General features: G+C 39.2%; 5 protein-coding genes across 5 annotated transcripts in view; 3 read left to right on the forward strand and 2 right to left on the reverse strand.

The window, feature by feature from the left end:
• The window catches only part of LOC104213413 (probable trehalose-phosphate phosphatase G), a 1,990-nt gene extending 1,314 nt beyond the window's left edge, over positions 1 to 676 (forward strand). Inside the window, exons 2-3 of the mRNA XM_009762908.2 lie at positions 1 to 89; positions 385 to 676. The exon at positions 1 to 89 is cut by the window's left edge and continues 13 nt beyond it. Of these exons, the coding sequence (XP_009761210.1) occupies positions 1 to 89; positions 385 to 537 (242 nt within the window). The 3' untranslated portion in view covers positions 538 to 676. The remainder of the gene's footprint in view (positions 90 to 384) is intronic.
• Positions 677 to 1,388: 712 nt separating this feature from the next.
• Positions 1,389 to 2,537, reverse strand: LOC104213415 (uncharacterized). Its single transcript, XM_070159527.1, has 3 exons — positions 2,362 to 2,537; positions 1,915 to 2,252; positions 1,389 to 1,777 (listed from the first exon to the last, which is right to left on the reverse strand). Exons 1-3 carry the CDS (start codon positions 2,535 to 2,537, stop codon positions 1,389 to 1,391), a joined length of 903 nt encoding a protein of 300 aa, XP_070015628.1.
• A 27,128-nt stretch (positions 2,538 to 29,665) lies between these two features.
• Positions 29,666 to 31,645, reverse strand: LOC138879885 (uncharacterized). Its single transcript, XM_070159528.1, has 4 exons — positions 31,332 to 31,645; positions 30,698 to 30,923; positions 30,155 to 30,211; positions 29,666 to 30,055 (listed from the first exon to the last, which is right to left on the reverse strand). The coding sequence occupies exons 1-4, from the start codon at positions 31,643 to 31,645 to the stop codon at positions 29,666 to 29,668; spliced, it is 987 nt and encodes a 328-aa protein (XP_070015629.1).
• Positions 31,646 to 50,629: 18,984 nt separating this feature from the next.
• On the forward strand, positions 50,630 to 52,578 carry LOC104227684 (uncharacterized). The gene is made up of 5 exons (XM_070159529.1): positions 50,630 to 50,771; positions 50,944 to 51,148; positions 51,297 to 51,847; positions 52,022 to 52,153; positions 52,286 to 52,578. Exons 1-5 carry the CDS (start codon positions 50,630 to 50,632, stop codon positions 52,576 to 52,578), a joined length of 1,323 nt encoding a protein of 440 aa, XP_070015630.1.
• Positions 52,579 to 69,452: 16,874 nt separating this feature from the next.
• Positions 69,453 to 72,089, forward strand: part of LOC138879886 (uncharacterized) — a 3,186-nt gene continuing 549 nt past the window's right edge. Inside the window, exons 1-2 of the mRNA XM_070159530.1 lie at positions 69,453 to 69,466; positions 69,962 to 70,091. Coding sequence (XP_070015631.1) covers positions 69,453 to 69,466; positions 69,962 to 70,091 — 144 coding nt within the window. The remainder of the gene's footprint in view (positions 69,467 to 69,961; positions 70,092 to 72,089) is intronic.

Raw genomic sequence — 72,089 nt, forward strand, 5'->3', positions numbered from 1 at the left:
TTGTTGAGATCACAAAAGGCATCACGGCAGCAAAGGTTGAGAACAACAAATTCTGTGTTTCTGTACACTATCGTAACGTAAATGAGAAGGTATGCATTGTTAATTTGGTTTAAAATCCAAGTGAAAGATTATGTTACTCTTCTTTACCTGTCAGAAGGTTCTTATCCCTTCTTGTTTTGTGCTTGCGTAAATTATAACAAAGTTGGTCAATTATTAGAGAATCTGTTGATGAACTGTTAAAACACTACCCACGTCTGCGATTGACACATGGCCGAAAGGTACCCATCTGAGCCTGCTTCTGCACTGCACTTTGCATGGCAGCAGGAAAGTTACTGTCTTGTTATATTTAACTCCTCTAATTGTCTGCTCCATAACCTTCTTCAGGTTTTAGAAGTCAGGCATGTGCTTAACTGGGACAAGGGGAAAGTTGTTGAGTTCTTACTTGAATCATTGGGTGAGTGGTCTTTGACTGTTTTATGGAACTGTCCTGAAGGTTTTAAGATGTGTTATCAGTTGAATCCTATTCATAGCAAGTGAAAAAAATAAAACTAACATAATATACATTTTCTTTTGTTTTGAGGTAAATTATTCACTTGATAGAGTACGGGAGGAAGAAGGATTTTTGATTATATATATATATATATATATATATGGATAAGAATAAATTTTATATGTATATGTATATTCTTAACGGGTTAACAAATTATCCGTTAAGAAAATTGAATAATCCGTCCCCAAACCGATAAGCCGTTAGTAAAAAAAATTCAATTTGTTCCCCGTCATTAACCCGATACCAATAAGCCATTAAGTTTCGGTTCGGTTTTTGGTTTCGGTTCAGTTTTGAACACCCCTAATCAATACAACATCTGTGATTTGTTTCCCTTTAATGAAAGCCATCTGATGTAAGTCAACTAGTTTGTGCATCACTTTCTTAAGTCTTTCGGTGAGAATTTTAGAAATCAACTTGTATATTCTTCCTAGTAAGCTAATAGGCCTGAAATCTCTTAGCTCCTTTGCTCCATTCTTTTTAGGAATCAGAGTCACATAGGTTGCATTAAAGATTTTCTCAAACATCTCCTGAGAATGGAAGTTCTGAATAGTTGCCATGATGTTTGTCTTCACCACCTCCCAGCATTTGACGAAGAATCCCATAGTGTACCCATCTATTCCAGGGGCTTTGTCTATTGCACACAATTTCAAACAGTGCAATACCTCTTTTTCTTCAAAATGATTATGCAAAGCTTGTTGTTCTTCTTATGAGATTGTAGGGCAATTGGTCATGCTACAGGTAGGTCTCCAACCCTCAGTCTCTGAATACAACTTAAGTTAAAAGTCAGTAATCTCTTTCTTAATAGTTTCAGGCTCGTCAATGATCTGCCCTTCCACTATCAGGTTGTCAATAGTATTGTTCCTCTTATGCACATTAGCAATTTTTTTTGGAAAGACTTAGTGTTCTTGTCTCCCTGTTTGAGCCATAATACTCTAGATCTTTGCCTCCATTCTATTTCTTCCTTTATGGCATACTCTTCAAATTCTATGAAGAGTCTAGCTTTCCTGGCTCTTTCCTCCTGATTTAGGTCCCTTTGTTGCTTAATAGCATCCAGTTCAGTTATTTGATTCAGTATAACAGCTTTCTCCCTCTCCAGATTGCCATAGCTACTAAGACTCCGCTCTTTCAGCTTTCCTTTAAGAGCTTTGAGTCTGCAAGCAAGGATATAGTCGGGTCTTCCTTCTATCTCAAGAGAAGTCCACCAATCTTGAACTCTGGCAGTGAAACCTGCAGCCTCCAACCACCAATTTTCAAACTTGAAATAGGATTTAGTTTGCTTCCAATTCCCACATTGCAAGAGTAAAGGGGTGTGAACTGAGCAAACTCTGGAAAAATCTCTTGCCTAATATTCCTGAAACACCCACTCCATTCCACTGATATGAGAAATCTATCAATTCTAGAGGATGTCTCTTGTCTGCCTCCGATGGCCCATGTGTAATTTCCTCCTTCCATCTGAAGGTCAATTAGCTCCATATCCTCAATAAAATCTGAAAATTCTGTCATTGCTCTAGTGAATCTAGTGCAATTTCTTTTTTCAGAAGGAAATCTGATTATGTTGAAATCTCCGGCAACCACCCAGGGTCCAAGAAAGAGACCCCTTACAGCCCCAATCTCCCACCACACTTCCTGCCTTTCTCTATCACAATTTGGAGCATATACCCCTGTCATATGCCAACTAAAATCTTGGGTTTGTGACTCAAACCTGCAGGTTAGAGAATAAGAGCCTGTAGCTATCACCTCCCCCTTCGATACTCTACTATCCCATAACATTAAGATACCCCCGAGTACAACTAGCCTCCAATTGCATAAACCTAATTCCCCTGTTACCCCATAGTTGATAAACCATCTCTTCTATATCTCCTTCTAATTTTGTCTCATGAAAGCAGAAAGTATCGGCTTCCCATTTGGTAATCAGGCTACCAGCCACCCTCCTCTTCTTTCTACGGCTCAATCCCCTCACATTCCAAGAAATAATCTTGATATTCATTGATCCACAATTGATGTTTCTTTTCCCCTGTTCCTTGCCCCAGTGCTTTTGAATTTCATGCCAGAGATCAAGCCTTTGAGATCATTGTTGCATTTTCTCTTGGGAATCTCCATGTTACTGACTTCTGCTTGTTGTCTCTTATTTTGCCTGCATCTGTCAATTTTCATGAATAGGGCCAAAGCTTCCTTTTAGCATCCTTGAAATTCAACTCCAAATTGCTTGCTAAGTTTCAAAATGTTTTGATGGACCCATAAAGATGCATCTATCTCCCCCTCTATCTCCTCTTCTTGCACATGTATCTTTAAAGGTTCTGCCTCCTCAACAGATCAAAGATTAGTCTCTGTTGTATCAAACATTTGCATGTTGCTTCTATCTTCCCCTGCCTCAAATTGAGTGGCCCTACCTTCAATGTTGGTCATGGCATCTTCAAAATCATTAGCCTCTTCGTGAATGGCCATCTGATTAAGTGACTGAAGTTGAGATGGAGCAGTTTCTCTCTCTTCATTTTTTGATTCTGCAGAGATTGGAGAAATATTAGGAACAGAAGTGTTTGCCTCTATTTCCACCAATATTGGGTCTAATGTATTAGAGGAAGGCATAATGTTCTGGGCTATTAGTAAAATTTTGGCCTCATTAAATAAAAATGAGCCCAAATTTTCTCCTTGCTTCTTGACTTTTTTTAAGTGTTGTTGGGCTGGTCCATGACCCATATTCTTCCTGGCCTTATTCTCAGGCTCCCATATACCCTTTCCTAGATCACTTATACAATTTAAAATGGGCACAGTAATAGAGGTTCCCATGTGCCCTTCCCTGTCTAAAGTACAGCTGTGGCTATCACCTCTGTTAGAATAGGGCTCTTTTGCCCACTGGTTTGAACCAAACCCCCTCCCTTCATCTTCTTAGACTGAAACCCTCGTCAGCGATTTGCACCAAATGGGGAAAGTAAAATCTAAACCCTTATCTGATATCGTCACCTCCTTTGGAACATCACCCCCATCTCCTTTGATTTTAATTCTCGCCCATTTCAAATGATTTTTAAGAGAAGTTTCCTCCTCTGTTTCCAGCCAACCTCCACAGTGATCTCCGATGGCTCTGAAAATTTTTTCAGTCCAGAAGTGCAACGGCAGATCTATGGCTCTAATCCATGTCCATTCTCTTTTTTTCTGGAAGGAGCAGAAGCCGGCAGTCGGCGACCACCATTCTAGAAGGATTTTTGCTTGCTTCCATCTCCATTCTCCTTGAAGAACGTGTTCCGCCATATGTTTGTTTGGAAACTAGAAGAGAAATCTGGATTCACCCATCTCGTACACATTGATTCCAAAACCATTTTTCCAGGAACTTACCGACCACCTTCGAATATCAGTGAGAGTAGGTTTCTCAGCCAGTCCTACGTCAAAGCTACCAACAACACTTCTGCCCAATAGACCTTCATGATCATTTACAACACCACTAGAAATCGATATTTTGTTGTTAGGACCTTTTGTAATATGAACTTCATTGGACGCCTTCGTCTGCCATTTGCTGGCTTTGACAAACTCTGTATATGAAAATTTGGGATCTATCTTCCTGGCCCCATTTGTCATAAAGCCTCCTATATCTGCATTAATGAATCTTCTGATCTTTAATGCAATATTATGCCATCCCGAATTTAATGCAACTTCAGGAATAATAGTTACGGATCTTTTCGTAGTCTTTCCTTCAATTCAATACGGGAGTTTGGACCGTAACACGATGTTTTCTTACTCTTTAATTATATTTGTCTTGACTTCCTCCATGATTATGGAGTAGTTTCCCTCAAGATTTGACAAATATGGTATTTTGACCGATATTTGTAGATTTTAACTCCAGTTCTTTACTTGAATTCGTTTGCTCTGAATTGTTTGTAACTTTATTCACCAGTTTATTTAATTGAAAGAGAAATATTGTGGTAATTATCTTGCATTAATTTGTTTGATTTGATCCGGTGATTCCCTTAAGTAATTAAAAGAGCTTGTTGAATTATTGATTAAATCAAGTTAGGAGAATATTCGAGAGACGTTTTCCTCAACACCAATCAATTAACGCATGGTTGCATATTTTCATAGTGCTTATATTAGTTCTCCTCCTAGAGTTAAGATTTAATTGAGAGAAGAGTCTTGACTACACGTTTGAACTAATCATCGAGTGAATATGTGAGAATCATTAGAACATTAGAGTGAATTGAACAATAGTTGGATCCCAAATAGCTATCTTTTACCTATATTTCATGTCACGACCCTTATTTCTCCCATTAATATTTTAATGTTGCTCAATTCTTGTCTTCCAGTGATCAATTATAATTGTTTTAGTTTCATAATTAATTTTAGTTATTAATCATCCCAACCAACGTGTTAATCATCCTAAATAGCGTTAAGCTAGAAATTACTTGAACATTGATTAAATCCAATCTCTATGGAGATGATAATCATAACTATACTATATTTGGCTAACGAGCATTAATTTCGTGTAGTGTTTTGCGCTCGTCAATAATATGAGTTAAATACTACTTTATATGGTTATATATTATATTTTGAACACCATTAACACAGCTTAGTGAGGCAGTCCAGCGGTTCAGGGTGTTCAAAGTGACGTGTTGTTCACGGGTTCAAAGATCTGCTTATTTTATTTGCCAAAATTAAACGGAGACCACCATGTATGGTCTATTTAATTGTTTTTCAATCTAAAAAAATTTCTAATAAAATAACTATAAAACTTAAGATTTGTGTAGAAAAAAAAAAGTAATCTTAAAAGTAATTTTTTAACTAAAAATTATTTTTTAAAATAAATTTTATAATTTAAAAGTCCAACAAAAGATTTCTTCAACAAAAGCTCTCTGCAAATTAGAAATCCTCTCGACCCTCTCTTTCCTTTGGTTTTATGCTTACTTTTATTAATAAAATTTCTATTATTTTCTTTTTGTTATTTTAATTTTGGCTTATAAAATTATCGTTCTATTAAAGTTTTTTTAATTGTTTAACTAAATATTGTGTAGTTTAATTTAAAAAATTAGTACACTATTTATGAACAAAAAAATTTATTGAAATGTTTAATGTTTGAATATCGTTGACTAAATTTTTCCCTACCCCTCAAGTTAGCACAGATCAGTGGTTTTTCGTGTTATGTAACTTAGGGCGGTCGTTTTTGGTCCTCCATCACATCACGCAAAAAATCTCCATTGCTAATCATTTCGTGCAATACACATATAATATCTTATTTTGTAGTATATCAATTAATAATTCTAAAGTCAAAAACAGATACAATTATACACAAATTTTTATAAGAACTTAACTATCACCATAACTTCAAATAATTTTGTCGTTGTGGTCCTCCGTCACATCAGGCAATAATAATATCTATTCTTAATCTTTCGCGTGCGAAGCACAGAAGATATCTTAATTTTTTTTTTAAACATAAAAGGTACTTATATTAATAATAACTTAGGGTACGTGACCCGTCGCACTATCGTTATTACACATGCTACGATGGGCTAAAGTTATGCCTTCTAAGGCATTGTCATTACCTAATGCAGCCATATTACAAGACATTTCAGTTGAACATTTTCTTACATAGACAAAACCATCCTATTTTTGTGATAGGCATCTATTACAAATTCAGGTGGTAAAACAAAGGAACATAACTTATTATAGCTAGTTTGCATAAGAGCTGCTTTTGCCAAAAGATATGCTACCATGTTCCCCTCGCGGAAACTATGCTTCATTGTGATCTCCCCTTGTAGCGTTGCCTTCTCCATTAACCACCTGCATTCATAGATTAAATTGTTGCAAGTTGGATAATCATCGTAAAGAAAACGTATGACCTTAGTGGCATCTGTTTCTACTTCAACTGGGAAGATTTTTTCCTGATAATTAGTTGAAGTTCATGTCGTAATGCTTGTAGTTCCGCTTGGATTGTTTGTCACGCCCCGAACCTGAGAGCGAGACCGGCACCTGGTGCCTCACCTATCCTTACTTACCAACTTGCGACTAAGGAACTCTGGACATATGATGTCATATTTTGGCCATGGGCCACATTGCAAGACAACTGCAAATGCTGACTAAATATCAATATAAAGCTGGGCCAACAAGGCCGTCTTAATTATTGCAGCTGACAAACCAACCAAATGTATATATAAGGCCTACAAGCCCAACATACTGCACTAACTAACAGAATATGTCTACAAGCCTCTACTGATGGATACACTGTGATCGGAACAGCTCTCCCAACTACTTATAACATATGTACATATATACACAAGATGTGCATAAAGCTCTAGACCCAGCAACTCCAAAAGGCATGGAGCTTACCGATCAAGCTGAACTCGGGCAACACTTAATGAGGAGGTCTACCCGTCTATCTGTCTGAACCTGCACGCATGAAATGCAACACCCCTAGAAAAAGGACGTCAGTATGAAATAATGTACTGAGTATGTAAGACAGTATACTAAAAGCTGAAACTGAACTGATAATATAATAACTGAAAGAAACTGGGAGTCAAAGAAAATCTGAAGATATGCTCATCTGTTGATACTGACTCAACTCTCTCAATATAGTGAGTAAAATAGTTGTCCAGCCTTATAAGGCTCGGTATGTATATATATATCTCTACTCTGTCGTAGTAGGCTTGCTCATAAGCGCTCGGCCATACTAAGCTCTGTATCTCGACCAACCGGGCTCGCTCATAGGCGCTCGACCATAGTAGGCTCGGTATATATCTTACCATCTTATCAGAGGTTGACCAATAGGGGCCTGCCCATTGATTATAGCTCGATTGTAATGAAAATACTGTAATACTGTATATATAAACTCTCTGCTCTCTTGACTGGAAGAGGGAATACTCAAATGAATATGAAATCCCGATAAAGAGGATATTGTAACTTACAAAACTAGAAAAATATACGTAAAGTTTGTGATACGAATTTTTCTTTATGCCTCGTTATCAAACTCATGTATTTACAAGATCATGCCAAAATGAAGGAAAAGCTTAGCCTTAACATAGCTGGAGTAGGGAAAAGCTCGTGTGATATTTTTGAGAAGGTTTACACCGTAATCCCTTAAAGTTGTAAAATCTCTGCGCGATCTATTAACGATCTGTACCCTTCTATGTTAGCTTCAATTTGCTTTAATGATGGCTTCTGGTGATGTTCTTGATGGCTTCAAAGAGTCTCATGGAGAGCTTTTTTCATTTCATCAAATGTAAGATATATGAATTCATTATTTTGCTAAAGGTTATGAAGCCTTTCATGGTTTTCAAGACTTATATCTCAACTAGTTGCCATCTATTTAAAAATGACTCTTAATCATGAATTATGACTAAGAGTCATACGGTTGGTGTAGTGGCTTGTTGCCCGTAGGGTTTTGATATTATCCAACAATCAATTAATTTAATTAGGTAATATACCGCTGCCCGGTAATTAACAAATTATCAGCATAATTAAGAATTGTCTCAAATTACATAAAATTTTACTTATTTTTAATACACTTTATACATCCTGCTATCATGGTCATATGGTACCTTGTATGATACTAGTCCGAAAATCTCGGATATTATCGCTCGGCCCGTATTTTATCCCAATATGCAAAACTTGGACGAAATGTTTTTTCTTTAACTTGCTTCCCCTCTCACCTTCACGAATTTACTTATCACTTATTTAAAATAGTATAATCCTTATAATCTCCAAATGATCTTTTTCTTGGACTAATGGGAATGTCCTTACGACAAATTCAACGTGCAATACTACATGGCGCAATATCGTCGTAATTTAATACTGCAAGGCGTAATATCGTCGTAATATTGTGGGGCGTAACATCGACGCTGTTGCATGTATTCTTTTTTGAAATAGTCCATTCTGCATTGGACTTTGTTGTTACGTATGGCTCTGCTGATTCCCCCTTGAAGATAGTTGCTCCTAAAGGCACCATCAATGTTGATCTTATACCAACCCATTGGAGGAGCCTGCCACTTAACATTAATGTTTAATTTTATGCTATTAATCGTAGCCCTAGACGTAAGTAGGTTGTATTCAACAGCTTGGTCAACAACCTTTTTTGTATTGATATGGTTGGTGATATTGTTTTGGTTGCTGTGATTTCTGTTGTTCCAAATTGCCCATAGGGCGAACGGGAATATATCATCCTATGTTATGAATTTATTAATCTTAGTTAGATTTACATTCCTAAGAAGGTCAACCCAGTGAGTTGTATGCATTTTGGGGTTAATAGTCACTCTCATTGATTGCCAAAATGATTGAGTGATGGTACATTCCTAGAAGATATGGTTTATAGACTAATTGGTGTCTTTACATATTGGCCAGTTAGGGTCTATATTAACATCAATTTTTCCTAGGTAAGCTTTAGTAGAAAGACATTTGTGGTAGCATTTCCATATAAAAAATTTAATCTTATTAGGTCCAAGATCCAATTGAAATTGAGGCTTGGAGATGTTTGCTCATCAATTAGCTTGTAGCGTGAATTTGTGGAGAGCACACCATTAGGGTTTATACTCCATATGAGATTATTGGGAGGTCTAATGTGCCTATTGGGGTTTAAATCATTGATGTTAGTAATAATACTGTCACGACCCAAAATCCACTAAGGGTGGTGATGGCGTCGGACATCGCTGTCAGGCAAGCCAACCAAAATACTTAATTAAATTCTCGTTTTAATAATTTTGAAAACTATGATTTTCCTTCAATTTTACCAGTAAAAGATAATCGTTTCAAATCGAATATAAATGTTAAGCAGTTAATACAAGATACCCCATAATCATCACAGAACTCGGAGTCACAAGTGCATGAGCATTTACTAGGGAATGACGTAAAATACAGTAATTGTCCGGAATACAAGTGGACAGAAATGAAAATACAGTACAATACTCTAAAGGAGACTCTGCTGGCTGCGGGCCGTCTCGATAATTGCAGCTCACGTAAGTCTTCATATCAACTATGCCGCTATGCCACTAAGCCACTAGCCACATATGAATATGTGCAACAAATATGCATAGCAAGTGTAGTATGAACACGAAAATTGGTCACGCCCAACAATGCCTTATAAAAAGGACAATGCGGTCGTTGCAAATATAATCCGGTTTACAAGTCCGGAGTCGAATCCCATAGAGAGTTAACCTATCAATCACAATCTTTAGACTCACTAAACTCTTCAGAACCAGCTTCCCAAATGTTTGAATCACAAGTTGATGGTTTCTTTAGTAACTAAGATTGCAAGTAAATTAAACAGGCTGTAAACTAAAACGCTAAGGTTGTAAACAATGATGAGATAAAGCTAAGGTAAAGATTTCCCCTATTGATGGAATCCCTTCTGTTTATACTTCATACAAATGTACCAACACTTCTCTATCAATCATGAACGCTCGTCTTACCATAAATCTCTCCCGAGTAATCACAGTAATATACTATTGCACACTCCCGAGATACACTAGCTAGCTTTAATTAACACAGTTCACTTAAGATTGCACCCAAGGCTTCGTTATCCCTAATCCCGCCTTTAAACCCGCAGTTATAGATTCCTCTTATACTTTAGGAGTGGTGTTATTCAACAATAACCTAAATATGCACTCTCTCCCGAGTTATGCACACTAAATAGGCACAGCTAATTGAGGATCCTGTCAATTAACTACAACAAGAACATAGTTGAATAAATAAAGATTGAAACTAGCAATTTGTATTCACATAAACAAGAAGTTCATCCCCCAATAGGTTCCATCAAAACCTTAGACAAAGATTTAGCTACTCATAACTATGGGTAAACAAACTAAGATAAGATTCATCATAAACTAGCAATAGAAATCAAAGAAAAGAAGAAAGATGTTTTTGGGTGATCTCTCACAATGGTTTTTCTTCCTAAGAAACTCTAAAAATCAATACATGCCTCTCTTGGGCGAAGTCTAGTGTTTAAAATAGGGTTTTGGGCTAAAAATCCCGTGTTTTGCACTTTAGTCCCTGAAATTTCCGCCACCTGCCGCGGTTCTGCCGCGGTCGCGGTGGAACTGCGGCCAAACAGCTCCTCTGAATCTCCTTCTGTCCACGAGCATCCGTCACCGCGGTTCTGCCGCGGTAGCGGTGGAACCGCGACAGATTCATTTTTCTGATTCTTCAGCCTGTTTTTGCGTGGTTCACTTGGGACATTTCACGGTTGGCCTCTCTTTCTTCATTTTTTTGACTCCAAAAGTGCTCCCTAGCCTTCCCTAGTCATATATAACCTGCAAATCATGAAAAGCACTAATAAGAGCATTTTGTTATCACTTTTATTATTAAAACTATGCAAGAAGGCGGTTATTTAGGGCCTGAATATAGTTAAATTCACCTATTATCAACACCCCACACTTAAACCCTTGCTCGTCCTCGATCAAGCTAAACCACACTTAAAAGCCTAACCATTTGATGCTTTACCCCAAATATGTCACACCCACCATTTTGACGGAACAACCTAAGCAATGTGCCGGTCATACCCCAGATGCAGACTCTACTGCCATGACACACTTGCGCTCACTCTAGTTACTCTAACAGAGGTGAAGACTTACTTTTCCTTCCCGAGTCACATTCCCTCACATTAAAAAGTCTGAGAGAAGTTCCACACGCATAAAATTCAAACACAAGGAACTGAAGATAGAAAGAATTCACTCACTCTCAGCAAAGAACATTCACATGCCGCACAGACACACCATAAGCTTGCCCCTAGTGTAGTACTCTACTAATCGAGCTGTTTTAGTCAAAGATCAAGAGGTCTTTATTTGGTTGTAATGTAGGCTAAAGGACGGGTAGGATACATTTGGATGTAGTGACTAACCTCCCTAAGCACTTTTAATACACACTTCCTGTTATCTCAATTTCCCTGCTCAGCCCAATCATTCCTCCACATTTTTTTGTTTCACAGGTGACCCCTACTTTCCTTTAGGTGCAACTGGCTTTTTTTTTGTTTTTTTTAAAATACCAGTGCACCATTCAAATAATTCATTCCTGATTCCCCATTTTTTTCGCTAACTCCCTACCACCCCACACTTTGACTTTTGTATGTTCTTTAGTGATTCAAGTGTTTTTCGGAGGTATAGGTTCAAACAATCAGCTATTCAAACACATGGATATAGGTCATTATAGGGTTATCAGAGAACAGGCTTCAGGCTCAAAGGGGTTAACTATGGCAATATAGACAGGTGGATTCACCATTATATGTAGGCTTACACAAAGAAATGTCTCAATCATCTCTAAAACCCAACAGCTTCTATTTCGCTTTGCAAACACACAGGGTAAGTTCTAGGTATCGCACGCACGCACAAAATGCAAGTAAAATCTCACACACACTTAGCATGTAACTCGTTCGGGATCAGTCTATCAACACACTCATACGAGCGTTCAAGCAAAGCAAGATGTGCAAAATTAAGGCATAGATTTACAAGTCCACAACTGAGCCTAGACGTCATACTCTCAGGTTCATTTTGGTTGATTGCAGGTGTGTACATCAGAGGTAGCATTCTAGCCTTTACCCATCTTAGTCTTAACTACAAAAGAAAAATCCACCTAACCCGGTTCAAGAAAAACCCTTGGAAAAGAACCGTGGCCAAAAGAAAAACCAACGGGGACTTATTATACTACCTGAAAATAAAAATAAATAAAATAAAAAAATCTTCATGGACTACTTCCCTCAAGAGTACTGTCCCAGTGGTCCATCCTCAGGAAGAGTCCTCTACCTATAAATTTGTTTTTTTTTAAATATATATCCGACTTGGACCCTCAAGAGACCCGTCGACAAGTGTTCGTCGTTGGGCCAAGTCAGACTCCTAATATAATTACAGGCAATTATATACAGCAACATCAATTTCATGCTACAACACACACAATGTCTATGTACAGTACAAATATAACTAGAGCAAGTCTCCCACCCCACACTTAAAATCATGGCATGTCCCCATGTCATATCAAGAAAGTAAAGAGCAGAAGGGTAAGAAGACTTCCCTGAGACTCAATCAGAGTCGGAGACTGTGCTGGGGTCTACATGGCAAGCTCTCCCCAAAGCACGGAACCAGGCCATGAACCTATTCTTAGACCGGGCCTGCCTCTGAGACATGACATCCATCCGTGTGTGTAGGCTATCCACTGAGGTGCGGAGATCCGCGACCTCTTCCTCCATGGAACACAGCATAGGCCTGGTAGACTGAGATCTGGCAAAGCCTGCCCCAGTATGGGGGTGCCGAGAGGGTCCGACACTGTCAAGAGATCTCCTGGACGGTGCAAAAGGAACCGGGTCATCAGCCTCATCATCTAGCACAATTGTTGTACGTGTGCCCCTGCCCACTCTGATGCGTAAAGCTCGGAATGGTGCTTCAGGTGCCAATGCTCCATCATCAGGATCAGTGGGGACCCTCCTCCGCAAGCACAGTGCAGTCACCAAGGAAGGGAAGTAAAATTCCTTTGACAGCAGCGGTCCCCGCAGGACCATTTCGTCACCAATTACTTGTGCTGCATCAAAATCCTTCTTCGTCACGAAACACTAAGTTAATAGGGCTCTGTTGAAGTTCACGTCTGTGGTGTTTCTGGAGGGCATGGACCGGCTGTAATGACAGGACCGCGGACCGGAACCTCAACGGAACGGAACCTCGATCGGCTCTTCACCTCGGTACACTCTACCATCTCTCTCATTCCCGAACTACACGTGGCCTGATTCCTGTATAACCAAGGATATGTAGGCAGCTCAGATACCAGGGCTCGGTCACATTCCCTCCCTTTCCTTAAGTGTAGTCCGTCCAAGTAATGGTCGGGTCAAAAACACGTCTAGTCGTTCTTTGTCGGAAAACTCTTCGTGTTTCCAGTCAAAGAGGGGCAGCTGTAAGCACGTGATTTTTGACCCTCCCCGAGAATTTTCACATTTTTAGCGTGAATATGTGAAATTGGGTCTAGTATAGCTATTTTAACTATTTTTACTTTATTTCGTTGCAAAAAGAAAAATTTCAAAAAATATATATATAAATTTTAGTTTATGTATCTCTCATAAACTTGAAAAATACAAAAATTGCACTTTATTTTTGTACTTTATATAATTTCGAAAATTACAAAAAATATAGTTCTATTAAGGTTTTATAGTCATTTTTAACTTTGAAAAATACAAAAATATTACCTCATATTTTATCTTAATATTTAAAAACGAAAATTACAAAAAATAGTTTTATTAATATTTTGTAGCTATTTTAAATCTTGAAAAAATATTTAAAAAAAAGATATAGTTTTGTTTAAATACTAGTCTTATTTTTGGTAGTTATTTTACTTACATAGGACTAGTTAAGCAACGTGTTCCTATTTCTCGGGTCCGGGCAAAAGAATAATATTCGGGTTCAAACTACCCGGTTTTAGGCCTAATTTTCGGACCTAGCCCATAATAAACCGTGTCCAGGACACGTGGGGAACCCCACCACGCGTGGGGGACATATGCCTTGAACCCCACCACGCGTGGGGCTCATTTTTATGGGCATTGTGTTACAAAACACGGACAGAAAGCCAAAGAAAAGGGGGACTTTGGAATTTTTTTGAAAAATAACTGTGGAATCGTCTCCTTCCTCCTTTTGAAAACCAGGGACTCCCCCACGACCAAAACACTACTTCCCCGCGTCCAAAAACCATAAACAAACCACCATTGTTGTCCACCCCCGGCTCCTCCCAACTCCGTCGACCACGACCCTCCTCCTCCCAAATACCACCCCGTCACCTTCCCCAGCTCCCTCTCCGCCATAACCACCAGCCCCACCATCATCAAAAAAACCACCCAACACCACCCGTCCCCTCCAACTCCGTCAACTGCTCAAACGACCATAACCATCGCCAAGAACCTTCACTCTCTCACGTCCGAAACAGAAAAAAAAAGATCACCATCGTCTTCCTCCCTTCCTCAAGACCGAAAAACCCTAGCGGAACCCTACTGACCCAAACCAGCGAAACCACCTCCTTCCTCACCCAAACCAATCGAAAACCCTACTCCAACACCAAACAGGCCCGTCACCGTCCCCTAGACCTTGCTGTCGCCACCAGCTTCGTCGCACCCCCCGTCCAGCAAAACCACCAAACCAGTCGCCCTCACGTCCAAAAACCAGCTCAACACCACCACCAAACGTCACTGCCCCAAACAGCCCGTCGCACTCCCCTCGTCGACCACCGTCTGAACCAAACAACCCCACTCACCCAACGCCGGAACCACCATCGAACAACCCTTCCATCAGCTCGTTCACTAGTCCGGCAGCTTGCTCGACACAGCTGCTTCCGCCTCCTGCTTTGCCCCCTTCCAGCCTCATCGACCACTACCTGAACGACCTTCCATAGCTCCTCCTTCTTCGCATCCAAACGACCCCTTTCTGTTGCATTTCTCGAGCCAACCTGCTGCGTCGAAAAATCCAGCAGCAGCTAACCTCTCGAAAGATCCAGCAGCAGCAACAGTTTTTGGCCAAGCTTTCTATTTCATCGAGGTCGTCTTTGGTTCGTCGAGGTCCGGTACGTCGAGGTTGTTTGTCCGAGGTTGGTTGTTGAGTTTGCTGCAGAGTTTTGGTCCATGGCTCTATGCATTTCTGTTTATTCAGGTTAGTAAGCCTCGATGTATTGGGTAAAGAAATTTTACGTTCAATGTTCGAAGTTGCAATATATCGATTGATATGATAATTTTCTGCTTATGTTTCACCGTATGCATTTTAGTTCATTTTTGTGTTATGTTATTATCGTTTACTTGATGTCATTTGATTTAGTTGTATTAGTAGTCCTAAGACACAGTTTGACGTTGATTCGCTCGTCCCTTCATTGTCTTAGTTTATTTGGACAAAATTAATATTAGCACCTGTTGTTACTACGCCCGAAACACTCATTCGCCTAACTTCTTTTATTAAATCTTGACAAGTTATGAGATTTTAGTTGTACAGAGGCCGTAAGTTTTAGTATTGTTAAAGACGTAAAAATGGCATCCTTTTAAAAATATAAAAAAAATAATAATAAAGAATAAAATGAGACGAGCCTCGCCGAATAAAAGGGACAAATTGCGCGGCCCTCACAAAATATATGTATTAAATACTTAGATTCCGGGATGGGCCGTTTAACAAATTTTACGGCCCTCCCCAAAAATAATAATGCGTTGGTTGCTTTAGACGCGTCTTAATAATGTATCTCCCTAAACTCGGGTGCACATTTATGTGACCCAAATCCAAATCTCAATGGAATCGAAATGGGTCTCTAATCACGGGTACATTGACTGTGACGTGGTATGAGATGCATTTCCATGACGTTGCAAATTCTTTTTTAATGAATGAGACGAGCCTCGCCAAATAAAAATGCAAATTGCGGGGCCCTCAATAATTAGTCATAATAAATACTTAGAATTTGGGATGGGCCGTTTAGTGAAGTTCACTACCTTCCCTAAAGATAATAACGCGTTAGCCTCTTTAGACGCGATTTAATTAAATTACTTTCTTAAACTCGGGTGCGCATTTCATGCGACCCAAATCCAAATCCTAAAACATCAAATAAAATATGTTTCGGATTGTGGGTGCATTTCATGTGACACAGTCCAAAGATATGTTTTAAGTGATGTTCACATTCCTAAAAAATAATGATAATAAAGCGGTAAAAGATAAAATTTGCACATGGTTCATAATTGTATTAAAAATCAGATAATCAAGCCAAATATAACAGTTGAGCGACCGTGCTAGAACCACGGAACTCGGGAATGCCTAACACCTTCTCCCGGGTTAACAGAATTCCTTATCCAGATTTCTGGTACGCAGACTATAATATGGAGTCATTATTTTCCTCGATTCGGGATTAAAATTGGTGACTTGGGACACCCTAAATCTCCCAAGTGGCGACTCTGAAATAAATAAACAAATCCCGTTTCGATTGTCCTTTAATTGGAAAAAACTCCCCTGCGCCCCCGCGGGTGCGGAAAAAGGAGGTGTGACAGCTCTGGCGACTCTGCTGGGGATAGAGGACCCAGAACCATTGGTTCAGGGTTAAGAATTCGAGCTTGAAATAATTGTTATTATTTGGCTTTATTTATTATCTGATTTTTACGTGTTTGAGCCTAATGTGCTAAATGCTGCTTTTACTGCTTTGATATTATTTGAACTGTACATATAAACTGTGCCGAAACCCCTCTCTTCTCTCTCTTGAGGAGTGCACGCTGGTCGTGGCTTCTTTCTGTTAGTGTCATATACCAAAATAGAACGAGGATTCGGAGGAGTTGCAAAATCGGATGGCCTTTTGGTTACCGGTACACAGCTCCCATCCTTGGCTCGAGTTGTCCGCTCGGGTAAGCCAGGTCTAGAACAAATACCCAGGTTATCAACTTAGAATAACTCAGCTTCATGCCGGATCCCTAGTAGGAACGTTTATTTGCATCATGTGCATTTGACTTAGGGGACTCAACACAGGGGTTGGGTCCGTCTAGGACAAGCAACCTGAAAAATAATAGACCATCTTTGGCATCCTATGTGCTACATGTTGTATTTATTCAAGGGTGAATGGGTCATTTGGCAGACCAATGATATTTGCGGACAAATGACACTCCTTATCATGCTGATCACGTTAAATAAGAAAGTTGCACTATTTTGGATAAGCATGCTATTATGTTAAATAAGCACATGGGGAACATTGTGGAATTCAAGAAGCCTTGGTATTCCACATGTCCCCCATGCTTCATTACGGGGAAAAGCACATGGGGAACATTTGTGGAATCCAAGAAGTCTTGGAATTCCCTATGTCCCCCACGCTTCATATTTTGGGAAGAGCAAATGGGGAACATTTGTGAAATCCAAGATGTCTTGGAATGCCCTATGTCCCCCATGCCACATTTTGAAAATATAATAGATATAAAAAATAAAATATATATGTATATATATAAAATAAAATAAAAACATTGAAAATTCAAAAAAAAGATTGTGTATGTTTTCATCATCATCCACAAATTAGAAAATTGTGGAAAAGAAGAGAAAATAACAGCGTGGAGAAAAAAAAAACCAAGTAAAGTCGAAGCTCTGTCGAAATTTTGAGAAAATGAAAAATGTCTTATTAGTTTGTTTATTAGCAGTCTTGTTTTGAAAAAATGTCAAAAAGTCCAAAAGTTTATTTAGGTTATAAAAAAAAAAAGACGGGCGTTGAAAGGGGTTTAATTATTGCAAATATATGTTATATATAACAAATCCAAAAAGTTTTCCTTTATTTCCAAAAATGTATATATATCTTCATGTGTTGCAAGTACATTTGTCTTGCCAAAGGTTTAGAGAAGTTGTTAGAACCCCAATTTTCAAAAACAAAAAAAAAATCAGAATATATTTTCCATTATTGACTTCTTTAGAAAGTCTCGCTAATTGTGTAAATAATAATAATAATAATAAAAAAAAACGAATCCGAAAATATTTTGATTCTTTTTCAAAGTTGAAAAGAAAATTCAAAATCCAAAAAAAAAAACATTTTGAGAAGCATTTCTTTTATTAAAAGCAAAATTCCGAAAAATATTTTCTTCTGCTTCTTTAGAATAAAGAAAAAAAAGAGCAAATGAAAATTCAAAAATATATCTTAGAAGTGTTTCTTGTAAAAAGAAAATCAATCAAAAAATGCTTCCTTTCTTCTTTTAAAGTAGTTCTGTTTGCCCGAACTACGCGGGTTTGATTCTCACCGGATGTGAGATACGTAGGCAACCCTCATCGGGTCCAACCCCACCTTTTGCTAAAAAAGCCAAAAAAAAAAACAAATAATAATAATAATAACAAAAATACATGTCAAATTTTAGTTTTTGTCATAAAGAAGTCGGGTGACGCTGTTTTATCAAGACATAGCCGAATGTTCCCGAAAGGGATGCCGGAAGGCTGACTTTGCATAAACAGCCACCTTTTGGGTCATGTCTAGGAGTTTGGTCCAATTGACCCACACAGCCTTAAAAGGCTTCGTCCCCGAGACGTCGAAAGGCCGTGTTTGCAACACAAGGTTTTTATCGTAATTTGAAAAAAAAACAAAGAGTAAACGGTCAGGTGAATGCCGTTTGGATGTTTAGTCAAAAAAAATGAAAAATAAAATAAGCCGAGCCAGCTTCGGCCGCGTCTTAAACCGTTCTTGCCGAAATAGCCTTAGAGTATCTTTCAGTTGTCGAAAGGCTATTTTCGTAAAAGAATGGACAAGTTGGTAAAGTGTCATAAAATAATCCTCCCCGGCCTCAAAATTCATGTGAAATTCGGAAGGGGCCACATTTGCAAAAATAACCATTTGGTTGCATTTGTCGAACAGAGAAAGGGAGTTAGCCTTTTGTTTTTGAGTTTATAAATCTCTTGATTAAAGTATATGGGTTATTTGATTTTCGAGTTTGTAGGTCATCTTCAAACCTTTGAAACCCAGTTTGTTTTAGTATGAAAATTGAAAAATTGTTTGTTATTGTTTATCTTTTATTGGGCACGAACTACGCAAGGTCTGATTCATGCGGGGTCATGATACGTAGGCAATCTCCATAAGATTCGACAAAAAAAAAACAAAAAAAAAAGAATGAAAAAAAGAGAATGAAAAAAAAAGAATGAAAAAAAACGAAACAAAAAAAAAAGAATGAAAAAAAGAGAATGAAAAAAAAGAATGAAAAAAAACGAAATGAAAAGAAAAAAAAGAATGAAAAAGAAAGAAAGAAAAAAAAAGATGTTGTCAATAATGAGGACCGACTGAGTCCATTCTAACCTGTTTGTTTTGCAAATAAGTTAAGGTGGTTGGTTTGTGGTAAGCCGGATAATGACACCCAGAATCCTTTACTTGCACCTCCTGATGCACATTCTGCGGGGATCAGGCCTGATGACGGAAGCATTCGAGTCCTATTGGGAACTTGTTGACTAAGGGTAATGATATGGAAGTTGGCAATGGTCATTGCAATACTAATGCAAAGCTCAGTGGCTACGATGCCAAGTTTGATAAAATGGGAGGACGCTCCGTTCCTTGGTCAGCAAGAGAGAAGCTTGTGGTGGCTTATTTTGTGGTCATTTCTGTTGTTCGGATTATTAAGGTTGTAATTGGGATTTTGTCATGTGTCAAACCTTCTTATCTTTCCATTTTGTCATAGCAGTTTGTTTAAATTTTGTCCAGTTTGTGTTAGGATTTTATTCTGGTTGTTTTGTTTGTTTTATTATTCAAACCATTTCGCCGGTAGTCTAATACAAAGTCGGTCTTTTGTTAGTTCCAGTCGTCTTTTGTTTAGTCCTTTTATCATTTCATTCAATGCCGATTCTAGGGACATGACATGCGCACTCACTTTGGGCCTAATCTTAAAAGTTAATCATAAAACCCCGAAAAGGTGATCAGACCATTTAAAGGAAATAAGGACGGTTGAGATTATTCAGAGCTCGAGTCATATGGAACTGGGGCAAGTAAAATATGAAGAAAACCGTTAAAAGCAAGATTCGCCAAATTGGCATGAGGGGCGTTCATGATAATGAGAGTATCGCCCAACGGTACTTTAAAAAGGACCAATGAAAAAGCAAATGTTGAGTATAATTGTCAAGTCCAGCACCATCAGAAGAGACTACAAATTTAAATTGTGTTGTTTGCACTTGGCATGTTTAGAAGACTGGAATGATGAAGGCATTTTGTTCTGCTACCCAAATACTTTATCCTTCGTTAGCCCTTTGAGCCTTATTTATTTTCTTTCATACCCCTCGTTCGGAATTAGTAGCAGCGAATAAAATACGCAAGCATGACAGGTAAGAGAAAGGAAAGAAAAGAAAACAACAAAATGGAAAAAAAAGAATAAAAGAAAAAGAAAAAAAAAACGACAAAAAGAAAGGAGAAGTAAGAAAGGAAAAGAGAAAAGAAAAGAAAAGTGATAACAAAAAAAAAAAAAGAAAGTCAAATGGAAAAGAGGAATTGGGAACTACGTTTGACCTGATTCCTCAAAGAGGATACGTAGGCGCTTCACGGCTCGGTCATAGTTTTGAAAAATGAAAAAAAAAACAATTAAGATATCCCCAAGCAAGAAACTGGGGCAGAGGTTGCGGTCGTTGTAAATAAATCTAATTCCGAAGGTTGTAATTAATAACCCAAAATTAATGCATTTTTGAGCCTTTAATACCCTTTTTTTCTAGCCCTATCCAAAAACCCACATTACGGTCCAAAGAAAGACCTTCTGATCAGTTTTCAAAAATGCCAAGTCAGACAAATGAAGAGTCTTACCGGCGAACATAACATTCTGTTCCACAGCAGAAAGGACTCTAATCTCCAACAGAAAGAGTCATACCAGCAACACTCCAAATCCCCAGCTGGAGAGAGATATAAAACGAGAGAGTCTTATTGGTGAAAACCTTCACAGGCACCATAAGGCGATGAAAGCTGAGAGAAGAACCCAAAAATGAGAGAGACTTGATAGTGAAAACCCTTCGGGCACTACAAGTCGAATAAGATTGAGAATCAGAGGGGGAATCGCCAATTGAAGATCTTAAAAGATGATTGACGGCAGAGGATAGGCCACATACGCATGTCATGGCCATTAGAGTCGGTATCTGCGTTTGATAGATTTTTATTTATAGTTTCTTTTGTAAAAGAGTCATTCGTTTCCTTTGTCTTTTATTTTGTTTCTTTTATCTTTCTCCTTTCATAGAAAAATTCCCCAATAGAGTCTGTCGGGCCAGAACAAGTATGAAATGACTTCAAATATGCCATCAGCTTTTCAAGATGAGATCTGACTAGTACATCCAAATGGTATAGTCAGCAAGGAACAAGCGCGAGGTCAGTGTCAAAAAAGATATCCCCAGCAAAGGGAATTGACAAAAGGATTGACGAGCATCAAGAGGGATATCCTTGCCAAAACCAAGGTTATAAACCTCAAAGACAAGGCCCGTGAACAGAGCAAGGAGAGCAGTGAGCATGATTTGGCGAAATTCATGCTAGACTAAAAGGCCTCGGAAATGCCAGTTTCCAAGCTATGCCACAAAAGAAGAGGGATATCCCCAGCAGAAAGGGATTATCCCCAGCACATAATATCATCCCCAACAAGTCGGGGAGCACAGCGCAATGAAGGAAAAAGGAAAAGCCATCCCGTTGGGAGTATCACAACCAACCACCATGTTTTAAACTAACAATTTTGTTTGATTTGAAACAGGTAAAGGAAATGGCATTGATGCCAGAACTGCATGCCACAAGGGATATTATCAAACTGGGGCAGAAAATTTTCCTTCCATTTAGAAAATTTTCTGGAAGTCAGGTACCCCCAGCTGATAACATTTTACCCAACAGTGTTATCCCTAGCAGGTAAGTAAATAATTCCTCAAAAGTGTTATCCCTAGCAGTTGCGAGGGGTCCAACACAAGGTTGGAAAGTCGGTATCCTCAGCGGTTCCTTTCAGGGAAAGGCAAAACGACTCTCAAGGGAGGTAGTCTTCGAAGGAAGAAGCTATGCGAAAAAAAAGAATAAAATCAAAAAAGAAGAATAAAAAGATAATAATGAAAAAAAAAGAAAAGGGTAAAAAGTCATCCCCATCTAAATAATCCCCAACAGTTTCGAGGGAGGACAACACATGTAAGTAAATAATTCAAAAAAAAAAAAAGAAAAAGAGAAAGCGAAGGTTTCATTAATAGGAGACGCACTTCCTAGTTTGAAATCGTTAGAGTTCACCCATAGGAGATGCATTTCCTCCTAAGTTCATTTTAGTTTCACCCATAGGAGATGCATTTCCTCCTAAGTTTGAGTTTTACCCATAGGAGATGCATTTCCTCCTAAGTTTGTTTTAGTTTCACCCATAGGAGACGCATTTCCTCCTAGGTTTGTTACAGTTTCACCCATAGGAGATGCATTTCCTCCTAAGTTTAAGTTTTACCCATAGGAGATGCATTTCCTCCTAAGTGGTTGTTAAAGATATAAAATAAAAAAAAAAACAACAACAAACAAAGACCTAGTCTGATGAACCTTCTCCTAGGATCAAAATCTTAGTCTGATGAATTTTCTCCTAAGATAGAGACCTAGTCTGATGAACCTTCTCCTAGGATCAAAATCTTAGTCTGATGAATCTTTCTCCTAAGATACCAAAAACAAAAAAAAGACCTAGTCTGATGAACCTTCTCCTAGGATCAAAATCTTAGTCTGATGAATCTTTCTCCTAAGATAACAAAAAGAAAAGACCTAGTCTGATGAACCTTCTCCTAGGATCAAAATCTTAGTCTGACGAATTTTTCTCCTAAGATAGAGACCTAGTCTGACGAACCTTCTCCTAGGATCAAAATCTTAGTCTGATGAATCTTTCTCCTAAGATAACCAAAAACAAAAAATGACCTAGTCTGATGAACCTTCTCCTAGGATCAAAATCTTAGTCTGACGAATTTTTCTCCTAAGATAGAGACCTAGTCTGACGAACCTTCTCCTAGGATCAAAATCTTAGTCTGATGAATCTTTCTCCTAAGATAACCAAAAACAAAAAAATGACCTAGTCTGATGAACCTTCTCCTAGGATCAAATCTTAGTCTGACGAATTTTTCTCCTAAGATGCCAAAAAACAAAAATGACCTAGTCTGATGAACCTTCTCCTAGGATCAAATCTTAGTCTGACGAATTTTTCTCCTAAGATGCCAAAAAAAAACAAAAATGACCTAGTCTGATGAACCTTCTCCTAGGATCAAAATCTTAGTCTGACGAATATTTCTCCTAAGATAGAGACCTAGTCTGACGAACCTTCTCCTAGGATCAAAATCTTAGTCTGATGAATCTTTCTCCTAAGATACCAAAAAGAAAAGACCTAGTCTGATGAACCTTCTCCTAGGATCAAAATCTTAGTCCGATGAATTTTTCTCCTAAGATAGAGACCTAGTCTGACGAACCTTCTCCTAGGATCAAAATCTTAGTCTGATGAATCTTTCTCCTAAGATACCAAAAAAACAAAAATGACCTAGTCTGATGAACTTTCTCCTAGGATCAAAATCTTAGTCTGACGAATTTTTTCTCCTAAGATAGAGACCTAGTCTGACGAACCTTCTCCTAGGATCAAAATCTTAGTCTGATGAATCTTTCTCCTAAGATACCAAAAAAAAAACAAAAAAAAAAAGAGAAAAAAAAGAAAGAAAAGAAAAACGTTTGAAAAAAGAGTTATTTTCCTAAATCCAGGCGCCCACCTGTATAACGAGAGGAATACATTTTTTGTTTTTACTTTCAAGTGTTGAAATTGGGAGCCCGCCCATAATAACAGAGGAATACATTTCAGTCCTTACATTTCAAGCATTGAAGTTAGGCGCCCACCTGTATAACAAGGGAATACATCCTAATCTAGTGTTTAGTTCACTCTCAGCACTGCATCAGTAGTATCAGTGGGCTACGATTTTGCTAACGACTCACAAACCTCCCCAGTGCAAACTGGGTTAGGAAATTTTGTTTGTTTGTTTGTTTTGATTGTCAGGGGCCTGCCTGTAGAGCAGAAGATTGTTATATGTCAAAGATTGAAGAAGTTAGGGGTCCGCCTGTAGAACAGCGGGATCGTTCAAGATCAAGCAGTGACCCACTGGAAAGCAGAAGGATTACAACAACAATCCCCAGCACTCAATCCAAGATAGAAGCAACAAGAAGCTCGCCCCAAGAATGCGAGTCAACAGTCTGAGAGGGTCAACAAAAGCTAGTCACAAAAAGAAAAAAAAAGAAAAAAGAAAAAAATGAATGAATCCGAAGCACGGAAGTGGAGAACGGATGTGATCTGCTCAAGAACTAGCGCCTACAACTAGCAAGTATCAAGGTTCAAATCCAAAGTCTGTATGAAGCACCATTCAAGACTCAAGATCAAGTTTCAGAAGACTTAGAGATAGGAATCCTTGTAACTAGTAGCTGATAGGCTTAGTTAGTCTTTTTCAGTTTTCATTTTTGTTGTAATGACAGGACCGCGGACCGGAACCTCAACGGAACGGCACCTCGATCGGCTCTTCACCTCGGTACACTTCACTATCTCTCTCATCCCGAACTACACGTGGCCTGATTCCTGTATAACCAAGGATATGTAGGCAGCTCAGATACCAGGGCTCGGTCACATTCCCTCCCTTTCCTTAAGTGTAGTCCGTCCAAGTAATGGTCGGGTCAAAAACACGTCTAGTCATTCTTTGTCGGAAAACTCTTCGTGTTTCCAGTCAAAGAGGGGCAGCTGTAAGCACGTGATTTTTGACCCTCCCCGAGAATTTTCACATTTTTAGCGTGAATATGTGAAACTGGGTCTAGTATAGCTATTTTAACTGTTTTTACTTTATTTCGTTGCAAAAAGAAAATTTCAAAAATATATATATATAAATTTTAGTTTATGTATTTCTCATAAACTTGAAAAATACAAAAATTGCACTTTATTTTTGTACTTTATATAATTTCGAAAATTACAAAAAAATATAGTTCTATTAAGGTTTTATAGTCATTTTTAACTTTGAAAAATACAAAAATATTACCTCATATTTTATCTTAATATTTAAAAACGAAAATTACAAAAAATAGTTTTATTAATATTTTGTAGCTATTTTAAATCTTGAAAAAATATTTAAAAAAAAGATATAGTTTTGTTTAAATACTAGTCTTATTTTTGGTAGTTATTTTACTTACATAGGACTAGTTAAGCAACGTGTTCCTATTTCTCGGGTCCGGGCAAAAGAATAATATTCGGGTTCAAACTACCCGGTTTTAGGCCTAATTTTCGGACCTAGCCCATAATAAACCGTGTCCAGGACACGTGGGGAACCCCACCACGCGTGGGGGACATATGCCTTGAACCCCACCACGCGTGGGGCTCATTTTTATGGGCATTGTGTTACAAAACACGGACAGAAAGCCAAAGAAAAGGGGGACTTTGGAATTTTTTTGAAAAATGACTGTGGAATCGTCTCCTTCCTCCCTTTGAAAACCAGGGACTCCCCCACGACCAAAACACTACTTCCCCGCGTCCAAAAACCATAAACAAACCACCATTATTGTCCACCCCCGGCTCCTCCCAACTCCGTCGACCACGACCCTCCTCCTCCCAAACACCACCCCGTCACCTTCCCCAGCTCCCTCTCCGCCATAACCACCAGCCCCACCATCGTCAAAAAAACCACCCAACACCACCCGTCCCCTCCAACTCCGTCAACTGCTCAAACGACCATAACCATCGCCAAGAACCTTCACTCCCTCACGTCCGAAACAGAAAACAAAAGATCACCATCGTCTTCCTCCCTTCCTCAAGACCGAAAACCCTAGCGGAACCCTACTGACCCAAACCAGCGAAACCACCTCCTTCCTCACCCAAACCAATAGAAAACCCTACTCCAATACCAAACAGGCCCGTCACCGTCCCCTCGACTTTGCTGTCGCCACCAGCTTCGTCGCACCCCCCGTCCAGCAAAACCACCAAACCAGTCGCCCTCACGTCCAAAAACCAGCTCAACACCACCACCAAACGTCACTGCCCCAAACAGCCTGTCGCACTCCCCTCGTCGACCACCGTCTGAACCAAACAACCCCACTCACCCAACGCCGGAACCACCATCGAACAACCCTTCCATCAGCTCGTTCACTAGTCCGGCAGCTTGCTCGACGCAGCTGCTTCCGCCTCCTGCTTTGCCCCCTTCCAGCCTCATCGACCACTACCCGAACGACCTTCCATAGCTCCTCCTTCTTCGCATCCAAACGACCCCTTTCTGTTGCATTTCTCGAGCCAACCTGCTGCGTCGAAAAATCCAGCAGCAGCTAACCTCTCGAAAGATCCAGCAGCAGCAACAGTTTTTGGCCAAGCTTTCTATTTCATCGAGGTCGTCTTTGGTTCGTCGAGGTCCGGTACGTCGAGGTTGTTTGTCCGAGGTTGGTTGTTGAGTTTGCTGCAGAGTTTTGGTCCATGGCTCTATGCGTTTCTGTTTATTCAGGTTAGTAAGCCTCGATGTATTGGGTAAAGAAATTTTACGTTCAATGTTCGAAGTTGCAATATATCGATTGATATGATAATTTTCTGCTTATGTTTCACCGTATGCATTTTAGTTCATTTTTGTGTTATGTTATTATCGTTTACTTGATGTCATTTGATTTAGTTGTATTAGTAGTCCTAAGACACAGTTTGACGTTGATTCGCTCGTCCCTTCATTGTCTTAGTTTATTTGGACAAAATTAATATTAGCACCTGTTGTTACTACGCCCGAAACACTCATTCGCCTAACTTCTTTTATTAAATCTTGACAAGTTATGAGATTTTAGTTGTACAGAGGCCGTAAGTTTTAGTATTGTTAAAGACGTAAAAATGGCATCCTTTTAAAAATATAAAAAAAAATAATAATAAAGAATAAAATGAGACGAGCCTCACCGAATAAAAGGGACAAATTGCGAGGCCCTCACAAAATATATGTATTAAATACTTAGATTCCGGGATGGGCCGTTTAACAAATTTCACGGCCCTCCCCAAAAATAATAATGCGTTGGTTGCTTTAGGCGCGTCTTAATAATGTATCTCCCTAAACTCGGGTGCACATTTATGTGACCCAAATCCAAATCTCAATGGAATCGAAATGGGTCTCTAATCACGGGTACATTGACTGTGACGTGGTATGAGATGCATTTCCATGACGTTGCAAATTCTTTTTTAATGAATGAGACGAGCCTCGCCAAATAAAAATGCAAATTGCGGGGCCCTCAATAATTAGTCATAATAAATACTTAGAATTTGGGATGGGCCGTTTAGTGAAGTTCACTACCTTCCCTAAAGATAATAACGCGTTAGCCTCTTTAGACGCGATTTAATTAAATTACTTTCTTAAACTCGGGTGCGCATTTCATGCGACCCAAATCCAAATCCTAAAACATCAAATAAAATATGTTTCGGATTGTGGGTGCATTTCATGTGACACAGTCCAAAGATATGTTTTAAGCGATGTTCACATTCCTAAAAAATAATGATAATAAAGCGGTAAAAGATAAAATTTGCACATGGTTCATAATTGTATTAAAAATCAGATAATCAAGCCAAATATAACAGTTGAGCGACCGTGCTAGAACCACGGAACTCGGGAATGCCTAACACCTTCTCCCGGGTTAACAGAATTCCTTATCCAGATTTCTGGTACGCAGACTATAATATGGAGTCATTCTTTTCCTCGATTCGGGATTAAAATTGGTGACTTGGGACACCCTAAATCTCCCAAGTGGCGACTCTGAAATAAATAAACAAATCCCATTTCGATTGTCCTTTAATTGGAAAAAACTCCCCCTGCGCCCCCGCGGGTGCGGAAAAAGGAGGTGTGACAAGGATCATCAAAGAGGAATTCCATTTCTCGCCTTCGAATTTCTTCATACATTTCCTCCTGTTCCACGCGGAGGTCTGCCCGGTCAATTTGCAACTCCTGAATGAAGTTCTTATCAGCCTTGGCATTAAAATCATCCTCCGCTCGTTCCGATTCAAACCTGGACTCGTCATATGTCGGTTGTTGGGATGTGCCCGCCCCTCTCTTTTGCTTTTTACGGGCCATAATACCTGCAATGAGTCAGGAAAATTCATAACCATCAAATTCATCCTAATTAGTGCCCGTCAGATGGGTACTCAGACTTCTCCACCCGATGGCACCAAAACACCATCCCCATTGAGTTCATCTTGGCAGACTAGCCACACAAGCAAGGTAGGGAAGGTTACAATCTCCATAGAGGCCTCACAACAGAACTACGTACAACATTCGGCCTACACCACCCCACACTACTCCTGCACATATTATCAAACAGTGACAACACCCCCAATCACCAAGTATAACACCCCCTAATTAGGAGTGGGTATAACCCGCCCCATAGTATCACAAAAACTCCAATATTTTGACCCACATAGTGCATAATACAACTACACCCCAAAAAATGATTTCTAGGCTAAAACATCATAAACACCATGAAGGCCTACACACTATGATACCAAACAATTTCACAACAGTACCATACCACAATAAAAACCATGAAAGAAAGCAAAAATTGACAAAAGTTATACTAACCCTACCTAGGGTTAAACTAAATACAATTATGCTAAATTATACTAAGTTAGAAGATGAAATAGAGAGAGAGAAAGAGCAACTTACTTGTTTGGTTGAGGGAAAGTGGATGAAGAAGGTGGATAGTAGGGGAGGATGATAATGGAGTGATGTGAAGATGAGAAGAGAAGAGAGAAGATAGAGAGAAGTGGGAAAGAAATTAGAGAGAAGGGAGTGAGAGGGGTGTTTAGCTGAAGCTGGGCGAATTGGGGGGGGGGGTTAGTGGTAGGTGGGGGGTATTTTGGGTAAAAGGTGAAAAGAGAAAAAATTTAAAACGAAAAACTTACCTGGACCTCATCTGCGTCTGCCGCGGTTCTGCCGCGGTCGCGGTAGGACCGCGGTAGACCAAGTTCAGAGGGTCTCCCTGGCCGCGGTTGTACCGCGATCGCGGTGTAACCGCGATGGCCTGGGTTCAGAGCAGGGTCAGTACCGCGGTTTGACCATGGTCTGACCGCGTCTCTGATTTTGATGTTTTTTTTATTTATTTATTTTTATTTTAGGGAGAGTTACACTTACAACAATTTCATGGGTTGCCTCCCATGCAGCGCCTGATTTAACATCGCGGCACGACCCAGATGAGTGCAGTTAAAGCTTGCTCGACCTCCCCGGTTCAGTCAACTACAGTTGAGACCCTTCCTTGGGCTCGCTCATACCCACATACAACTTCAATCTCTGACCATTGACTCTAAATGTACGAGAGTCATTCTCAGTGGCGACGTCAACTGCTCCTAACTGGAAAACTTCAACTACTCGAAATGGTCCAGACCATCGTGACTTCAGCTTACCCGGGAACAACCTCAGTTTTGAGTTGTATAGCAGTACCATGTCCCCAGGATTGAAATTTCGCTCAACAATGTTCTGATCGTGTAGCCTCTTCATTCTCTCTTTGTACAACCTTGTGCTCTCAAAAGCAAGATACCGGAACTCCTCGAGCTCATGCAATTTTGTGACTCTTGACGTGCCCGCAGCTTCCATGTCTAAGTTTAGTTGTTTGATTGCCCACCACGCTTTATGCTCGAGTTCTACAGGTAAGTGACAGGCCTTCCCAAACACTAACTTGTATGGTGACATACCAATTGGTGTCTTGAAAGCTGTTCTGTAGGCCCAGAGTGCATCATCTAGCTTCCTTGCCCAATCAGTTCTTGTGGCGTTCACAGTTTTCGTTAACACACTCTACCTCAACTTGTCCACTAGTTTGCGGGTGGTATGGAGTAGCCACCTTGTGGCGCACATCGTATTTTATAAGCAACTTCTCGAAGGCTCTATTGTAGAAGTGAGTGCCTCCGTCGCTGATAATCGCTCGTGGTGTCCCGAAGCGGGTGAATATGTTCTTCTTTAGAAACCCCACCACCACTTTCGCATCATTGGTGGGCAATGCTACAGCTTCCACCCACTTGGACACATAGTCTACGGCAACAAGGATGTATTTATTACCATAAGAGCCGACGAAAGGACCCATGAAATCAATCCCCCAGACGTCGAACACTTCTATCTCCTGAATTGGGTTCATGGGCATCTCGTGGCGCTAAGAAATGTTCCCAGTGCATTGACATTCATTTCAACCCTTCACCCATAAGTGGTCATCTTTAAACACAGTCGGCCAGAAAAATCCGGCCTCTAGCACCTTTGTTGCTGTCCTGATCCCTCCAAAGTGTCCACCATAAGCCGATGGATGACAAGCCTGCAAAATAGAAGATTGTTCTATCTCGGAGACGCATCTACGGATCATGTTATCCAGGCATATTCGAAAGAGATAGGGCTTATCCCAATAGTACAAGCGGCTTTCACAAAAAAATCATTTCCTCTGGACCGATGAAAGGTCGTGAGGAACTATACCACTGGCCAGGTAATTGGCCAAGTCTGCATATCATGGCATTTCTTGATGAGTGGTGGCGAGCAGTTGCTCGTCCGGAAAAGTTTCCACAATTTCCTCAACTTCAATCGCATTTTCAGCTCCCTCAAGTTGTGATAGGTGATCAGCGACTTGATTCTCAGTGCCCTTGCGGTCACGTATTTCAAGATCGAACTCTTGCAGCAGCAACACCCAATGAATCAGGCGTGGCTTAGAGTCTTTCTTTTCTATTAAGTATCTAAGAACGGCATGGTCAGTGTAGACGATTATCTTTGATCCTATCAGGTAGGATCAGAACTTATCGACTGCGAACACCACAACTAGCATCTCCTTTTCAGTCACCGTATAGTTCAACTGGGCTCCACTCAGCGTTCTGCTGGCATAGTAGATAGGGTGCATCAATTTGTCCTTCCGCTGGCCCAGCACTGCCCCCATTGCGTGGTCATTAGCATCACACATTAGTTCGAATGGTTGCTCCCAGTTGGGGGCAACAATGATGGGTGCTATGACCAGCCTCTGCTTCAACTCCTCAAACGCTACCCTGCAATCATCAGAAAATACAAACGGGTGATCTTTCTCTAATAACTTACAGAGGGGTTTGGTGATTTTGGAGAAGTTTTTTATGAACCGCCGGTAGAAACCGGCATGTCCAAGAAAACTTCTGATTGCTTTGACCGAAGTTGGTGGAGGCAGCTTTGCTATTACATCAACCTTTGCTCGATCTACTTCTATTCCCTTGCTTGACACTCGGTGCCCCAAGACTATGCCTTCTTGTACCATGAAATGGCACTTCTCCTAGTTCAGCACCAGATTAGTCTCGATGCACCGTTTCAGCACACACGTCAAATTCACCAAGCACTCATCAAATGAACTCCCCACCACTGAGAAGTCATCCATGAACACCTCCATTATATCCTCAACCATGTCAGTGAATATGACCATCATGCACCGTTGGAATGTGGTGGGTGCATTGCATAGGCCAAAGGGCATCCTCCTAAAGGCATAAATGCCATAAGGGCATGTGAAAGAGGTCTTCTCTCGGTCCTCAGGTGCAATGGAAATCTGATTGTACCCTGAGTACCCATCCAGAAAACAAAAGTGTGACCTCCCTGCCAATCTATCCAGCATCTGATCGATGAAGGGAAGTGGGAAGTGGTCTTTCCGGGTGGCTAGATTCAACTTTCGATAATCCATGCAAATTCTCCAGCCTGTGATGGTTCTCGTTGAGATTAGTTCATTGTTGTCATTCTTCACAACCGTCATGCCACCCTTCTTAGGCACATATTAAACTGGGCTAACCCAGCTGCTGTCAGAGATTGGGAAAATGATTCCCGCATCTAACCACTTTATCACCTCCTTCTTCACCACTTCCTTCATATTTGGGTTCAGCCTCCTCTGATGTTCCCTGGAAGGTTTGTGCCCCTCTTCCAGCAGAATCTTATGCATGCAGTAAGCGGGGCTGATCCCCTTGATGTCTGCCATGGTCCACCCAATGACAGTTTTGCACTCCTTCAATACCTGTAGAAGCTGTTGGACCTGCACATCTAACAAACCAGATGAGATAATAACAGGTAGAGTGGAGTCGGGTCCCAGAAATTCATACCTGAGGTGGGTTGGCAGTGGCTTTAGTTCCAGCTTCGGTGGTTCTTCAATGGATGGCTTAGCTGGAGGAGTTTCTCTCTTTCCTAAGTGTAGGGGCTCGAACTCTAGTTCTCTATCCCAGAACCCTCTACCTTCCAATGCCAACACCCATTCTGCCAAGTCCTCACCGTTCACTTCCTCCAAATTCGTCAAACATGCAGCGAGGGTATCCTTAATCGTCAACACATCATCATCAGACTGTACGATTACATCCACGGCATCAATAAGAGAGCAATTTGCAAACTCACTTGGGCGCCTCATAGATTTCTGCACATTTAATATGATCTCTTCGTCATTGAGCCTCATCTTAAGCTCCCCGGTCTCACAATCAATAAGAGCTCTCCCTGTGGCCAAGAAAGGTCTTCCTAAGATGATAGGAATTTCTTCATCCACCTTGCAATCCAATATTACAAAATCTGTAGGGAACACGAATTTCCCCACCTGAATAAGTCCATCATCCAGGATCCTAAACGGACGCTTCACAGTCCGGTCAGCCAGCTGCAGCAACATAGAGGTGGGTCTAGCTCTCCTAATGCCCAACCTCTTGTAAATGACCAGGGGCATAAGATTAATGCTGGCCCCTAAATCACAGAGTGCTTTCGCAAAAGCAAAGTTTCCAATTGTACATGGAATAGTAAAACTCCCTGGATCAGAGAGCTTTTCAGCAACAAGTCTAGTTACCACTGCACTGCACGTCTGAGTAAGTGTCACCGTAGCCAAGTCTTGGAATCAAATTTCCGGGACATTAAGTCTTTCATCATTTTTGCGTATCCAGGCATCTCCTTTAAGGCTTCAATTAATGGAATATTTACTTGAATTTGCTTGAGCATCTCAAAGAACTTTTTGTACTGCTCATCCTTTTGATGCTTGGCTAACCTCTATGGAAATGGTGGAGGAGGGCTTTTCTTCCCAATCACTTGGGACTTTTCTTTCTCGGCTACTATCTCCACTACCGGCTCTTCAACTGTTTCAGCAACTTTCTCGGTCTCCTGCAGAGTATTCTTTTCTTCATGAGCAGGATGGACTGTCACATCTGTCAACCTTGTGTATTCATCAAGCTCAATGGTAACTGAATGACTGTCTCAGCCTGTATATTGTCACGAGCTCTCTCTTGCTCTTCGTCGAGATCCCTGCCGTTATGGAGACTCACCGCTATCAGCTGCTTCGGGCCCTGATCTTTAGGATTGATTTGGGTATCTGCAGGTAGCGTCCCTTGAGGACGATTGTTCAGAGACATTGAAATTTGGCCCACTTGCACTTCAATATTTTTGATAGCTGCGTCATGTGCATCTACTCTCTCGTTTATCTTCGCAGTGGACCCAATAACCTGCTGCATCATTGCTTCCAGTCTAGCAAACCCATCGTCCTGTCTTCCACCATGCAGCTGCTGAGGAGGGTGGTACCCCTGCTGCTAATTGTTGTACCCATGTGGTCTAGGATACGGTGCCATATTGTTGGGGGGTCTCATACCTCCCATGTTTCCGGCGTTATATTGTGGCTGAGGTGGTCTATACTGCTGCTGAGTCTGCTGACCCCAGTTCTGATTTCCCTGTCTCTGACCCCCATAGTTAGCAACATAGTTCATATCTTCAGGGTGCTGATGATGATGATCAAGCTTTGTATTCCAAGGATTACCAATTGGCTGACTAATGCAAGATGTGCACAGGCCCCCCATTGGTAGTATTTACTATGTGTACCTGCTGCTTCTGCCCTGATTCCTCCACCTTTTTGGTGAGGATGCTCATTTGTGTCAGGAGAGTCGCCATATTTTCAGCCATAGTATTTGAAGGATCAAGAGGCACGGAGTACACCACTGGAGTGATGGGTGCATTCATGAATGTCCATCCCGAATTCTGTGACATTTTATCTAGTAAACTCTGACCTTCACTCCATGTCTTGCTCAGGAATGCCCCACCAGCTGAGGCATCCATAATATTCTTCAACCCATCTGACAGTCCCATATAAAATCGTTGTCCTAACATCTGTTCTGGAATGCTATGATGTGGACACATAACCAACATTCCTTTGAACCTGCCCCATGTTTCATGCAGTGTCTCCATCGGTTTCTGCTTGAAGCTCACGATCTCATCAATTTGTTGGGCAGTTTTGTTGGGTGGATGAAACTTGTTATGAAACTGCTTGACTAACTCATCCCACGTTGCTATAGAATTTATGAGGAGTGAGTTTAGCCAAACCTGTGCAGCTCCTGTCACCGAGAATGGGAACAATAATAGCCTGATAGCCTCTGGAGTGACATTGGGCTGCCTCTGGGTCTTGCAGATTGATAGGAAGTTCTTCAGGTGTTGCTGAGGATCTTCAAGTTGTGTCCCAGAGAAGAGTCCCTTGTTTTGCAACAAGTGCAACATGTTATTTGTGATCTGGAACGACTCAGCTTGTATTGCGGGCACAACTATGGCAGTAGCCAAATTGTCAGATGTGGGTTATGCCCAGTCATACAGTGCACCTTCGGGCACCAGGGGTGCCTCTTCTCTGACATTCAAGTTGACTTTCTCATGCCTGCCATTTCTGTTGGGGTCGATTGCGTCTCCCATGTCAGTTTCGAATTTGTCTATTTGTTGAGTTGGTTGAAGTCTTCTGTTGGCACGGTTCAATGCCCTGAATATTTTCTCAGGGTCTGAGAGTCCTTCAAGTAGTTCTCCAATCCTGGTAGAGTTTCTAGGCATACACCTGTGCAACCAAGTCAACAACCGTCAAAAGTTTCAATCAAAAATTGGGTGTAGAGAAACTGCCTACACTAAGAATTTTTGTATTTCTATCAATGGTAATTGATAATTCCGTTAACTCCCCAGCAACGACGCCAAAATTTGGTCACGCCCAACTATGACTTATAAAAAGGACAATGCGGTCGTTGCAAATATAATCCGGTTTACAAGTCCGGAGTCGAATCCCACAGAGAGTTAACCTATCAATCACAATCTTTAGACTCACTAAACTCTTCAGAACTAGCTTCCCAAATGTTTGAATCACAAGTTGATGGTTTCTTTAGTAACTAAGATTGCAAGTAAATTAAACAGGCTGTAAACTAAAACGCTAAGGTTGTAAACAATGATGAGATAAAGCTAAGGTAAAGATTTCCCCTATTGATGGAATCCCTTCTGTTTATGCTTCATACAAATGTACCAACACTTCTCTATCAATCATGAACGCTCGTCTTACCATAAATCTCTCCCGAGTAATCACAGTAATATACTATTGCACTCTCCCGAGATACACTAGCTAGCTTTAATTAACACAGTTCACTTAAGATTGCACCCAAGGCTTCGTTATCCCTAATCCCGCCTTTAAACCCGCAGTTATAGATTCCTCTTATACTTTAGGAGTGGTGTTATTCAACAATAACCTAAATATGCACTCTCTCCCGAGTTATGCACACTAAATAGGCACAGCTAATTGAGGATCCTGTCAATTAACTACAACAAGAACATAGTTGAATAAATAAAGATTGAAACTAGCAATTTGTATTCACATAAACAAGAAGTTCATCCCCCAATAGGTTCCATCAAAACCTTAGACAAAAGATTTAGCTACTCATAACTATGGATAAACAAACTAAGATAAGATTCATCATAAACTAGCAATAGAAATCAAAGAAAAGAAGAAAGATGTTTTTGGGTGATCTCTCACAATGGTTTTTCTTCCTAAGAAACTCTAAAAATCAATACATGCCTCTCTTGGGCGAAGTCTAGTGTTTAAAATAGGGTTTTGAGCTAAAAATCCCGTGTTTTGCACTTTAGTCCCTAAAATTTCCGCCTCCTGCCGCGGTCGCAGTGGCACCGCGACCAAACAGCTCCTCTGATTCTCCTTCTGTCCACGAGCATCCGTCACCGCGGTTCTGCCGCGGTTGCAGTGGAACCGCGGCAGAGTCATTTTTCTGATTCTTCAGCCTGTTTTTGCCTGGTTCACTTGGGATATTTCACGGTTGGCCTCTCTTTCTTCATTTTTTTTTTGACTCCAAAAGTGCTCCCTAGCCTTCCCTAGTCATATATAACCTGCAAATCATGAAAAGCACTAATAGAGCATTTTGTTATCACTTTTATTATTAAAACTATGCAAGAAGGCGGTTATTTAGGGCCTGGATATAGTTAAATTCACCTATTATCAAAAATTACGTGTACCCAATGAGTATCCCGTCTAATCTCGAAGAAGTAGAGACGAGAGGTCGACTTCGACACTTGCTAGTAGTCCAATAGTAATATTATTAATGCGATGAATCACGGATTTATTAAGAACAACAGTAAATTCAAATAAGTCACGAAACAGGTAAGAGTTCCTTTTTATTAAAAGTCTCCGGATTCATAATCCATTAATTAACAATTATCTCAAGTCGGGGAGAGCAAATATCAATATCAATAATTCTCAAGGCAAGAAATACAAGCATGTACAAACTATGCTGAGGTCGTACGGCCCGATCCAATAATATTTAAACTGTACACTGCCAGAGGATCGAATGACGCGAACCATAGATGCATCTATTTAATCTACCGAGGCGTTCGGCTCATTCCGAAATTAAACACATACAGATAATCAATCAAGAAGTCAACAGGGAACAATTATCCAAAGAAAGCCAATTCTCTTTTAACAATTTTATAAAAAAAATGAAGTTTAATCCTTTTAGAAATTCATTTACCAATTCGATAGGATTTAAGCAATTCATCTGTCAACAAGGTTACAAATATCCCAAGTATAACATGCTTTTGGATACTAGACTACCCGGACATACACATAATAGTAGCTACGCACGGACTCTTGTCACCTCGTGCATACGTAGCCCCTACAAGTAGGAGCACTTAACCAATTATTTCACCTATGGGGACAATTTCCTCTTACAAGGTTAGAAAAGAGACTCACCTCGCTCCGAATATCCATAACCGACATTCCACGCTCTTCCGAAGACTCGAATCGATGCATAATGCTATAAAACTAGCCAATAATTATGCAAATCCATTAATATATGTTCAATTACTCATTACAATCCAATTTATAATAATTCCTAACCCCGATCGAAAAGTTGACAAAATTGCCCTCAGGCCCACGTGGTCGGATTCCGAAATTTTTCGAAGATAAAGTTTACCCATGAACTCACAAACTCAAATATATGATTTTCTCCTAATTTTATACCCAAAATCGTGGTCAAATCCAAGAATATCAATTTTTCAGGTTTTCCCTCAAACCCCAAGTTTCGACAAATTTTCATGCTCAAATCCGTAACAAAACCATGTATTCAATGTCTAATGAACGGGAACAACTTACCTTGACATAGATGAAGAAAATCTCTCTTCCGAAAGCTCCAAAATCGTCAAACCCGAAGTGAAAATGTGTGGAAATGAACCAAAATTCGATTTTTAAAGAGAGCTCACTGCCTCCAGTCCTTTCGCACCTGCAGTCTCTTGACCGCTTATGTGGTCCCGCAGGTGCGGACCAATTGCCGCTTCTGCGGTCCGGGGCTCCCAGCCCATTTCCGCTTCTGCGGTCCTTCTTCTACAGGTGCGGTCCCGCATCTGCGGTGACCTGACCGCATCTGCGGTCCCAGCCTTCACCCTTCACCACCGCATCTGCACCCATTTGGCTGTTTCTGCGGCTCCGTACCTGCGGCCAAAACTTCGCAGGTGCGGTTATACCAAATATCAACTGCTTCAGCTATTCCTTCCAAACCCGATTCAATCCGTTAACCACCCGAAATTCACCCGGGGCCGCCGGGATCCCAACCAATCATACCAACCAGTCCCAAAACATATTACGGACTTGATCGAGGCCTCAAATCATATCAAATAACGCTAAAATCATGAATCGACCCCTAATCCAAGCTTAAGGAACTTTAGAATTTAAACTTCTACATTCGATGACGAAACTTATCAAATCACGTCCGATTGACCTCAAATTTTGCACACAAGTCATATTTGACATTATGGACTTACTCCAACTTCCGGAATTGGAATTCGACCCCGATATCTAAAAGTCAAACTCTAGGTCAAACTTCTCAAAAACCTTCAAATTTCTATCTTTAGCCAAATAAGTTCAAAATGACCTACGGACCTCTGAATTCACTTTCGATCACGCTCCCAATACCAGAATCACTATACGGATCTAATCCGACACTCAGAATCTCAAACGGACATTGATAACCCTGAAATGCACTTCAATCCATACTTATGAGATTCTTCCAAAAATACTAACTTCCACAATAGACGCCGAAACGTTCCTGGGTCTTCCAAAACCCAGTCCGGACATACGTCCAAGTCTGAAATCATCATACGAACCTGCTGGAACCTTCGAATCCCGATTTCGAGGTCGTTTACTCAAAAATCCAACCTTAGTCAATTCTTTCAACTTAAAGCTTCCGAAATGAGGATTCTTTTTCCAAATCGACTCCAAACTTCCCAGAATTCGATTTCGACCATTTTGCACAAGTCATAATACCTGAAGTGAAGCTGCTCATGGCCTCAAACTGCTGAACGACGCGTTAGAGCTCAAAACGACTGGTCGGGTCGTTACATTTTCTCTCACTTAAACATACGTTCGTCCTCGAACGTACTAAGAACTACGCTGGGGTTGCCCGAAATCACTGTTTAACACCTCGAGCACCTACTCGGGCTGCCACAACTAGTTGGGCACCCTAGCTCGATCAATCTGAAGATACCCTTTTTCACTTAGGCAAATAAGCCTTAGAGCCCAATTCTAACATCCGAAATTCTCTGCTAGGCCTGTTTCCAACATGCGATCACCGTATCAATAACTACCCCCAGCACCAAAACATGACTGCATACCTTACCTGAATTCACACCTTGCACCACTTTACTTACAGAACCACAATAACATTCTCTGATCCAATTAGTCGAAATTCCACGAATTTGATGCTCCCATTGCACCTCATGATCTACATAGGTCTTGCTCTAACTCTTACAATACCGCCAAGACGGAAGAGGTGTGTAGAAATTCTTACCCAACTGCCGAATCAACAATCATTGTGTCTATACTCCTGACAAGAACCATCACCTCATTCTGAACCAAATAATGGTCTTAGCTCCTTAATATACTTCATATAATCAGATTGCACTGATCCTAAATCCAATGATCTCGTCTCACCCAGTACGAACCGCTCAGGCAATAAGCCACCCCGGACATGATCAAAAGTCTCATATGATGCCACAATGTGCCAATAGGCTATGAACTTGAACGTGCCAAAAGGAAAACGAACTCTGGAAGGAACTACTCAACTCACGCACTAATATGGACTTTCCTTAGAAAATAGGAAACAATGCATACAAAAATAGCATATAGAAAACTGTACTCAACATCACACTGTTGCGCCGTGCAACCTGATCCAAATAACATACCCATGGCGGCATGCCACCCAATCCACACATAGAATTCACATAAAGAGATATACATAGAGCTAAATTGCTCATCACAACAAAATACCAAAATCAGTCATAAGCACGCTAAGTGCATAATACCATCCCTGGGGAAACATATAGCGCTATACGCTACAAACTCAAGCACAACTGAGGTGCGATATACGATCTGAATCTCAAGAGCCATTCTGCTTATATAACATCATCTCTACGCGGGACCTTAACACATAAGAAATTCACCAAGCCGTCTCACAACTCACACGACGCAATATATCATTACATGAAATAGTTGACGATGAGATAATACCCTGACTACTCTTCAAAAAGCAGCACATTGCTGAAATGAACACATCTGGCCTAATATAGAGCCCATATTCACATTTAAATCCATCCACGGACCTCAAGCTGATTCTGATCGCACTGAACTAGGCTAATAACCTTTCAAAGGTCCATAATCACCCCCTTTTTTTCATAACACACAAGAACAACCATCATAACCGGAGTAGTCCTCCACAGTCCACAATCCAATAACCGAGTGCCCTCCAGGCATCAATTCTCAAATTAGTAATATTACCACGATCTTCATACTTGCTTTAAATCTTGAATAAATCAAGTGACTACATGTCACACTTATACAATCTTCCCGTGAGATACGCTCCCACGACCTTCCACACTAGATAACGAGTTTGCACATCTATACCACCGGTCATACTAATGTTGTAAAGCATATCAAGAATCCTTAACCAGGATGCAAATCCTTTTTCACAAAAACACCGATCTCAGGTGACGCTGAAGACAATACTAACTTACTTTAAACATCAAAACTCCTTTCCTGCTCATCCGAGCTCGTGACATTCTTGCCAATACTAAACTGCAACCTTGATCCTCACTTCAAATTCCATACCACTCACTGCACCCATCATGCCAATATATGATAGGACACGATTTTCATCATCACTCCGGAACCACTAACAGATCAACACTTCATCATATAAAAACTTTTCACTTAACTCACTTCAGGAGAACCATATCAACACACAGATGAATTCTCATAATCGTAGAATATGCAAATATCTAAGTAGTGGGCTAAGCCACCATAGCCCTTCCGGGATCTACCTACACATACAGGCCATAACAGTAGAATACTTCTGAATAATATCAATTACGGCGGCCGACTGGCCTTACACGTACTGTCACAAATCACTTGCATAACTTGGTCCCACTGCAGGAACTGATCACTACCACCAATATGCCAATCCAACTATGGCTAACCAATATATCTTCTTTCCAATTTATCCTTGATTGCCTTATAAATAATAATAACTCCATTCAACACATACACACTCTATCCGCACTCACCAAGTGATCTTGAATCACGAGACCATGCTGTCTCAAATCCCACAAACCATTTCATACCTCCCAAATGCTACACTGCAAATCAAAACATCATAGAACATTCTGGGCCTCTTCTCATAAGCTGCTACAAAGCTTGATTCTTAACCGAACCTATAGGCTCGAAATTATTAGGCACTACACTTTGCCCCTTTGAATCCACTAGGACCATTGTTGAGAGCCACCTGCTCTCCCCGAATATAATCGATTCCATGAACCTTCTAGCACATGAATACCCTCTCGGCGAAGCACCCGGCAGAATCACTCCCCTTGAAACCTGCATCTATACAAGGCATAAATCCTGAATCCTTCCCCAAGTCTGAACGTGAGCCAATAAGGCCAACCATAGCACACCTTTAACAATTCCTTTGCTCAAATTACCACTTATGTTCTTTTCCCATAGCTGAAATAACCCATTTATATGCTAACAACCAGAAACGTCACAAGTAGTTAACCATGCAACCCAATCATAGGCGGTGGGACTCTCCCACTTAGCTCGAAGCCAATATTACACAACTCTAGAATTCACCAGGATTCTTTATCTCTTATTGACATAACCTTGCGCAATCAACCGCCAAAATTCTCGGAATCATTCTGTAAAACCCCTTTTTATACTCTGAATCATCAAACATATTCACACGACCGATCTCTTTGCTGTATAACCAATAGAATTTTTTGCAAAAGCCTCGCCAACCACACAACCGCTAACCTGCTCATAGGGAATAACCCACCTGTGGAAATCACTTCCCGACATCTTCCAACATTGCTGCACGAGGTACAATCACTACAATATCAATAACCCATCCTGAGTCCAAGCTCACTCTCTAGCTGCACAAGTCCATTCACCCCTCGTGGACATCAATTAAATAAGCGGCAACATCCTTCCAATTCAAAGTTATGTTGTATCCTTCTTCATTTCAAGCAGCTCCTTCCCGTTATATCAAATCTCCTGCCGCATAATAGCCCATACTTCAAATTAAATCCGTAGACCCCAATCACCAATCACTAAAATTCCCAAATCATTCCACACTATCCTTAAGGTGGGTGGTCATCCTACCATCAAGCCCATATGCAACTCCGCCACTCTCCCACTTTGGCGGAACTCACCCCTTTAATCGACTACTCGACCTTTGCTTCTTATACTTGGCCTTCTAGAAATTTTAACCACCGCCAGACACTCCCCACATGTCCTTCCTTATACCTTACTGCTCAGTTGTTGCCTCAAATAAAATCCATCTTCGTAGCACTTGAACCCACAAATTGCTACTAACATTAAACCTTTCCGAAGATCATCTTTCTTTATCGAGCCGCTAACATTAGGAACACCAATTCAATCCTGAACAACCGCACCCCGCAATATCTTACAGTCATTTATCCAATATTATTTCACAATATCTTACCCCAAAGGAAAATTGTAGAAGACCATAACACCTGTGAACTTAACATATACAATCGAGGACGACGATACTACATCGCAGATGAAAATTCTACCACGCTCAAAAATACCAAGTCTCGTTACTCCATCACCCCAAATCTGGACATCCGTAGGCCAATCGCTTTTCCTCTGCTGGAAATGAAATATCAGATCTCTGAATCTTGCACTGAGTATACTTCCTGTCAATTCATTCACCACCCCAACACATAGGCAAGTATCCAACCATCAAGTCAATACTGTGCGATAACCACTCGCGCGCACCATAGAAACCTGTGCATAGCCTCCAAGCTCTTAGAAGCACAACTACTGAGTCGAAACGATAGAAAAATCCTTCTGCAAGGCGATGACAATAGCCCAACCAACTATACCGGGAGGAACATGCCGCACCACATCTGTAGCACCATTACAATTCTTTAATTCTTGATTTATAACATGCGGTTCGTGTCGCGTAAGATTGAGTAGGAAGGAAACAAGGGCATAAGCTTCAAGGAATCAAACTGCACGATGAGGAATCAAGAAGGGAAGTACTCCTAACAGCCTTGTATCCTCTCAAAGATAAGTACAGACGTCTCCATACCAATCCACAAGACTCTACTAGACTCGCTCATGACTCGTGAGACCTAAGGAAACCTAGTTCTTTGATACCATGTTGTCACGACCCAAAATCCACTAAGGGTCGTGATGGCGCCGGACACCGCTGTCAGGCAAGCCAACCAAAATACTTAATTAAATTCTCGTTTTAATAATTTTAAAAACTATGATTTTCCTTCAATTTTACCAGTACAAGATAATCATTTCAAATCGAATATGAATGTTAAGTAGTTAATACAAGATACCCCATAATCATCCCAGAACCCGGTGTCACAAGTACATGAGCATTTACTAGGGAATGACGTAAAATATAGTAACTGTCTGGAATACAAGTGGACAGAAATGAAAATACAGTACAATACTCTGAAGGAGACTTTGCTGGCTGCAGGTCGTCTCGATAATTGCAGCTCACCTAAGTCTCCATATCAACCACGCCGCTATGCCACTAAGCCACATATGAACCTGTGCAACAAAAATGCATAGCAAGTGTAGTATGAACACGAAAACAATATGTACCCAATGAGTATCCCGTCTAATCTCGAAGAAGTAGAGACGAGAGGTCGACTTCGACACTTGCTAGTAGTCCAATAGTAATATTATTAATGCGATGAATCACGAATTTATTAAGAACAACAGTAAATTCAAATAAGTCACGAAACAGGTAAGAGTTCCTTTTTATTAAAAGTCTCCGGATTCATAATCCATTAATTAACAATTATCTCAAGTCGGGGAGAGAAAATATCAATATCAATAACTCTCAAGGCAAGCAATACAAGCATGCGCAAACCCGGATCGAAAAGTTGACAAAATTGCCCTCGGGCCCACGTGGTCGGATTCCAAAATTTTTTGAAGATAAAGTTTACCCATGAACTCACAAACTCAAATATATGATTTTCTCCTAATTTTATACCCAAAATCGTGGTCAAATCCAAGAATATCAATTTTTTAGGTTTTCCCTCAAACCCCAAGTTTCGACGAATTTTCATGCTCAAATCCATAACAAAACAATGTATTTAACGTCTAATGAGCGGGAACAACTTACCTTGACATAGATGAAGAAAATCTCTCTTCCGAAAGCTCTAAAATCGTCCAACCCGAAGTAAAAATGGGTGGAAATGAACCAAAACTTGATTTTTAAAGAGTTCTCCTCACCTGTGTCCAAAACTTTACAGGTGCGGTTATACAAGATATCAGCTGCTTGAGCTATTCTTTCCAACCCCAATTCAATCTGTTAACCACCCAGAATTCACCCGAGGCCCCCGGGACCCCAACCAATCATACCAACCAGTCCCAAACCACATTACGGACTTTCTCGAGGCCTCAAATCATATCGAATAATGCTAAAATCATGAATCGACCCCCAATCCAAGCTTAAGGAACTTTAGAATTTCAAACTTCTACATTCGATGACGAAATCTATCAAATCACGTCCGATTGACCTCAAATTTTGCACACAATTCATATTTGACATTAAGGACCTATTCCAACTTCTAGAATTAGAATCCGACCCTGATATCAAAAAGTCAAACTCTCAGTCAAACTTCTCAAAAACCTTCAAATTTCTATCTTTAGTCAAATGACTTCAAAATGACCTACGGACCTCCGAATTCACTTTCGATCGCGCTCCCAATACCAGAATTACCATACGGAGCTATTCCCAGACTCAGAATCTTAAATGGACATTGATAACCCTGAAATGCACTTCAATCCAGACTTATGAGATTCTTCCAAAAATGATAACTTCCACAATAGGTGCCGAAATGTTCCTGGGTCTTCCAAAACCCAGTCTGGGCATAGTCCAAAATCATCATACGAACCTACTGGAACCTTCGAATCCCGATTCCGAGGTCGTTTACTCAAAAATCTAACCTTAGTCAATTCTTTCAACTTAAAGCTTCCGAAATGAGAATTTTCTTTCTAAATCGACTCCGAACTTCCTGGAATTCAATTTCGACCATGCGCACAAGTCATAATACCTGAAGTGAAGCTGCTCATGGCCTCAAACTGCTAAACAACGCGCTAGAGTTCAAAACGACCGGTCAGGTTGCTACAAATACTTTCGGGGAGTCAAAGGAGATTTTCCTTAGGTCCCAAGATTCTTTATCACAAATATCCTTAATTTTTAAACTATTTTCATTAATAGTTAAGGGGCCTATAATATTACTTCAAAGGTTGGTAATATTTGGTATCCAGTTTGTGTCCCAGACATTCATATTTGAATGTTAGTTTATTGACAACCTAATGCCCTTATTACAAACAGTCCATCCTTTAAGGAGATTGTTCCAAGTGTTTGAAAAGCCATTTGTTCTTCTACTTTTCCCATATATATACTAATAAGACCTTTAGCCCAAAGAGAGGATGGATTATTTAGAATTCTCCATGCAAGGCTAGTTAGTAGGGCTAAGTTTTTTGACTTAACTTTCTTAATACCTAGGCCATTGTACTAGTAACCATGTTCCACCCAATTAGGTGAAACTTTTTCTTTTCCCTCGTAGTTCCCCAAAGGAAGTCTCTTTGTATTTTGTCTATTTCTTTTAGGGTTTTGATTGGTAGGAGAGATATTTGCATCAGGTGATTTGGAATGGTATTGAGAGTAGAGGCTACTAAGGTATAAGGTATATCTACATGTCATACTTAACCACCAATCATTCCAATTGTTTAATTTTGCACGCATTTTATCAATTAAAGGTTGATAATCCTTGTGCTTAGGGTTGCTGTTAAGAATGTGAAAGCCTAAGTTTGTGCCAAAAATGCCACTAATTTTAATGTCAAAGATCTTTATAGCCAGGACTTTGGTAGGTTCTTTGAAGCTCTTTGACACAATTAATTTGATTTTTTTTTGTTGATATTTAATCCATAGAGGCAACAAAAACTCTCCATGCTTCTCCAAATTGTTCTAATTGTGTTTGTATTGTCTTGGCCCATTAGGGTGAGGTCATTAGCGAAGAACAAGTGTGATAAGGGGGGAACCTAGGATTTAGTTTAATAGGATCCCAATTACTTGTATTTACTTGGTTATCAATATTTTTGGAAAGCATATCCATGCATAATATGAATATGTAAGGAGATTTGGGGTCACCTTGTCTAATACCCCTTGTGGGACGAAATTCTTTTATTTTGGTACTATTTGCCAGGATGGAGATGGTACTTGTAGTAATGTAGTTAAGAATTAGGGCTGATATGTTAGGAGGGAAATTAAATATTTTTTAGTGTTCTATAGATATAAGACCATTAAATTCGTCGAATGTTTTTTCTAGATCAAGCTTTAGTATTAAACTTTCCCTTTCTTTGGCGGAGTTAAACCTTTTTAAAACCTCTTGAATAATAATGACATTATTACTAGCCCGAGTATTTTTTAGGAAGCTAGCTTGTTGAATATTAATTAGGTATTGTAGATAAGGCTTGATTCGATTGGCAATAATTTTGGTTACAATCTTGTTAATTGTGTTGCACGGGCTAATAGGCCTAAAAATTTTCAAGTTATTAGCATTGTTGAATTTTGGGATTAAGCATAGATATGTTTTGTTAATGTCATGGGGCATTATTTTGGTGTCAAAGATTTTTTGGCACAGATTTATGACCTTACTTCCTAGTATGCATCAATTTTTTTTGGAAAAAGAACAGATGTAACCCATACGGGCCGGGGCTTTGTAGGGTTTAAAGGAGAAAACAACTTTCCTTATCTTATGATTTCTTAAGGGTCTATCCAGGCTTGAAAGGTCAATTTTTGAGAAGCTAGCCTTGTCCTTTTAATAGTTAACCAGTTAGTTTTTTCGTGGAAGGTTGTAAAAATACTTGAGAAGTAATTTGTTATATGGTTCATTAGGGAGGTTTGGTCCTCAATCTAATTTTTTGAGCTATCTTTGAAGAAGACAATGTTATTCCTCCGTCTTCTATTGGTGGCTTTAATATGGAAAAATTTTATATTAGCATCCCGTCATTTAATCAATTAACCCTAGAGCGTAATTTCTAGTAGTCTTCTTTCATTTTTAGAATGGTGTTGTAGTCTTCAATGAAGGTTACTTCTAATTCTCTAAGGCAGTGACTAGTTGTATAGTTAGGAGAATTTTGTATCCATCAATTCTTTTCAATTTTTTTTAGCAAAAATATTGCCAAAGGTATTTTGTTTTCCATTCTAGAATATTATTTTGAAAAGACTCCATACCTCCTACTAAATCTTTATTTTCCCAGCTATGTGACACAATCCTAGGAAAATCCAGATGGGAGCACCAAAAAGTTTCTAATCTAAAGGGCCTATCATAACTAGTGTTAATTCTATTGTTAAGGTTAATGATAATAGGGTTATGGTCCGAGTAAATTTTGGGAAGGTGAGTTATGGTGACATAAGGAAAGGCTTGTAACCAATCTTCATTAGAGTAGACCCTATCTAATCTTTCCATGATTAGACCCTTTTTTTTTCTACGATGGTTGGATCATGTATATTTACAACCTTTAAAACTTAAGTCCACTAGGTTACAATAATTTAGGCAGTCTATTAGTGACTTAGCTCGTTTTTGGTTAATGATTCTACCACCCAATTTATCCCCGGAGTTCACTACTTCATTAAAGTCACCCTCAATTAACCAAGGTCCTTTGTAGTGATCATATATATTTCTAAGATTATTCCATAACATATGTCTAACTGTTATGTCATTGCTAACATAAATAGCACTAAATAACCGAGAGAGATTTTTGGGTTTTACCTCAATCAGTGCATGTATTGCCTGACCATTCCTAGTGAAGTTGTTGACAGTCACCACTTCATGATTCCACAAGATTACTAAACCATCTGCCCAATTACAGAAACCTCAATCATCTCAGCAAAGTGAAATTCTCAGAAGATATCTTAATCGTTGTAAATCAAACAATAATTCTAGAGTCAGAAATATTTACATGTATACATGAAAGTTTATAAGAATTTAACTATCGTGTTCGTTTAAAATATCTAGTTTTAGGGTACGCGCGATGCGCCTGTATCCTATCTATATAAATGAGTTAAATTTATAAATTATGTAAATATCAAAATAATATATTTAAATTATAAAATAAAATATAAAAAATATAAGCTATTGAAATAGACGAATATTGGTCATATTTGGTCAATAAAAAGGCGAATAACCTAACTAAGCAGGAAAACAAGCTAGATAGTTTTGAAAGCTCAATGATCTATCATGTATTCCATTATTTCATAACCTTTTATGATAATGATTCTCTATGTACTACGTATTCGAGATAGGTTAGCTAAAACAGAATATTAAAAAAATTGTTATAGACAAATTATATAGCTAAACGAAAAAAATCCATCGTTACATAGAATTTGGCAACAATCAGCGACAAATTATTAAAATATTCTATTTGCTATAAAGTGATTTCATAGTTAATTCCTATTGTCTTAAAGTCTAATTTTCTAATAAACTTTCTTAGTAACAATATTTGCTTCTTTGTACCCAAAAAAGTCTTTTCATTTAGTTAAGGAGATATGCATTACTAAAATTTAGGCATTGCCTTGGAAACAAAGTGTTTTAATACATTATTTTCTGAAAAATATGCTCTTTTCTTACTGCTTTTTAATATGGTGAATCAATTAACTTTTTTATAAAAAACACTAAAATTTCGATTATTACAAGATCAAACATTCTAGGAAACTCAAAGTGAAATTTCATATAGTAAACTTCAAATTTTAAATCTTTGTTTATCTAACATTTCAAATATTAAATTTTTAATCGATTGCAAGGGTTTATATTAGTTATAATATATTCGTAATATTGTATAAAGAGGAATAAAGATTTTATTTTGATATCCTTGCAACAATTTTGGTATTTTAGTTATCATCACCTATTTCTAATCAATACGATCATTAAGAAATTACATCAAAATTATCAAAATTAATTTGTATTACAAAATAAGAAGAAAAAACTGGTTAAAAATTGGTTTAAACGAAATAAAAAACAAATATTGCGAATGGACTTGGAAAAAGAAAAAGTTCGAGCGGAGACTTTTTTAATTTTCAATATCACCTTGCCTTTTTTTTTTTTTATGCTCGGAAGTTTTCCTTCATTTTATGTGGGGGAGAAAAAGGTAGTCCAAAATATTAGGCCTACTAACCAAAACTTGTCGGAATCGCGGAAATAGAATAAACTTAAAATAATTCCAAGTAATTATTAAAAACTTAATCTAGCTAGTGAATTCCAATGAATTTACTAAAAACGTCTAAATTATTTAAGTTTATTACTCATGTCTTTTGAAGATCTTCAAATTGTACCTAAATAAGGGAAAATCATACTTTTCTATGAGTAAGTCTTACTTGATATTAAGTTCCTAAATATTAGATGTTCTTACATAATACAAATAAGGAAAAGTTTAATACTTAAAATTTATTAACTTAATAGTTTCAAATATTAAAAAAATGAAATGACAATTTTCTACAATGTAAACTCTATTTTTAATGTGTAAAAAAGACGAACAATATTTCGGTAAAAGTCTTCGCGCTTTTAATATTATAATATAGAATATAGATATAGATATAGATATAGATATATATAGATAATTATGATCAATCCAGAAATTCAGATATATAGTAATGTATAAAATAATCTTCGTGATACTTTTGTCATATAAGCAACGACTAATTAAATTGCTGAATTATCTTTCTTTGTTGCTCTCCCATTTATACATTTCCTTATGGGATTCTGTATTAATTCCCAAATGAAAGGGCACTTTCTGAGCAAGATGTTCCAGAAGTTTTGTGATACTCCCTTCATCTCAATTTATATTTATCTTTTACACGTATATTAAATAGAAAATATTTTAAACCATTTTATCATTATGTATATCTTAAGATATAATTTCTCTTCATTTAATACTTAGTCATAATTAAGTTATATGTTGTCTTCAAGAACAAGTAATATTAAGGGTAGAATAGAAAAAAATATAATTAATTTACTCTTAAACTTCTAAAATGATAAATAATTTGAGACAACTATTTTTAGAAACTACGGCGAATAATTTGAGACAGAGGGAGTACATAGTTAATTCCTTGGATGATTACTCAACATATGAAAATTACTTATCAAAATTACTTTTATTTTCTTTAGGATAACAAAGTCATCCCTTTTGACTAAGAAAATAATACTAACATTTATTTGGCAGGCCATGTCATATTAAAAAGGGATTTTTACCTATCTATACCATATACAAATATTATTACCAAAAATGTTCATAATTTGTTATTTACCCGTGTAGTCCATACTTTTACTACAAATTATATACCAATCCAAAAATAGGTAGATTTTGCCATAAAAAAAGCTCTAAAATGAAGGAACCAGATTTGATGTGATTCTGTCAACGATTTTATTCGAATTTTGAAACTGAAGGAGATCTCATTGCTGCGTAATTCTCTCCTTCCTCAACAGAAAGAGATCTCTCTTCTCTCACTCAACTACAATTCTCAAAAAACGCAAGCTACTGAAGCTCAGTAATCAAATTGCTTTTACTAATTCTACAACGCAATACAAATTGTAGAATATAAAATTGCTCTTCGTCGATATCAGTACTCAAATTGTCGAAACTATATCTGTTCTTCGTCTTTTTTCCTATCAACTACACGAAATCATGTCAAAAATCCCAATAATACTAAAATCGAAGGGTAATTGGGATAACTATGGCAGATTTAGAGATTTTGAAGTTGATGCCATTGTGGTAGATGATAATGCAAGCTACTGAATTCTCAGTTCTACAATTGTAGAACAATTATCGATTGTTACATCGGATAAAATTATAGAAATCAAATACATTGTGAACGAGAATTGTCCTCCAATGGAGATTATGAATGATATGGGGGTTTGTGTGTACATGGAAACCAAAAAGGAGAATAAAAACTTAGGTTCGTATCCTTTATGTATAAGCGTAAGAGATTTCAATATGGAATTGGCAATCAACAATGAAAGCACCAGTGCAAGTATGTTTGATTCGACATTGCAGAGAGTTATGGTGTTACTATGTTATCTACAATATTACTACAATTACCTACAATTAAACTACAAAGCTCACATAGTACTGAAAAGGATAAAGCAATGTTGCTTTCAAAATTATCTACATAGAAACTACATTTATGAATTTATTGTTTGCAGGTTCGTCTGGATCCCTAAACTTACTTGAATTTCCATCCTCACCAGCTATAGAGGAATATCAAAGTGAAATAATAACTGAATCTACGCAAACATATATTGAAGAAGGACAAGTTTATCAGGACAAGCAAACAGTAGCTGCTGCAATGAAGAATTATTCAGTGATGCACAAGTTCCAGTTCAGAGTAAAAAGATCTAGTCATAGAAGGTATGTAGTTATTTGTGGATAATATATCAGCAAAATCAGTGTATGATTGAAGATAGGTGGGTTTTATAAATTGTAGTTAAATTGTAGTCAGTTTGTAGTTAATTGTAGTTTTTCATAAATTTGTGTAAATATTGTATTTCTTTTGTAGCTACTGGCTTATATGTGTTGCTGAAAGCTGTAAATGGCATTTCAAGGAAACGTCAATTAATGATTCGACAATGTTCAAGATAAGAAGTTTCAGCCGACAACACACATGCTGCCTAATGGACGAAATATTCATACAGCGCAAACGTACTGCATCAGTACTTGGTAGCATGGTCATTCCAAAGTATTGTGATCCTAAGACTGTTTACACACCAAAGGACATACAAACTGACATGTTATCCGAACATGGACTGAACCTAAGCTACATGCAAGCATGGAGAGCAAAGGAAAAAGCTTTACAGTTTTTGAGAGGGAATCCGTGTGACTCCTACAACAAATTACCCAAATATTTTTATATTCTTGAGAAGAATTATCCTTGTTCTGTTGTTAAATTGAAGAAGGCAGCAGATGATTGCTTCTTATACGCATTTGTTGCTCTTTGTACATCAATAAATGGTTGGCAACATTGTAGGCCGGTAGTAGTGGTTGATGGGACATTCTTAAAGTCAGCCTACATGGGGATTATGCTGACAGCAAGCACCATGGATGCAGCAGGTAAATAATGGAATAATTTTGTACTTATTTTGTAGACAGTCTTTAAAATGCAGTTAAATTATAGTTATGTTGTAGTTATGTTGTAGTTATATAAAAGAATGTAGTTAACTTGTCTATATTCTCAATATATATTGTAGTTGTTATTTAATCATATTTTATGTCTAAAAAATGTAGGTACTATTTTGCCCTTGGCATATGCTGTGGTTGATTCTGAAAACGACGCGTCTTGGAAATGGTTCTTTGAGCAATTCAAGGGGGCATATGGTGAAAGACCTTCAATGTGTGTTGTTTCAGATAGGCGTGGGAGTATACTGAAGGCAACATCAGTTGTCTATCCGAGCATGACACACTAATCTTGCATGTGGCAAATATGGACAAATATAAGGTCAAAATTCAAGAAGGGACATCTACAATTACATGAATTGTACTTTGCTACAGCACGGTCATACACTCTGGATGAATTTAATGAAAGGATGTTGAAGATTGAAGAGGTAGACCTGCGTGTAAAGTCTTACCTATATGATATTGGCTATCATAGATGGTCAAGAGTACATGCAACGGTGAATAGAACTTTTACTATGACGTCAAACATTGCCGAGTCGTTGAATGCTGTAACAAAAGATGCAAGAGAGCTTCCAATATTTGATCTATTTGAGTATATGAGGACTCTTCTTGAACGTTGGACAAAAGAAAAGTTATCGAAGGCAAAGGGTACTTTTGTGAGCACGTGATTTTTGCCTCACGAAAAATACTCTAAAATAAATCAAAATAAAACAAAATTCTCTTAGTATGCAGTTTTTAGAATTTGTGTGGCGTTTATTAATTATTTATGTTTTGTCCGTAAATGTTTACTTTGTTATAGTTAAATAATAATAAATAAAACAAAAAATACATGTTGCATGCATATCTAGGATTTAATTATGCATTTAAAAGATAATTAAAAGAAAATCACAAAAAATATGCATTTACCTTATTTTGGTCATTTAATTATGTCATTGTGTGATTAATGTTTTGTCTATGTGTTAATAGTTGTTAAAAGGTAATTAATATTTTTTGTAAGGGTAATTTTGTTTTTTTTTATAATTAAAATTGGGAATTTAATAATTAAGGAACAAAATTAGAAAATGAAAAGAGTTGATTAAATGGGCAAAAACGGATCTGGGTCCAAGAATTTTTAAACAAAATCAGGCCCAATGATCAAAAGACCCGGCCAAGTCCAGTATGCATACAACCAAATCCAAACGACGCCGTATGGGAACTTCAAATCTGGGCCATTGATTCGTTTCAATCAAACGGTCCAGTTCAGCCCTTGCTTAAATGAAACGACGGCGTTTTAAGCTATCAGAACTGAACCGTTCATCTATCTTGATCCAACGGCCTCAATAACTCACCCAGACTCGATCCATTTCACCCATGGGTCAACCCTTTCCCCCAACTTAAACCAAACGACATCGTTTGGTTAAGTGAGTTGATCTTGACCGTGGATCATGTTTGATCTGACGGTCAAGATCAATCCACCCCACCCCTATATAAACCCCAAATCCATACCCCGGCCCCCTAACTAAACACCCTCCCCCTCCTTTCATGTTCATCATCATCTACGAAAACACACCCCTAACCCTAGCCGCCCTAATTCCCCATTGCCTGAAACCCGGCGGCAACAACGCCGCCGGTCACCACCTTAACACCCCTGAACCCCCTGACCATCCTCTATCCAAATCTGTTAGCCACTAAGTTCGAATCCTCCTAAAGGTTCTCGAATCTTCATTTGAAGATTCGAGCCAAACTCAGATCCAAACCAAACAGCCCCTAATTAACACCATAGCACCCCATAACCTACCTCGTTATAGATCTGTTGTTTGTTTGGCTCGAATCATCTCAGAGCTTATCGAATCTTCATTTGAAGATTCGAGTCAAACATTAAATCACCCAGGTCCGTTTCGGATTTACATCAAATGACCCCTAGGCCTCCCTCACCCCTAAGACTTCTTTTATTCCCTTCGAATCTACCCAGAATTGGTCGAACCTTGAATTTGAAAAAAAATCCGAAACCCTAAAATGTCAAATTATGGAATCTGTTCGATTAATTAAGGGATTGGGGTCTAAGAGACTTTAATAGAGGTATTCTCAATTGAGAATACTTCGAATAAAGTCTGTTCAGCCTCAAAAATGTCCGAATCCAAGTTGAGTCTGTGTCCGAATAAATTTGAAGATTCAGAGGTATTTTTCTTATTTCTTTTTGTATCCTGTGTGTATATTGCTGCCTGTTTCAGTAGTTTGTGTAATTTTTTCATATTTTTTGTTTATTTGATTCTGTGATCCTTTCTCATACCCTTTTATGTGGTCAAATTATAACAATGTCCCTGTTTGTTGTGATTGTTTACAATATGTGTAATCGACTCGACTAAGTTCGTCGATTAGTTATATTATAAAATCCTGTTTCTGAAAATGTTGATTGATACAACCTGTTTATCTACTTGTAGACTGATTGTTGACAATTATGGTAGTTAGTCAGTCGATTAATGAGTGGTGTCAATTAATCAGTTTCCATAAAATCCTTGAGTCTGGCAATAATCCTGAAGTTATTTGATTTGCTTACTTTCATTATTTGCTGATCAATGTCAGCTATAATCATCTGATTAAGCTTCATTGATTAATCTGTCTGTATAAACTGAATCATTTTTAATATTCTGTTTGGTTTTAATCTTGATTGTTAATTACCAAATTAGTTAAAAATGCAAGATTATGAAAAAATGCACCAGTGAGGAGTTGGAAGGATCAAAAAATCATCGCCAATCTTTTTGAAAAATGCAAGATTATGATTCCATTTTTGCAAAAACCGAAAAGGCGTTGAGCAAAGCTAAAGAAAGAATCCAACAATTAAATGAAGAAGCCAGATCTAATAAGGAACGCCAAGTAAGGCAATTCGAAGAAGACAAGGCACAATTCAAGAAGGAAAAAGACCGTTGGATACATTCAGAAGCCCAACTTCATGCACAACTGGAAGAGGCGAGAAGATACAACAGAGAGCATCAACATGCAAACATCGACAGAGAAAGGGCACAAACAAGACTTGATCAGGCCAGACTCCGAGCTCAATTAGAGTCAGCTTTAGATCGTGAAGACTGTATCAGAGATATAGCCACAACTCGCCAACAACAACTGTAAAACCAAGACCAACGTCTCCAAGACTTCAGGGCACAAATCCATGATTTAGCAGTTTACACTTCTCAAAGTTATGTGAACTGCCAAGGGATGGATTATGAAAGGTTTATAGAGCATGCACCTATTTTTGCCCGTCATCTGGCAACGGAGTTAGAAAGAATGTATCGTACACTGGGAGGTCATCCAGGTCAAGCCCCACATTGAGCAGATGATCCAATGATTAACAACAAAAGTGGAAATTGGAGCATGTTCACAGATGTTAAGAGTTGTGTCTTTTATTTTGATTTGGGTGTGTGTGTTTTCAAACCATTTTCTTATAATGTTTTCCAAATGTAATGTCTATTCCATCTTTGTATTATTTTTAAAAATAAATAACAGTGTTTGCCTTACGTCCGAACTACGCAAGGTCTGATTCATGCGGGGGCATGATACGTAGGCAATCTCTATAAGATTCGACCACAATAAAAAATAAATATATAAGAAAATAAATAAAATAAGAGTGAGTAGCGATAAAAGACCAAGAAAAGCTGGGATGACACAAGCAGCCAAGCAAATGCATAATAGAAAAGGGTTATTTGTCTAGGAACATTGCATCTCAACGTGTCATTATATATGTGTTAAACTCTCAAAACTAACAAGTTTGCTCATTTTCCAGAATTCAAGCAGTTAGTTTCTCTAAAGAGTATACTGGCATATTATCATTATCACACGAGATCAAAAGGACCAATACCCGAAAGTATGTCTATCCCAGATGTCGACACAGGTATTGAGATAGAGGAGATGGATGTCGGTAAAATGAAAGAAGAGATGTTTAAACTCAAGCAACAAATGGCTGAGATGTACCGGGCCTGGTCTACAGGCCAGTCACCCCCATCTTACCCAACTAACCCTGCTCCATCACTAGCCCAAACTCAGGATAATCTTACCACTGAACTATCCCCAAATTTCCCCATCTATCAACACTACCGAGGCACCACCTCTCAGACACCGCAGTCTCCCCCTCCTAAACCAGTTCCATACCTTCCTCCACCTGTAACTCCTGTCTTTGTGGCACCTCCCACAGCTACACTCCACAAATCTCCTAGTGAGCCTACATTCCAGGCCCAGGATAACCAATACTACCCCCTGGAGCCCACCCTCAAAGCCTCTGAAATCCATTCAACTACTCCTTGTTTTGACCTCCCAACCGAAATTGACAAGCCAGCCAAAAATGCTGAACAAGAAGAGATGTTCAGGAAGGTCAAAAGCCTAGAACAATCGTTCCGAGACATGCGAGGGTTAGGTGGGCAAGTCAGTGTAGCATACAAGGATTTGTGCTTGTTCCCAAATATGCAATTACCAATTGGTTTTAAGATGCCCAAATTTGACCTATACAATGGTCACGGCGATCCAGTAGCCCACTTAAGGGGTTTCTGCAGCAAGATGCGAGGAGCTGGGGGAAAGGACGAATTACTAATGGCTTATTTCAGTCAAAGCTTGAGCGGATTAGCTCTAGAGTGGTATACTCGCCAGGACCATGGGAGATGGTACACCTGGGATGACCTAGCACAGGCATTTGCGTATCACTTCCAATACAATCTAGAAATTATCCCAGATCGACTATCCCTGACAAAATTCGAGAAAAAGCACAATGAGAGCTTTCAGAGAGTATGGCTTCCGGTGGAGAGAACAGGCAGCAAGAGTGGATCCTCCTATGAAGGAGAGTGAAATGGTAGACTACTTCCTTCAAGCCTTGGAACCAACTTACTATGCCCATTTGGTTTCAGCGGTAGGAAAATCATTCAACGAAGTAGTGAAGATGGGAGGTATGGTGGAAGAAGGCCTCAAGACAAATAAAATCATGAGCTATTCGGCTATTAAGGCGACTACTCAAGCTATTCAAGGCGGGGTAGGAGGAATCGGAAGAAAGAAAAGGGAGGAAGCAACGGTAGTTGATTTAGGAACTTGGTCGGGATCCAGAGGTTCACCTCCTTACTATAATCAACATCGACCCCACCAATCAACTTACCACCACAATTCACCCCAACACTACTATCACCCTTCGGAACCTCATTTTTCCATTAACCATGCACAAGCATACAATCAGCCACCTGTTCACGCTAATTGGCATGCTCCTGTCATACCAAGTACCTACCCTTATCCGTGAGCCCACTCCGGACCAGGTTTCAGGCCTAGTCCAGTATTCAGGGGTGAAAGGGGGCAGAAAAGGAAAACCTTCACTCCATTGGGAGAGTCCTACACTAGTCTGTTCCACAGGCTGAGACAGCTGGACATGCTAAGACCAATACAATCCAAGCTACCCAATCCTCCTCCAAAGAATCTGGACTACACCATTAGCTGTGAGTATTGTTCTGGTACACCAGGCCATGATACGGAAAAATGCTGGCATTTAAAGAATGCAATACAACAACTGATTGATACTAATAAAATTGAGGTTCAAACCCCCGAAGCTCCCAATATCAACAGAAATTCAATGCCAGCCCATTAGGAGGCCAATATGATAGAAATAGTACAGGCTGATGGGGAAACAAAGAAGCCGTCACAAACCGTCATGATGATCAGGTCTCATGAAGCCAAGCTAGATAAGCAGTTAACAGAGGAGAAGTCGGTACCTAAGTAGAACAGAAATGGTGATGAACCATATGTGGTAGTCAAGAAGGGATCTTCGAGCAAAGTTGCCACAAAGCAAGAAAGGTCGAAAGTGATAGTACCAGGGGTCGCCAGCAAACCCATTGTAGTCGTGGAAGGAGCCCATATAGATCGGGTTATTATCAAACCTGTAACCCAGTTACCGGTGATCAACAACAAGGCCATTCCATGGAACTATGAACGGGTGACAGTAATGTACAAGGGAAAAGAAGTCAAGGAAGAAGTCTGTGAGGTGCAAGGCTTGACTTATTCGGGAAGATGTTTTACTCCCGAAGAGTTAAGGAAAACTAAAAATAATCCAACACCAATAAAGAAAGCTGTGACGGAAGAAGAAGCGGAAGAGTTTTTAAGAAAAATGAAGCTCCATGACTATTCTGTTGTGGATCAACTGAAGAAGACGCCCGCTCAAATTTCATTATTGTCATTACTGATCCATTCAGAGGAGCACCGTCTGGCTTTGATGAAAATCCTGAATGAGGCTCACGTTCCTGATAAAATCTCTGTAAATCATTTGGGAAGAATAGCCAACAGAATCTTTGAGGCAAACAGAATTACATTTTCTGATGATGAATTGCCTGTGGAAGGTACTGAGCACAACAGAGCTCTTTACCTCACCGTGAAATGTGAAAACTCCGTAGTAACCCGGGTATTGGTTGACAACGGTTCAAGTGCAAACATCTGCCCTCTCTCCACTTTAAGCAAATTGAAAATAAAAGAGGAGAGGATCCAGAAAAATAGTATTTGCGTACGGGGGTTTGACGGTGGAAGCAGAGATTCATTTGGAGACATAGTGCTGGAGCTGACAATAGGGCCAGTTGAATTCACGATGGAGTTTCAAGTGTTGGATATAACTGTTTCTTATAATTTGTTGTTGGGTCGACCATGGATCCATGCTGCCAAAGCAGTCCCGTCAACACTACACCAGGCGGTCAAGTTTGAATGGGATCAACAGGAAATAGTTGTGCATGGGAAGGACAGTTTAAATGCTCACAACAGTGCCATTGTGCCTGTCGAGGGAATAGAAGATGACCAGGGACCATGGGTTTACCAAGTGTCCGACACAGTGTCGGTAGAGAAAATTCCAGAGGGGAAGTACCTTCCGAACCCAAAGATAACCTCTGCATCAGTCATGGTAGCCTATGAAATGTTAGAAAATGGTTTTGTACCCGGCAAAGGTTTGGGCTCATCTTTACAAGGAATTATTCAACCAGTATCTCTCCCCGAGAACTGGGGAACATTTGGTTTGGGATTCATACCCACTGTCACGGACGTGAGCAAGGCCAGAAAGCTGAAACAAAAGTCATGGGTTCTTCCAAAACCAGTCCCACATCTATCAAAGTCTTTTGTCAAGACCGGTGCTAAAAATCACCCGATAACAACAATCCCTAAATCCTTGGTCAATCCTGAGGAGGAATTAATTGAAAGATTCGAGAAATTGTTTGACGATGTGAATATGGTAGAAAGCGGGGAAGGTTGTAGCAACGCAGAAGTTCAATTCGTTGGGCCAGAAACAAAGCTTAATAATTGGAAAGCCACTCCTCTCCCCATTCGAAAGGAGTCTTGGTAGTTTATTTTTGATTTTCCTTCAGTTTGTTTGGGTTACCTCAGGGTTGTAATCCCAATGCTTATCTTACAGTTTGTTTGAAGTGTGCAAACCTTGTTATCTTTCATCATCCAATAAAATACAGTTTCCTTTTTCATTATCATTCCTGATAGTTTTCTTTTCCTTTTCTTCTTTTTCTGTACAGTTCTTTTTACGCTGGCTCTAGTGATATGGCATGCATGAGGAATCCTCAGCCCAGTCTTAAAAATCAATCTGGTTCCGAAATAATAATTCAAGAAATATATTGTGATTATGAATCAGAATATGATGAGGATGAGGCTTTCGAAGAGATTAGTAAAGAGTTAATTCATTTTGGAGAAAAAAGCAAACCTAACCTGAGTGATACCGAAGACATCAATATAGGGGACACGAATAATATCCGAGAAACTAAAATAAGTGTCCATCTCGAGCCAAAGATCCGAGAAGAGTTAATTAAAGAACTCATAGAATTCAAAGATGTTTTTGCATGGTCATATGACGACATGCCAGGCTTGAGCACTGATTTAGTGGTTCACAAATTGCCCACTGATCCAATGGTGCCTCCTGTCAAGCAAAAGTTGAGAAAGTTCAAGCCTGATATGAGTGTGAAAATTAAAGAAGAAATCACCAAACAGTTGGAGGCAAAGGTCATTCGAGTCACTCGATATCCTGTTTGGTTGGCTAATATCGTTCCTGTGCCAAAGAAAGACGGCAAAATTAGAGTATGCGTCGACTACCGCAATCTCAACAAAGCAAGTCCGAAGGATAATTTCCCATTACCCAATATCCATATTTTGATCGATAATTGTGCCAAGCATGATATAGGATCTTTCGTGGATTGTTATGCCGGGTATCATCAAATTCTAATGGATGAAGAAGATGCAGAAAAGACGGCATTCATCACACCATGGGGAACTTATTGCTACCGGGTAATGCCATTCGGTTTGAAGAACGCCGGAGCAACCTACATGAGAGCGATGACCACAGTGTTTCATGATATGATACACAAGGAGATTGAGGTATACGTGGACGATGTGATCATAAAATCAAAGCATCAGGCCGACCACGTTGGGGATTTGAGGAAATTCTTCTTAAGACTTCGCAGGTACAACCTCAAGCTTAACCCTGCCAAATGCGCATTTGGAGTTCCATCTGGAAAGTTGCTGGGATTCATAGTCAGTCGGCGAGGCATCGAGCTAGACCCATCAAAAATCAAAGCCATCCAAGAATTGCCACCTCCAAGGAACAAAACTGAAGTAATGAGTTTGTTGGGAAGGTTGAATTACATCAGCAGGTTTATTGCTCAGCTTACGACAACCTGTGAGCCTATTTTCAAATTGTTGAAAAAGGATGCTGTGGTCAAATGGATCGATGAGTGTCAAGAAGCGTTTGATAAGATAAAAGGATACTTGTCGAACCCACCCATGCTGGTTCCGCCAGAGCCAGGAAGACCTCTGATTCTTTACTTGACGGTCTTGGAAAATTCATTTGGTTGTGTATTGGGGCAACATGACCTCACCGGCAGAAAAGAACAAGCCATCTACTACCTTAGCAAGAAATTCACAGCTTATGAGGTTAAGTACACTCATCTGGAAAGGACATGTTGCGCCCTAACTTGGGTAGCTCAGAAATTGAAACACTATTTGTCATCCTACACTACTTACCTCATTTCGCGTCTGGATCCGTTGAAATATATTTTTCAAAAGCCTATGCCAACAGGGAGACTTGCAAAGTGGCAGATATTGCTCACAGAATTCGACATCATCTATGTGACTCGGACTGCGATGAAAGCCCAAGCATTGGCCGATCATTTAGCCGAAAACCCGGTCGACGAGGAATACGAGCCATTGAAGACTTATTTTCCCGATACAGAAATAATGTATATCGATGAGATGGAGCAAAATGAAAAACCCGGCTGGAAACTTTTCTTTGATGGGGCTACTAACATGAAAGGAGTTGGAATAGGAGCTGTAATTATTTCTGAGACCGGGCATCACTATCCTGTTACGGCTCAACTTCGATTTTATTGCACCAATAATATGGCTGAATATGAAGCTTGTATTTTGGGGTTAAGGCTAGCCGCGGACATGGGTATCCAGGAAATCTTAGTCATGGGAGATTCGGATCTTCTGGTACATAAAATTCAAGGAGAATGGGAAACCCGAGACTTGAAGCTCATACCTTACCGACAACGTCTACATGATCTTTGTCAGCGGTTTTAATCAGTGGAGTTCCGGCATATTCCAAGGATCCATAATGAGGTTGCCGATGCATTGGCTACCTTGGATTCAATGTTGCACCATCCGGACAAAGCTTATATGGATCCACTGTATATTCAAGTCCACGATCAGCACGCTTACTGCAACATGGTTGAAGAGGAATTTGACGGTGAACCATGGTTCCACGATATCAAAGAGTATATCAGAATGGGGATATATCCAGCACAAGCCACAGGGGATCAAAAGAGAACCATTAGGCGATTGGCAAATGGATTCTTCTTAAGCGGAGGAGTTTTGTATAAAAGAACACCAGACCTTGGATTATTAAGATGCATAGATGCTAGACAAGCTACGGCTATCATGTCTGAAGTACATTCGGGAGTTTGCGGACCCCATATGAGTGGATATGTGTTGGCAAAGAAAATTCTCCGAGCTGGTTACTATTGGCTTACCATAGAGCGAGATTGTATCAGTTTTGTGCGCAAGTGTCATCAATGCCAGATACACGGGGATTTAATTCATTCTCCACCATCCGAGTTGCATACAATGTCGGCACCATGGCCCTTCGTCGCCTGGGGCATGGATGTGATTGGACCAATTGAGCCGGCAGCATCCAATGGGCACAGGTTCATTCTGGTAGCCATTGATTATTTTACCAAATGGGTTGAGGCCAAAACATTCAAATCAGTGACCAAGAAAGCTGTGGTCGATTTTGTTCACTCAAATATCATATGTCGATTCGGAATCCCAAAGGTGATCATCACAGATAACGGTGCTAATCTTAACAGTAACTTAATGAAGGAAGTATGTCAACAGTTTAAGATTACACATCGCAACTCTACCCCATATCGGCCCAAGGCGAATGGAGCAGTCGAGGCAGCCAACAAAAACATAAAGAAGATACTTCGGAAAATGGTAGAAGGTTCAAGACAATGGCATGAAAAATTACCATTTGCGTTATTGGGATATCGCACTACTGTTCGCACTTCAGTAGGAGCAACTCCTTATTTGTTGGTATATGGCACTGAGGCAGTAATTCCTGCAGAAGTTGAAATTCCTTCCCTTCGGATCATCGCCGAAGCTAAGATTGATGATGATGAATGGGTCAAAACCCGTCTGGAACAGTTAAACTTGATTGATGAAAAACGATTGGCAGCAGTATGTCACGGCCAATTATATCAAAGAAGAATAGAAAGAGCATACAACAAAAAGGTGCGTCCCCGAAAGTTTGAAGTGGGTCAACATGTGCTGAAACGTATTCTTCCACATCAGGTTGAAGCAAAGGGCAAATTAGCCCCGAATTGGCAAGGACCATTCATTGTGACCAGAGTATTGTCGAATGGTGCACTATGTTTAACAGCTATTGAAGGAAAATGCATAGACATGGCTATCAATTCTGACGCGGTAAAGAGATATTATGCATGATTTTTCTTTGGTATAATTACTAAATGTTTGTATTCGGCATTATTTCGAAGATTGGAATGACAAAGGCAATTTATTCTGCTATCCAAACACTGAACCCTTTGCTTCCCCTTTGAGCCAAATTCGTTTCTTTCTTACCCTCTCTTGGAATCAATGAAAATCAAATAAAAATAATAATAATAATAATAATAAAAAATAGAAAATCACTATTATTGTAGTGAACTACGTTTGACCTGATTCCTCAAAGAGGATACGTAGGCGCCTCACGGCTCGGTCATAGGGTGCAGGATATGCATAATGTGCACAAAAAGAAACATCAAGATACCCCAATCAAGAAACTGGGGCAGGAATTGTGCTGGTAATAAGAAAAAGATTCCAGGAGTTGTAATTGTAAACCCATATCAAAATCGTTTAACTTTTGATTCCAACCACATACCAAAAAGACCTTTCGATCAATCTTAGAAAAATGCCGAGTCGAGCAAATGAAGATGGTTGATAACACCCTGGTCCAAACAAGAAAAGCGATGAAAATGAGAGAGTCTTATAGGTGAAAACCCATACGGGCACCATGAGACTACAGAAGTTGAGAGAAAGTAAAATGAGAGAGTCTTATTGGTGAAAACCTTCGCAGGCACCATAAGGCGAAAAGGAATTAAGAAATGAACAAATGAGGAAGGTTTGTCGGTGAAAACTCTTTAAGATATTGCAAGTCAAACGGGTCTGTAAAATGACAAAAAGTGAAGTCGGGTTATGGAAATTTTGGGAAAACAAAATGAAACAATTGACAGAAGATTGATTAAAAAGACTGGGTTGATTAATCCAAAATGCGTACCCTGATTATTGGTGTCAGTGACTCCAATCAGATAAGTTCTTTATTCTTTCTCCAACAGTCATCCAAATTTGGATTTTTCCTTTCATTCTAGATTGTCGAAATTGTCATATTTTCGTCAGAAATCAGGCGTCCACCTGGAGAATGAGGATGAAGAATTGAAGAAGAAATCAGGCGTCCACCTGGAGAATGAGGATGAAGAATTGAAGAAGAAATCAGGCGTCCACCTGGAGAATGAGGATGAAGAATTGAAGAAGAAATCAGGCGTCCACCTGGAGAATGAGGATGAAGAATTGAAGAAGAAATCAGGCGTCCACCTGGAGAATGAGGATGAAGAATTGAAGAAGAAATCAGGCGTCCACCTGGAGAATGAGGATGAAGAATTGAAGAAGAAATCAGGCGTCCACCTGGAGAATGAGGATGAAGAATTGAAGAAGAAATCAGGCGTCCACCTGGAGAATGAGGATGAAGAATTGAAGAAGAAATCAGGCGTCCACCTGGAGAATGAGGATGAAGAATTGAAGAAGAAATCAGGCGTCCACCTGGAGAATGAGGATGAAGAATTGAAGAAGAAATCAGGCGTCCACCTGGAGAATGAGGATGAAGAATTGAAGAAGAAATCAGGCGTCCACCTGGAGAATGAGGATGAAGAATTGAAGAAGAAATCAGGCGTCCACCTGGAGAATGAGGATGAAGAATTGAAGAAGAAATCAGGCGTCCACCTGGAGAATGAGGATGAAGAATTGAAGAAGAAATCAGGCGTCCACCTGGAGAATGAGGATGAAGAATTGAAGAAGAAATCAGGCGTCCACCTGGAGAATGAGGATGAAGAATTGAAGAAGAAATCAGGCGTCCACCTGGAGAATGAGGATGAAGAATTGAAGAAGAAATCAGGCGTCCACCTGGAGAATGAGGATGAAGAATTGAAGAAGAAATCAGGCGTCCACCTGGAGAATGAGGATGAAGAATTGAAGAAGAAATCAGGCGTCCACCTGGAGAATGAGGATGAAGAATTGAAGAAGAAATCAGGCGTCCACCTGGAGAATGAGGATGAAGAATTGAAGAAGAAATCAGGCGTCCACCTGGAGAATGAGGATGAAGAATTGAAGAAGAAATCAGGCGTCCACCTGGAGAATGAGGATGAAGAATTGAAGAAGAAATCAGGCGTCCACCTGGAGAATGAGGATGAAGAATTGAAGAAGAAATCAGGCGTCCACCTGGAGAATGAGGATGAAGAATTGAAGAAGAAATCAGGCGTCCACCTGGAGAATGAGGATGAAGAATTGAAGAAGAAATCAGGCGTCCACCTGGAGAATGAGGATGAAGAATTGAAGAAGAAATCAGGCGTCCACCTGGAGAATGAGGATGAAGAATTGAAGAAGAAATCAGGCGTCCACCTGGAGAATGAGGATGAAGAATTAGAAGAAGAAATCAGGCGTCCACCTGGAGAATGAGGATGAAGAATTGAAGAAGAAATCAGGCGTCCACCTGGAGAATGAGGATGAAGAATTGAAGAAGAAATCAGGCGTCCACCTGGAGAATGAGGATGAAGAATTGAAGAAGAAATCAGGCGTCCACCTGGAGAATGAGGATGAAGAATTGAAGAAGAAATCAGGCGTCCACCTGGAGAATGAGGATGAAGAATTGAAGAAGAAATCAGGCGTCCACCTGGAGAATGAGGATGAAGAATTGAAGAAGAAATCAGGCGTCCACCTGGAGAATGAGGATGAAGAATTGAAGAAGAAATCAGGCGTCCACCTGGAGAATGAGGATGAAGAATTGAAGAAGAAATCAGGCGTCCACCTGGAGAATGAGGATGAAGAATTGAAGAAGAAATCAGGCGTCCACCTGGAGAATGAGGATGAAGAATTGAAGAAGAAATCAGGCGTCCACCTGGAGAATGAGGATGAAGAATTGAAGAAGAAATCAGGCGTCCACCTGGAGAATGAGGATGAAGAATTGAAGAAGAAATCAGGCGTCCACCTGGAGAATGAGGATGAAGAATTGAAGAAGAAATCAGGCGTCCACCTGGAGAATGAGGATGAAGAATTGAAGAAGAAATCAGGCGTCCACCTGGAGAATGAGGATAAAGAATTGAAGAAGAAATCAGGCGTCAACCTGGAGAATGAGGGGCGTCCACCTGGAGAATGAGGATGAAGAATTGAAGAAGAAATCAGGCGTCCACCTGGAGAATGAGGATGAAGAATTGAAGAAGAAATCAAGCGTCCACCTGGAGAATGAGGATGAAGAATTGAAGAAGAAATCAGGCGTCCACCTAGAGAATGAGGATAAACAATTGAAGAAGAAATCAGGCGTCCACCTGGAGAATAAGGATGAAGAATTGAAGAAGAAATCAGGCGTCCACCTGGAGAACGAGGATGAAGAATTGAAGAAGAAATCAGGCATCCACCTGGAGAATGAGGATGAAGAATTGAAGAAGAAATCAGGCGTCCACCTGGAGAATGAGGATGAAGAATTGAAGAAGAAATCAGGCGTCCACTTGGAGAATGAGGATGAAGAATTAAAAGAAGAAATCAGGCGTCCACCTGGAGAATGAGGATGAAGAATTGAAGAAGAAATCAGGCGTCCACCTGGAGAATGAGGATGAAGAATTGAAGAAGAAATCAGGCGTCCACCTGGAGAATGAGGATGAAGAATTGAAGAAGAAATCAGGCGTCCACCTGGAGAACAAGGATGAAGAATTGAAAGGGCAATCAGGCGTCCACCTGGAGAACAAGGATGAAGAATTGAAAAAGGCAATCAGGCGTCCACCTGGAGAACAAGGATGAAGAGTTGAAATGTTAAGTAATCAGTCGCCCACCTGGAGAATAAGGGAATACAATTGAAGTATCAGCAGTCAGGCGCCCACCTGGAGAATAAGGGAACACAATTGAAGCATCAGCAGTCAGGCGCCCACCTGGAGAATAAGGGAATACAGTTGAAGTATCAGAAGTCAAAAGCCCGCCCATATGAGAAAGAATCACACGTAAAGTCAATAAAGCAGAGGAGTCCAACCAAATCCCCAGCGAGAAACAACAAGAGTCCCAAACAAATAAAGGAAATACGAGACACAATGAGAGGAAATGCGGAACAAATCGGAAGCAAAAGATGCCCGAGAGCCACCAAGACATCAAGACAACAAGAAACACAAGGGCAGGATCTAGATAAGATTTTGTAATTCATATACCATAGTCTAGTTTAGCTTTTGATTTACCTTTAAAGCAGGGTGTAATAAGGAGATCAGCAAGCAGTAAAAGCAGCACGAAACAACAGTAGTATCACAGTCCCATGATAGTCCCAGCTACCAAAACATCCCGAACTACATTGACCTGATTCCTTTATAGCCAAGGATATGTAGGAAACCTTTGAAGCAGAGGTTCGGTCAAATCTTTTAAAAAATGCTTCCCACAGAGTATTCGAACAGGCAAAAATCGCTCGTATCCGCTCACTTTATCTTTGCACGAAAACTCTTCGAGTTTCCGCACAAAGAGGGGCAGCTGTGAGCACGTGATTTTTGTCTCACGAAAAATACTCTAAAATAAATCAAAAATAAAACAAAATTCTCTTAGTATGCAGTTTTTAGAATTTGTGTGGTGTTTATTAATTATTTGTGTTTTGTCCGTAAATGTTTACTTTGTTATAGTTAAATAATAATAAATAAAACAAAAAATACATGTTGCATGCATATCTAGGATTTAATTATGCATTTAAAAGATAATTAAAAGAAAATCACAAAAAATATGCATTTACCTTATTTTGGTCATTTAATTATGTCATTGTGTGATTAATGTTTTGTCTATGTGTTAATAGTTGTTAAAAGGTAATTAGTATTTTTTGTAAGGGTAATTTTGTTTTTTTTTTATAATTAAAATTGGGAATTTAATAATTAAGGAACAAAATTAGAAAATGAAAAGAGTTGATTAAATGGGCAAAAACGGATCTGGGCCAAGAATTTTTAAACAAAATCAGGCCCAACGATCAAAAGACCCGGCCAAGTCCAGTATGCATACAACCAAATCCAAACGACGCCGTATGGGAACTTCAAATCTGGGCCATTGATTCGTTTCAATCAAACGGTCCAGTTCAGCCCTTGCTTAAATGAAACGACGGCGTTTTAAGCTATCAGATCTGAACCATTCATATATCTTGATCCAACGGCCTCAATAACTCACCCAGACCCGATCCATTTCACCCCTGAGTCAACCTTTCCCCCAACTTAAACCAAACGACATCGTTTGGTTAAGTGAGTTGATCTTGACCGTGGATCATGTTTGATCTGACGGTCAAGATCAATCCACCCCACCCCTATATAAACCCCAAATCCATACCCCGGCCCCCTAACTAAACACCCCCTCCTCTCCTGTTCATCATCATCTCCAAAAATACACCCCTAACCCTAGCCGCCCTAATTCCCCATTGCCTGAAACCCGGCGGCAACAACGCCGCCGGTCACCACCTTAACACCCCTGAACCCCCTGACCATCCTCTATCCAAATCTGTTAGCCACTAAGTTCGAATCCTCCTGAAGGTTCTCGAATCTTCATTTGAAGATTCGAGCCAAACTCATATCCAAACCAAACAGCCCCTAATTAACACCATAGCACCCCTTAACCTACCTCGTTATAGATTTGTTGTTTGTTTGGCTCGAATCATCTCAGAGCTTCTCGAATCTTCATTTGAAGATTCGAGTCAAACATTAAATCACCCAGATCCATTTCGGATTTACTTCAAATGACCCCTAGGCCTCTCTCACCCCTAAGAGTTCTTTTATTCCCTTCGAATCTACCCAGAATTGGTCGAACCTTGAATTTGAAAAAAAATCCGAAACCTTAAAATGTCAAATTATGGAATCTGTTCGATTAATTAAGGGATTGGGGTCTAAGAGACTTTAATCGAGGTATTCTCAATTGAGAATACTTCGAATAAAGTCTGTTCAGCCTAAAAAATGTCTGAATCCAAGTTGAGTCTATGTCCGAATAAATTTGAAGATTCAAAGGTATTTTTCTTATTTTTTTTTGTATCCTGTGTGTATATTGTTGCCTGTTTCAGTAGTTTGTGTAATTTTTTCATATTTTTTGTTTATTTGATTCTGTGATTCTGTCTCATACCCTTTTATGTGGTTAAATTATAACAATATCCCTGTTTGTTGTGATTGTTTACAATATGTGTAATCGACTCGACTAAGTTCGTCGATTAGTTATATTATAAAATCCTGTTTCTGAAAATGATACAACCTGTTTATCTACTTGTAGACTGATTGTTGACAATTATGGTAGTTAGTCAGTCGATTAATGAGTGGTGTCAATTAATCAGTTTCCATAAAATCCTTGAGTCTGGCAATAATCCTGAAGTTATTTGATTTGCTTACTTTCATTATTTGCTGATCAATGTCAGCTATAATCATCTGATTAAGCTTCATTGATTAATCTGTCTGTATAAACTGAATCATTTTTAATATTCTGTTTGGTTTTAATCTTGATTGTTAATTACCAAATTAGTTAAAAACTCTGTAAATATTGTTCTAACTTGGTAATCCAATGTTTTTCTTTTTCTCTGCGTTAAAGCCATATGATTGGTTATAGCTGTTTGAACAGATTGTAGAATCTGTTCTGATTTGGTATTAAGAACAGTAATAACAGTAAGGATTATAAGGGTATTTCTGGGATAGAAACAGTAGGGTAATATGATAATAGTAGTGTGCTGATAGTGGAGTGATAATGGCTATTACTTAATGAAATAATGGGAAACAAAGGGTAATGGAAGTGCTGAAAACCAGAAAAAGTTTTACTTAATGGGATTTAAAGTAATAAAACAGAATTTTAGTGGGATTTTCTATTTTTAAAAAAGAAAGAAGTGGTCCAGGCAGCACTTAAGAGAGGGGGGGCAGACCTGTATAAGATAAAAGAGTTGGGACTGATAAAAAGAGAGAAAATACAGAGAAAAGAATAGATAGAAACCAGAAAAGAAAAGAGAACCAGATAGAGAAAAAAAAGGAGATAGAGAGAAAGACTGAGGAAAAAGAGAAGAAAGAAAATCTAAAACAAGAGGAAGATAGAAAGAAAGAAAATCAGAAACAGTAAAAAAGAATTCTACATCAGAAACTAGTATTGAGGCAGATTTTTCGGAAATTAAGAGTCTTTCAGTCTCCCTTTTCTAAAGTCTCAAAATCAGAAATATTGTTTTCCTTGAATCTGTCCGGATTTATTTGATCCTATTGTTCAGTTAAAAATCTCAAATTTCTTAAAAAGTACTGCTATTGTGCACCTGGGTTTCACGGGTCCCATTTGTTGCTCAAATCTGCTGAGTTATTTGGCATTTTCTACTGATTTTGTTACTGCTGCTACTGCTGAAATTTGCCTCATTTACCCTCATTTTCAGGTATATATTTTAGACTCATGTTATGGAAAGCTTAAACATTGCCAAATAAATGAAGTTTGGGATTATAATTATGTCTTTTATTCGTTTAAGTCTATTAGTTTAAATTTCAGTTTTGTTTTAGTTATTTAACATGGTAGTATGCTTGACATAATGACTATTAGTTAATCATTCCCGTTTGAAGTTCGTATAAGTGTTGTAATAGTGTTGTCTATTTCAGAATTTCATTAAGTATAGTTGTGATTGAATTATCAAAATAGGGAACATGACATAAAGTTGGCCATTAATTAAGTCTTGTGACATTGTTAGTTAAGTAAAGAATAGTATGGAAATGGAAAAAACTATATCACTAGCCTATTTTGTCAACTATCCAATTTAGTTGTGGATCGAATGATGTTAGTTTTATTTTGTTCATTTATGGCATAATAATGGTTATGTTTATAATCAATAGTTGAAAGATGCATTAGTACAATCCGTTATGTTCACAATGTTAAAATATGGCGAATAATGTTGTATGCAATATCCTCTTATTAAGTCAACAGGTAGATTAGTTCTCTTTCTTAATAACAAATGGCCTAGGAATTTATGCAATGCGTAAAGTTAGTGTTTAGCAATAGTTCGCATAGATTGAGAATAAAAATTGGTTTGATTATGTATATCCCAAACTCAATCATAAGCAGAATTAATCAAAATAATTATGCCTATCAGATTAGGAACAAGCGATATAGAAGGAGATTAGATTTATAATGTGTAACAATTTTAAGAATGTAAAAATAGCATTCGCTACAAATAGAATAATGAAAATTCTTCGAAAATATCACTTCCTTTCATGAATCGATTTTTTTAGTTTCATACGCCATTCACATTTTGAGTATACATATATTGTATTTACGAGAAAAATGGTAGTATTAATCACACGTTGTTTATTTTACTCTTTAAATTTGAATGGCTTGGAGGAATATAATTTATACGCGAAAAAATATAATTTGCGATAATGTCCAATAAATTGTGAATTCTTTTCAAGAAATTTAGAGGCATTTCAAATAGGGATTTCTCATGACTTTCACATAAAATGCATGGAAGTAATAAACAATTTGTGGAAAATTTATACTACTATTAAGAATATTTTGCGTGATTAGGGATGCATTCGCGTAACCTGATTATATTTCTAAAAGCAATTCGGATTATGCGTTCGCGCAACTTCGAGCGAACATTTAATAAAAAAAGGGAGTTCTTCGGAGAATATCAATATTAATTTCATATAACCCGAGATGTGCAGTCCGCTATTTAATCATACAAGAGCGACGAACGTTCTTAATTTTAAGCACAATTTCGAACATAAGTCTATTTTTATAATAAAAATAAACAAGAAATAATATTATCAACTTTTCTGTGTACACGTATGCGTGGCACGATTCTCTACAAAGGGTATATAATACGAATATACGTACGCGTGATTCGTTTACATAATTGTAAACAATCTAAACAAAAGCGGTAATAAAATTGGGCAACAAATAAAAATGTATTTAACAAATCAAGATAATTAAGCCAAAATATAAAAATGGTTAAGCGACCGTGCTAGAACCACGGAATTCGGGAATGCCTAACACCTTCTTCCGGATTAACAGAATTCCTTACTCAGATTTCTGGTTCGCAGAATAACAAATAGAGTCATGTTCTCCTCGGTTCGGGATTAAAACTGGTGACTTGGGACGCCTTAAAATTCCCAGGTGGCGACTCTAAAACAAACAAACAAATCCCGTTTCGACTGTCCTTTAATTGGAGAAAATTCCTTCGCACCCTCGCGGGGCCGGAAAAAGGAGATGTGACAACTTTCACATACCTTGGTCACAAATACAACAAAGAATTGGAAGACAACAGTACATTATCTCAGAAACTAAGGGTAAGATATTTTTTTTTGGTGCAGGAGAAAAAAAAAGTACTAGCTGTAGTGTTTCCAGATTGTAGTTAAACTGTAGTCAAATTGTCAGTAATAATAGT

The sequence above is a fragment of the Nicotiana sylvestris genome, chromosome 10 (assembly GCF_000393655.2).
Source record: "Nicotiana sylvestris chromosome 10, ASM39365v2, whole genome shotgun sequence".
Taxonomy (NCBI): domain Eukaryota; kingdom Viridiplantae; phylum Streptophyta; class Magnoliopsida; order Solanales; family Solanaceae; genus Nicotiana; species Nicotiana sylvestris.

What these genes read in the sequence shown, in the direction of transcription:
- LOC104227684 (XM_070159529.1), top strand. Translation starts at nt 50,630, where the DNA reads ATGGAGATTATGAATGATATGGGGGTTTGTGTGTACATGGAAACCAAA. An exon ending in CAATGAAAGCACCAGTGCAA is followed by an intron (nt 50,772 to 50,943) that starts GTATGTTTGATT and finishes TATTGTTTGCAG; the next exon opens with GTTCGTCTGGATCCCTAAAC. An exon ending in AAAAGATCTAGTCATAGAAG is followed by an intron (nt 51,149 to 51,296) that starts GTATGTAGTTAT and finishes TTTCTTTTGTAG; the next exon opens with CTACTGGCTTATATGTGTTG.
- LOC138879885 (XM_070159528.1), bottom strand. Translation starts at nt 31,645, where the DNA reads ATGACGGTTGTGAAGAATGACAACAATGAACTAATCTCAACGAGAACC. An exon ending in GCACCCACCACATTCCAACG is followed by an intron (nt 30,924 to 31,331) that starts GTGCATGATGGT and finishes TGATGATTGCAG; the next exon opens with GGTAGCGTTTGAGGAGTTGA. An exon ending in GGATCAGGACAGCAACAAAG is followed by an intron (nt 30,056 to 30,154) that starts GTGCTAGAGGCC and finishes AACATTTCTTAG; the next exon opens with CGCCACGAGATGCCCATGAA.
- LOC104213415 (XM_070159527.1), bottom strand. Translation starts at nt 2,537, where the DNA reads ATGAATATCAAGATTATTTCTTGGAATGTGAGGGGATTGAGCCGTAGA. An exon ending in TGGGGTAACAGGGGAATTAG is followed by an intron (nt 2,253 to 2,361) that starts GTTTATGCAATT and finishes TCTAACCTGCAG; the next exon opens with GTTTGAGTCACAAACCCAAG. An exon ending in TCTCATATCAGTGGAATGGA is followed by an intron (nt 1,778 to 1,914) that starts GTGGGTGTTTCA and finishes TGGAGGCTGCAG; the next exon opens with GTTTCACTGCCAGAGTTCAA.